Source organism: Procambarus clarkii, chromosome 3 (genome assembly GCF_040958095.1).
Source record: "Procambarus clarkii isolate CNS0578487 chromosome 3, FALCON_Pclarkii_2.0, whole genome shotgun sequence".
Lineage (NCBI taxonomy): Eukaryota > Metazoa > Arthropoda > Malacostraca > Decapoda > Cambaridae > Procambarus > Procambarus clarkii.
The window spans coordinates 43,108,587-43,180,675 of record NC_091152.1 but is presented as its reverse complement, the minus strand read 5'-3'; positions in this window follow the sequence as shown (position 1 = coordinate 43,180,675).

The following is a 72,089-nucleotide window of genomic DNA, read 5'->3' as shown; positions in this document are numbered from 1 at the left end:
CTGTAAGTGAGGTGCCCTAGAGTGTCCCAAGTACTGATGACGGGTCTGATTACAGAGTCGACCTGGGACTGCTGTATTGGACGTTGGGGCAGTCTACCCAAGGCAGCCAAAGTCTCTCCACGTGTTTGCTGCAGAAGCTGTGAGTTGCTCCCAGACGAACACTGCTGAGAGTGTTAGCCTGCCTGTGACGTGGCAGAGTTGAGGAATCATCGTACCCGGGGGTTGACTGGTGAAAGAGACTAGCCACTGTGGTGAAGAGAGTGATCTGTGGAATCACACGAGGCTCCTGCCTAGGGCTCGCAACCCTAGTATCGGTCGTGGAGTGGCCTACGCAGCGGAGCTGATTGGAACCTGCCAGCTACAGGCTGGATTTGTGGTTGAAGGCCTCCACGACGGGGCACCCAGTGGGACTGTGATTTGGCTGGCCTGTGGCCAGGGTAGATTCGCCTAGAGAATCGAAGGATTCATTGTGGGCCACAAAGAAGAGAACCAGGGCTACTCATCGTGAGCACCGTGAAACATCCTGAGTCTTCGGAGGAAGACAAGTTATTGTACATAAGTGTAGTTATAGACCCAGCGAGTGACTGTGAGATATTTATTTATTGGTGGTGGTAATTATATATTTAAATTAGTGCGTTTGTATCCCTTCCTCTTTAATTTACTTGCGTTATGGAACACACCCCTTGAAAGCCACTACTAACTTGGGGCCAGATTCCCAAATTCTAATAACATCAGAAAAGAACCCGGTTACGCCCCAGTAGGGCCGTAACAGTGTGTGTGTGTGTGTGTGTACTCACCTATCTGTGCTTAAGGAGGTTGAGCTCTGGCTCTTTGGTCCCGCCCCTCAGCTCTCAATCTACTGGTTTACAGATTCCTGAGCCTACTGGGCTCTATTATATCTTCACTTGAAACTGTGTATTTAGTCAGCCTCCACTACATCATTTTCTAATGCAGTCTATCTGTTAACTACTCTGACACTGAAAAAGTTCTTTCTAACGTCCCTGTAGCTCATTTGGGTACTCAATTTCCACCTGTGTCCCCTTGTTCGCATACCAGTCGTGCTAAACAGTTCATCTTTATTTATCCTGTCAAGTCTTCTGAGAATTTTGTATGTAATGATCTAACTTTTCAGAAAGCTGGAACTTTTTCCAGCTTCGTCTTGTGTTTAACAAGGTACGGGCTCCATGCTGGGGTCACATACTCCAGGATTGGTCTTACATACGTGGCATACAAGGTTCTGAATGATTCCTTACTCAGGTTCCTGAAGGTTGTTCTGATGTTAGTTGTTTGTGTGTGTGTGTGTGTGTGTGTGTGTGTGTGTGTAGTCACCTATTTATACTCACCTATTTGTGCCTGCAGGTTCGAGTTGTTGGCTCTTGGATCCCGCCTTTCTAGCCGCCGGTTCTTTAAAGCAATGACTCCGGTCCTATTTCTCTATCATACCTAGTTTTAAAGCTATAAACAGTGTTTGCTTCCACAATCTGCTCCTTTAGTTCATTCCATTTTCCCACTACTCTCACGCTAAAAGAATACTTCCTAGCATCTATGTGACTCATCTCAGTTTCCAGCTTCCACCCACGTGCCCTCGTTCTGTTGGTATTCCGCGTGAACATTTCGTCTATTTCAGCTGTCAATGGTGTCCCCAGTTGCCACTCCTGTTGGACAATATTGTCGCGGGTTGGTGCGTCCAGTACCCACTTTTATCTGCCACAGTCAGAGCCCACGCCACCCACACCGCCCACACTGCAGGAGTTCCTAACAAACAACCTGTTCTGTGATGGAATCGAAGCCAACAGGTCAGGTGTCTGGAGTCGTTTTCCTGAAGCCGGAGTTGTGCGTTGAGGTCAAAGGTCAACCACCGTTGGCGGAACATCATGACAGTGTAGGTCACAACTACTCGCTGGGATATTACTTGTACATCAATATTGTCCACACACTCAGTCACAACTCAGCAGGAAAATTACAGCAGGGACACTACAGGAGGGACACTACAACAGGGACACTACAACAGAGACACTACAACAGGGAAACTACAGCAGGGACACTACAACAGGGACACTACAGCAGGGACACTACAACAGGGACACTACTACAGCCAGGACACTACAACAAGGCCACTATAACAGGTACACTTGTCGGAAAATCCGACACCATTTTATAATCATACAGATAATAGCTGTATTGTATAAACAAGTTACCCATAGAAAACGTAACTTGTAGTGGAATTACCGTCTAAAGAAAACGGGATATCATCACCACATACTATTATAAACCACCACCTATTATGGTGGGAATTATTCTTAAATACATTAGTCTTTGGACTTTACCATCATAAAAACATCTTATATAAATTAACCTAATTATCAATATTAAAGTAGAGTAAATGTGACCCTTCTATCACTTTCTGAAATGTGAACAATGTAAGCCAGGCGTCAGAGGGAGGAAGGAGGGAGCCATTGTTGTGTCACCTCCGAGACGTGTGGAGCAAATTTAGCTCCTATCATATTTGGACAATGTCGGCCAGTAACGTCAATAGTATGGAGTGTTAAACAGCCATTGTTGATACGAGACCAGAGGCTCACACGGGAGCAAATTCGGCTCCTGTTAATTTTACTTGGACGTAGTGTTATGGAAACCAAAGGTACCATTGTCAACACGCTGTCTACAAATTCAAGATAAGTGTCTATCCGAAACCCGTTTATCATTCATTTATGGCCATTAATGTCAGGATATAGGGTGACCCGGTTAGATCACGTGGAAGCCTCAAACTAAAGGTAATTAAGCCAGGTCTTCATGTTCCATGTACAGTTTTCTCTGAAATACTTGTCATATATAGGATTCTGGCTTCACAGCTAGCGCACTTTTGACAGGTCAAGACGAGGAAGCAAGATTTGTGCACCAGTTACTGGGTGATATGGAAGCTACCTCAAAGAGGATAATTTGGTGTCTACACCCTAGTTATACCTGGTGGACTAACCTGCTGTACTATAAGATAAGGAACCTCTTCAATGTATGTAGTTACTGTAGTTTGATTGGCTGCATATATATTAATTTAATAACCCCCCCTAATGTGTAGAGGATCGATTTGTGAGATTATGAGATTATTGCAGAAATACAGTCCACTTATCATTATACAAATTGCTATCGAAGTATATAAATTAACGTAAATATAAATTCTATATATATTCATATAAATTAAATAAATATAAATCTCACAGGTCGGTTCCCACATTATTTGGTCATCTTCGAACCGGATGACGGATTATTTGATCCTTTGAACCCACATTTAGTCATCTTAGTACCGGATGAACCAGTTAACCAGTGGATTCATTAAATATACTAGTGCAGTGTGATTTAAACAAAGCCAGCCAGTCATAGACGGCGGCGTTGACTCGTGCGAGTTCACGAGCCCCGCTCAGTTCATTTAAGCCTTAGTCAGCGGTTTCATGCACACCCACAGATTTGGTGGCGTGTTATTCTGTGAAATGACAGCGCTAATATAGAAGCCAGCCAAATTAGTGACTGTGTCGCGAGATTGTTCACGGATTTCGTGGTGTTACATTTCGCGAGAGATTATCTACGAATTTTGTGGAGTTTATTTCGCGAGGTCACTAATAATATTTAATACTTCTAGATAATATTAGAAGTTTCATAGAGGCTAATTAAGAGGCTATTATCAATAATTGTGTATATTATTTCTCCAAAATAGAGAATTATTTAATATATTGCACTGGTGTTCACAGTATAATATTTACTAATTGCCAACCCACAACAGGGTAGGATATTACCATTGACTAGTTGAACTATTAACGTTCATCCTAGTCCCATTATTACCATAGTCAGTTGTACTATATTGAATAACCTAACACCATTAATGAATGGTGCTGACCCTATTTTGGGTGTAATTTTTATCAACTCAAGTTGAGTTGTATATATAATAATTTACTTATGATCATTACACCTTTGAGTGATTAATTAGTGTCTCTACCATCCTAGGGTGATATAGAAGAGCTAACCTAAAGGTACTTCCAGTGACACTGGTTTATCACTCAAATCATTAGTGTGTATGATTGTATATATATAATGTGTATTAATTTTAAGTGCTAACCTCTAGTAGAGGTAGGATTATTGCCTAGTGAGTTCAGAATTTACCCTAGGCTACCATTAGTGTTTGTTCAGTATTATGAGCAGCCCAAGTACAAGTCCCACAAGGCTTCACCAACTAGCCAGTATGGATAATGCAGGGAGAATGAAAAGAACCCTTGCAGGTCTTAAAGGCCACTTAACAAGACAGATCAAGAAATGTGAAGATTTGTCACAAGAATCTCAAGTTGATTATGCTGACCTGGAAAGCTATTATCAAGCAGCTGCAGGTAAATTTGAGCAAATCAAATGTCAAATAGCAACATATGTGGCTGAACTTGCCAACACTAATTTATCAGAAACAGAAATAGACGACATTATGGTTGATCTTGCGAATTATGAAGATCACACTCAGGCCACGTTACAGCCTTATGTCAAATTAATTGCCCAAAACAAGGCAACAACAACAGCAACAACAACAACAGTTGCATCTAATACGAGTCAAGCAGAAGCTCGACTCCCTCCAATTAATTTACCCACTTTCTCAGGAAAAGATGAGGAAGATTGGGACGAATTTTGGAACAAATTCGTTGACCTTGTAGACTCAAAACAATCTTTACCAAAGAGTAGTAAATTCTCTTATTTGCAAGGCCAATTATCAGGTGAGGCTAAAACAGTAGTATCCCATCTGAGATTAACTAATGACGGCTATGATCTGGCAGTAAAACTCCTCAAGGATAATTATGCTGATCCAGAAGTAAGAACATCACATTTAGTTCATGAGCTGTTGCATTTACCCCCACCGGAGGCTTCAGCTGATTCACTCCAAGTCTTCAAGCTGGAGATAGAATCATTGATCAATGCCCTCAGCCTGACAGCAGATACAAACGGGGCTGAGTGGGTCTTGAAAATAATTGTCCAGGAGAAAATACCTAGGGACATATTGAGACAAATGAGTGCTCATTACAATAAAAGTATCTTATCCATGAATGAAATATCTGAAGGTTTAAAGTCAGTAGTTCATCAATTACGAACACATGACAAATTAAAACCACCAAGTAAACCCTCAGAAACCAATAATAGTAAACCACAGAGTACCAAAGGTACTCCAAATCAATCTAGACAATATAATTCAACACCAAAGTGGAACAGTAGCAGTGTGGGCGTATATGCAGTGGGACCCTCCAAGCCTATAGTTACTGTGTCACCCAAGAACGTGACACCAAAGGGTACTGGAAGCTATGGAACGTGTTTGTTCTGCAATGAGAAACATTCAATGTACCACTGCTCTAATTTTCCTGATAGTGATGCCCGTGTTGAGCGACTCAAAGATTTACAACATTGCACGAGGTGCCTCAGGAAACATAACATCAAGGATTGTGATACCCAATTACACACCTGTAATAGGTGTAACAAAGGTCAGCACCATGCAGCATTGTGCAGAGACACCAAAACAACGTCTCCAAACCCCAAGGTGGAAGATAGCATTCCCACCACAGTACAGTACTGCAAGGTGCAACAAACAAAGAGTGTCCAATCGGCAAAGTCTAAAGGTAATACGACTTTGCCTACTGCCCAAATTACCATCCTGAATAAGAGGGCCAAGGTCCATACCCGTGGGTTGTTTGACCAAGGATCCCAGAGAACATATATCACTAAAAAGTTGGCAGATGAATTACAATTAAGGCCTGTAGCCCAGACGTCATTCAACATCTCAGGGTTTGTAACAGATGCAGGACCTCAAGTCTACCAGGTGGTACAACCATCAGTACGTTTAGGCAGGTACGTCTGTCGAGTACAAGCCATTGTGGTGGACAAAATACCAGTAGACCTACAAGTTCAAGGTCTGAGAGCAACAGCCAAATTCCTGAGAAATAGAGGAATAAAATTGGCAGATAATATTAAGTCTGATCACCTCACCGACTTCGGTCTCCTTGTAGGGACAGACTATTGTCATCGATTCATTGGTAGCCCTACTAAATATCAGGGCATAACCATGTTAAACTCTGCAGGAGGTAAATTACTCTCAGGCCCAGTATCAAGCCTGAGGAGACCTATGCCTGCAGATAAACAATACCAATAGAAATCTAAATTTGTCAGCTGATTATATTTCTCCAGTAGCATTATACTAAGGAGATTACAGCTGACTATAGTAACAGAAGTTGATGTTAGTATCATCATTTAAAGCTGGAGATGAGTTCATGAGGCCTCAGTGGCAAATCAGTGAACAGTAGCCTAAAACAGCTACAAGTCACTGCGACCAATGTCACTGAACCCACTGCAGTCTCAGAACCATACTTTACTTTAATGATGAGCTATTCAATCTTCTGAATCAATTAACTAAATTAAACCCCAATAAATTTGATGACTGATTTGATACATTTATTATTTAATCAAGATGTATTCCATGGGCCTCAGTGTTTATATATCAGTGACCAGTTACCTGAAGAAACTTCAAGTTATATCTGATGTCACTGATCTCATTGCAGTCCCTGAATCATACTTGACTGTAGTACTTGATCACATTCAGTCTTCTGGGTTAAATAATAAGTAATTAGGCTTGAATATTAGCCTTTCAAGAGTTGACAGGGAAATGAAATCGCATTAGACTTCTAACCCCTGCAACTCTAATACGGGACATCTGTCCTGTACGAACAGACACACAAATGTGTGATTACTAACTACTAACATCAAATTAATCTAATAATTCGAAGGAGGAGTATCGGTGTTCGTCTGTTCTAAAGAGGACTTCGACCCGTGAGCAGCCCCCTGGGGAATTATGTCGGAAAATCCGACACCATTTTATAATCATACAGATAATAGCTGTATTGTATAAACAAGTTACCCATAGAAAACGTAACTTGTAGTGGAATTACCGTCTAAAGAAAACGGGATATCATCACCACATACTATTATAAACCACCACCTATTATGGTGGGAATTATTCTTAAATACATTAGTCTTTGGACTTTACCATCATAAAAACATCTTATATAAATTAACTTAATTATCAATATTAAAGTAGAGTAAATGTGACCCTTCTATCACTTTCTGAAATGTGGACAATGTAAGCCAGGCGTCAGAGGGAGGAAGGAGGGAGCCATTGTTGTGTCACCTCCGAGACGTGTGGAGCAAATTTAGCTCCTATCATATCTGGACAATGTCGGCCAGTAACGTCAATAGTATGGAGTGTTAAACAGCCATTGTTGATACGAGACCAGAGGCTCACACGGGAGCAAATTCGGCTCCTGTTAATTTTACTTGGACGTAGTGTTATGGAAACCAAAGGTACCATTGTCAACACGTTGTCTACAAATTCAAGATAAGTGTCTATCCGAAACCCGTTTATCATTCATTTATGGCCATTAATGTCAGGATATAGGGTGACCCGGTTAGATCACGTGGAAGCCTCAAACTAAAGGTAATTAAGCCAGGTCTTCATGTTCCATGTACAGTTTTCTCTGAAATACTTGTCATATATAGGATTCTGGCTTCACAGCTAGCGCACTTTTGACAGGTCAAGACGAGGAAGCAAGATTTGTGCACCAGTTACTGGGTGATATGGAAGCTACCTCAAAGAGGATAATTTGGTGTCTACACCCTAGTTATACCTGGTGGACTAACCTGCTGTACTATAAGATAAGGAACCTCTTCAATGTATGTAGTTACTGTAGTTTGATTGGCTGCATATATATTAATTTAATAACCCCCCCTAATGTGTAGAGGATCGATTTGTGAGATTATGAGATTATTGCAGAAATACAGTCCACTTATCATTATACAAATTGCTATCGAAGTATATAAATTAATGTAAATATAAATTCTATATATATTCATATAAATTAAATAAATATAAATCTCACAGGTCGGTTCCCACAACACTACAACATGCAACAGGGCCAATACAACAGGAACTCCTGGACATTACTCACTACAACACTCGAGTATAAACTGACACTATTATTCTCTAAACACATCTCCGAGTCATGAAGGTATATTTAGAATTTACATTTCCTATAATGTAGTAGTATATTCCTCTTTTTTATGTCTTTAATATAGAATGTCTTTGTCTGTTTATATCCGTCTGTTACGGTATTGACACCATTGCGTGATTGTAGAGTGGCGATTTCGGCGCCATCTATGGGTCTGCACTCCACCTCCCCAGTATTGGGTGCAACGCAGACAACGCCGTCTGTTGGTGGTGGTGTGGCATTAGTGAAAGGCTCTGGTTTCCTGCCTCAGTTAGAAGGTGAGGTCGATGAGGATGACCTCTTTTGGGTGGCTTATCGAGATCAACGCCATCTAGGTTGCGGATACAATTACAATTTCAGTTACCCGGTGGATAGGTGTTATCTTAGGGTCACCCAGTATACTGTCCATCTAGCTAATGACGTTTTTGTTCACAGAGGCGACGTAAGGAGGTGATTGAGCCAAGGCGGGTAGTTCACTTTGGGCAGTCCAAGAACTCTTGACTTGGTCCTGAGAGAGGACAAAGTGGCCGCCGTCGGTTATAGCAGTGTGTTAGTTGCTGATTTATGCAGTGTGATATGGGCTGACATACCTGGGATTGGTCAGGAAGAGTTACGAGATGACAGTGGTGCGTCTTTTGAGAAGTGTTGCTAGTGAGCTGCGTGAGAGACAGGCTAGCTACCTACCCCTGTATGTGATTGTTTGAGACCCCCTGTCAGTGTGTTGCTGAAACCCTCTGCCAGTGTGTATCTGGAGAGCGGAGGTAGAATATTGGCACATCATGACGATACGGTGTGTGTTGACTGGCTCATGTTGAAGAAGGTGAACTCGCCGGTGTTTGGCATTAAGTGTGGACGACGTGTACCTGGAAAGTGGATTCACCGGGATTTGATGAACACTGCCGATGTATTGTGTCCTGAGTGAAAGCGACACTTTGTATACATGTGTAGTAATACTTTAATATAATATATATATATATATATATATAGTGGTTAAGGTGTTAATATATTGGTGAAGGTGTTATTGTGTATTGATTAACCCCCTCCCCCCTTCATTGTTTGCACTACTACTTGCCACAACCCGCTCGTGAAAACTTACCACCAATTTAGGGTTGGATAAAGACGAAAATATTATAAGATACATTTACAGCAAGAACCCAGTTACCGGCCCAAAGTGGCCATAACACCGTTCAAGTGTGTTATCTTCTTGAGGTTATCTTGATATGATTTCGGGGCTTTGCGTCCCTGCGGCCCGGTCCTCGACCAGGCCTCCTTTTTTGTTACATACCCCCAAGAAGCAACCCGTAGCAGCTGTCTAACTCCCAGATACCTATTTAATGCTAGGTGAACAGGGGCATCAGGGCGAAAGAAACTCTGTTTGTTTGTTTATCATTTGTTTCAGCCTCCGCTGCGGACGGAACCCCAATCCTTAGAACTACGAATTCTGAGTGCTGTTCACTCAGCCGTCAGGCCCCCAAGTGTTGGCCAGATGCTTGAGCACACTCTCATGCAACTTTGCATGATGACTCTTGAATGAGTGGGGAATGTCATAGGGGTTTTTGGAATCGATTCAGCAAGGCTCCCCCCCCCCCCTCCCCCCTTTAAGAAGGATTAGCTCTTATTGCGACTACTAACAATTCTTAAAAGACTGAAATGGGTGTTTGGCTTGACAGATTCATTATTATAAGTTTCTCATCACAGGCGCCACGTGAGTATAAGACGCAACATCAATATACTACGGGCTCACCATAGCCCGTGCTGCTTGGAACGTTTTGTTCTGGGTAGCGAATCTTTAACAACAACAATGCAACATCATACCAACGCTTAGTAAAATAAAGTTGTTATAGCGTGTGTTTACTGGGGGTATATATTGTGTGTTCTATGGGAGAGTGGAAGGGAGGGGAGTGAGAGTGTCAGTGACATGAAGGGAGGTTGGGAGGGTGACGGAGAGAGAGAGAGAGAGACAGAGAGACGAGGAAAATTCTTTAGTCTCTCCTCATTGGAATTTATTTAATAAGACTTCACCAACTCGAGCGCCGTTTTCTGTACTGTAATCCTTTTATAGAGAAGTGAACACCGTAGAGCGTCTCCCCCGAGTGTGTGAGCAAGGCGTCACACAAAGTGGGCAAGGTGTTCCCCACTTTGTAATACTCGCTATCTCTGACACCTGTCATTGTCGGCACTTAATTGTGCCCTTATTACCATCTCTGATAACTACGCCAACATTGTTCTCTTCCTTACTATTGTTAAGACATTTTTTGTCCAAATTGTATATTCCTATTTAACGTAATTGAAGCAATTTTGTATTGAATTATATCTGTCAGTATTAAGATACAAAGCTACATGGGGGAGGGGTAGATTGTATTAGTAGACGTGTGAGAGGGGTAGACTGTATTAGTAGACGTGTGAGAGGGGTAGATTGTATTAGTAGACGTGTGGGAGGGGTAGACTGTATTAGTAGACGTGTGAGAGGGGTAGATTGTATTAGTAGACGTGTGAGAGGGGTAGATTGTATTAGTAGACGTGTGGGAGGGGTAGACTGTATTAGAAGACGTGTGAGAGGGGTAGATTGTATTAGTAGACGTGTGAGAGGGGTAGATTGTATTAGTAGACGTGTGAGAGGGGTAGATTGTATTAGTAGACGTGTGGGAGGGGTAGATTGTATTAGTAGACGTGTGAGAGGGGTAGATTATATTAGTAGACGTGTGAGAGGGGTAGATTGTATTAGTAGACGTGTGGGAGGGGTAGATTGTATTAGTAGACGTGTGAGAGGAGTAGATTGTGTTAGTAGACGTGTGGGAGGGGTAGATTGTATTAGTAGACGTGTGGGAGGGGTAGACTGTATTAGTACACGTGTGGGAGGGGTAGATTGTATTAGTACACGTGTGGAAGAGGTAGACTGTATTAGTACACGTGTGGGAGGGGTAGACTGTATTAGTAGACGTGTGAGAGGGAGGTAGACTGTATTAGTACACGCAAGAGAAGGGTGGATTGTATTAATTAATGGGTAAAAGGGGTTCCTTGTATAGGAGAATAAATAAGAGAAGAGGGGGATTGAGTGATAGGACGTAGATCTCACAGGAACTTGGATGACACGTGGAGGGGCAGATGGTATAGATACAAAGGTTCAGATTGAGAGGGGGGGGTTAGAGTGTACAGGTACACGGGTACAGGATTGACCGTACCATTGTAACATGCGAGTCACATGGTCCAATGTGGTGCTACATAATGTGTATATGTGTCATTATACATGCTCCTACCATCAGTATATTTCACGAAACGACGAAGAAATGCCAGAAGGATTCACCGTCAGGACATGATCGCAACATGCATGATACCTCGGAAACGTGTAAAACGTGAATAAAAAGGACATTATGATTAAGGGAGAATAGAAAGTACCAAGTCAGATAAGTAGGGTGAGTGAGAAAGTAAGAGTAGAAAGAAAGTTGAGTGTTTAATAAAGTAAGCAAAGTAAGAAAGTGGAGTGAGAAAGGAAGTGGAGTGCGTCAGAAATTGCGTGTAATGAGTACGGAAGAAAATGAAGGAGGTAAAACATACCAGCAATTAGTACAAAATAAAGCAGAACTTGAGAATAGGTGAAATACTTAAGAAAGCAGACAGTGACGTACAGCACTCAAGTGCACTAAGCTAAATTGTTGAGTGTATTAGAAAATTAAGTTGAGTGAGCCGGCCTGACGAGCTCAAGAGAGTGCAGGAACCGTTGCATCAGACCAGCCCCTCCCTCCTAGTAGGAGGAGGGGCCTGGTCTGATTTTGACGTATACTCCTCCTAAGGCCAAAATTCGCCGTACTCGAAAATGCAAATTGCTCGTGAAATTGGCATACTGTCCCGTTTTCTGTTTTGGGTCCTCTGGTAGGTTAGGATTATGGCACTTTAGTACGACAGTTTCTTGACGTTGGTGCACCTTAGGAGGACGGGGTGATCAGACGCCTCTCGTCATCAGCATAATAACAACAACATAAACTGAGACAACGAACACGTAAAGAGAGAATGAGGAACGTTAAGCTGAACGTTAAGCTGAAGAGACTAAGCTTAGTTAAGTGTCGGTAAACACTCCTCATATGTTGGTAACGTGTTAGGAGAAACGTTTATATTTATTTTGTATGTGAATATATGGATTGCCATCTTATATATACATCAATAGGCCTATTACACATATGTGGATACATACTTCCGTAAAGCTTGATCTATTTAAGTAGTGATGGCCTCGAGAATGCAAACCTGTTATTAAAGACATCTTTTGCATATCAAAGAAAAATAGGAAACTCAATGGAGTCAGCCCCGATCATTTCATCTACCTTTATAGTAGGAGGGTGGCGGCATAGGGGCTGACTCCTCTTCAAGGAGGGCCCACGGGGGGAGCCAAAGCCAACCCGTCTATGACCATCTCATTAAAACTCACCAGTCACCCTCCTGTGTTTGGACAAGATACTACAAAATGCCTAAAACCATTGACAAACACATTTCCTTATATAGATACAGATATGACCAGCAACATCACACACACACACACACACACACACACACACACACACACACACACACACACACACACACACACACACACACACACACACACACACACATACACACACACACACACACACACACACACACACACACACACACACACAAGCGTCTTGTATCGTGTCTGTGTTGTGTAATAACACTTTAAACTGGGCGTTTAAACATGTATAAAACCTGCGGCCTGCCACCTATGCTCTCATTACCAGGTGTTTGTGTTGGTGGTGGTTGGTGCAGTGGTGTTTGGTGGTGGTTAGTGCGGCCGGCCGGCTCTCACCTGCCTCTCTCCCTCCACCATTAACCTCTGCTGGCTTTATGCCGTTATTTTGCTCTTGTCTTGATGTGGTTTGGCCCAAGGTGCTCATTAGGACGATGGGACGTGTTCCTCCAGTCACCTCTACTTCCCCTCACTACTGTGACGTGTTCCCCCAGTCACCTCTACCTCCCCTCACTACTGTGACGTGTTCCCCCAGTCACCTCTACCTCCCCTCACTACTGTGACGTGTTCCACCAGTCACCTCTACCTCCCCTCACTACTGTGACGTGTTCCACCAGTCACCTCTACCCCCCCCCTCACTACTGTGACGTGTGCTTAAAAGTGTCACAGTTTCATTTGACCACACATATAATGTATATATATTTTCTATGTATTTACAACCCATTAGGATGCTGTTTGAGGCGCCCGACGTCTTTATAGGTTTTTAACGTGTTTTATTAAGCTTTTCAGGCAATGATTTCTCGTACTCGTGACGTGGTAATTAAAGACAATTGAGTTTGCAGGTTGTTGCAGTCGAGAGAGACTGCCGATGGAGCTCTATAGAGTTGGAGAACATGATTTATTTGCAACATTTCTTGCAACTGCTACTTCAACGTGGGTGTATTTCAATCTGTTTTCAGTGTACCAAGAAGTCCCTTATGTAATAGAAAAGTATACTTTACATCTATTAAAGTGAATGACTGTTGGTTTGTCTAGCCATGGTTGGAAGGAAGCTCCTTGCAGCAAGCCCCGCCCAACTTGTCAAGATGATACATGTGTGGTATGGGATTGTTATAGGCCAGTCGAGGTCGGCCCCAGTGCCCTCCTTTAAGAACTATCGGCTTCTATTTTTTTCATGAAATCTTAAAATCGGCCACAAGTTTTTTTTTTAAGTTTTTCACCTCTTTTTAATACAAAATTTTCCGAGACAAAGAGAAAGGGGGGGGGCAGGGAAGATGAAGAGAGAAAGGGGAGAGAAGGAAGGAAACAGGAGAAAGTTGAAAAAGGTAGAAGAGAAGAGGGTAGAGGGAAGAAGAGGGTAGATGCTCTTCCTCGGCATCCCCCGTTCCCCTCGGGGGGAGGGGGAGGAAGAGAGAGGGAGATACTGGGGAAGAGAGAGAGAGAGTGATGCTGAAGACACGGAGAAGAAAGGATGCTGAAAAAGAGTCTGGAAAAGGAGGATGGTGAAGAGAGAGAGAGAGAGAGAGGGAGGGAGGGGGTACATTTAGAGACAGGGTGAGGTAGAGTGAGAGGTGGGAGAGGACCCCCGGCCACCACCAGTAACCTCACCATATAGACCAACACAGCACCACCAAGTAGGCCGCCTTCACTTCCCAGCTCAGAATAAACACAAGAGTTTGTTGTCCTAAATTAAATTTTCTTTCGTGATTTACTGCACATTATTAATAATACTGAGGTTGAGAGTTTCAAAACACATAACGAAAATACAAATATTTTTGGTAATAATAAGAGTGTTGAACGTGGCCAGGCAACACGTAGTCAACATTTTAGAAGTGATTTCGTGTTATTATCTGTGTGAGAAAGAGCCTTGATGTATTGTCTATTGACTTGAATATGAAATATCTTGTGTACGAGGCCCTGACTGGACCAAGGCATCTCTTAAGGTGTAATCTTACACGTGTCGTAAGACTTTACAAAACAGCCTATATAATATAGGCATTGAACTCTTAGTAAATTATTGGGAAAAGGCTTTTAAGACGTTTCATTCTCCAGCTTCGAGGGCACTATTCCTGCATGACGTCTCTCCTGCTGAACTGTGTTGATATTTTATGTTGTTTATTCTTCAACAATATTTTAAAAGTCAAATGTGATTTCATCTGTCGGGCAAAGATTAGATTCCTTTTTAAGTCGTAAGTGGTATTTATATAAGCCTCCAACAACATCTGAGAGTGGTAAGTAATATCTATAAGCCTCCAACAACAATGTGAGAGTAGTAAGTGGTATCTATCAACCTGTCCTCTTAAAAATAACGTCGCTTTTGGCCGCTTACCAGAATGGCCGAAAGTCTACGTAATTTGAAAAATAAACAAATATAAATAAATTTGGGATTTTTTTTCTAACAACATTAAGTTAAGGGTCCTCTGGTAGGTTAGGTAGGCAGGAAATTCTCATAAAGTTTCAAATTTGTGTGAAAAATGTTAAATGAAAGTTTCATCTCCTAACCTTTCCGAGTAGGCGGGACGACTCAAACAGAAAACGGGACAGTTCGTCACTTTTTTTTATTCGATTTCATTTCAAATTACGTCCACTTTTGGCCATAGCGCCGCGCATACGAGCGAAAAGTGACGTTATTTTTAAGAGGACGGGTTGATCTATAAGCCTCCACCAACATCTGAGAGAGGTGAAGGGTACCAAAGAGTCTCCACGAAATGAATTTTTCGATGATGTGACAGGAAAATGACTTACAACTCTCCTTCACAGTCGAAGGAATTTTATTTATATATAAATATACAAATAATTTAAAATTGCCAGTTAGCCCGAGGCATTAGTAAATGAAGGAGGCCAACAATACTGCAAGTGTCCAGACATAATGTCCAGGACGAGGCTCCCTCACCACTTCCTCCCCGGCCCCGAGGACTATAACCTTACATTAGAGACACATGACATGATCAGTACCCCAGACAGGTGCGTGAGAGGCGCCTGGACCCGCCTCCACCGCCACTAGCCATCACCACTCACAATACGCCAGGCATACTATATATACCCAGAACAATATACCCATAACGCGGGGGTCGATCCTGCGGACCGCCGCTGGGACTCTTAGCAAGTTTTCAAGTTTCTTAAAATACTGATCATTTGGGTCAACACAATCTGTTGAGCGGCGCCAGATTATATGATGGGGCGGAGTGTCCTCTTGCTCCTGAACACATCTGACTACACAGTCACACATCTGACTACACACCCACACACCTGAATACACAGCCACACACCTGACTACACACCCACACACCTGACTACACAGTCACACACCTGACTAGACAGTCACACACCTGACTACACAGTCACACACATGACTATACAGTCACACACCTGACTACACACCCACACACCTGACTACACAGTCACACACCTGACTACACAGTCACACACACCTGACTACACAGTCACACACCTGACTACACACCCACACACCTGACTACACACCCACACACCTGACTACACAGTCACACACCTGACTACACAGCTACACATCCGACTACACAGTTACACATCTGACTACACAGTCACACACCTGACTACACAGTCACACACCTGACTACACAGCTACACATCCGACTACACAGTTACACATCTCACTACACAGTCACACACCTGACTACACAGTCACACACCTGACTACACAGTCACACACCTGACTACATATTGAATACTTCACCATATTGAATACTTCATACCCAAGACTACTACATATTAGACGTATTGTCAGGCAACATCACCGCGACAAGGTAACTGAGGAAAGGAGGAGAGAAGCACAAACCAGTGAATCTGTACGATGGTACAACATGGTTGCAGCTAGCAATCCCAGTCATTATGGCCGAAGAGGAGGAGGACGAGGGAGAGAATCAGTAATAGCGAGAATCCGTCTTGGATACAAATATCCATGGAGATATGGAATGGAAACAACAGTTGATCAGCGAAGTTGCAGAATCTGTGGTGGGAGTGATGGACACCGCCTTGACCACTATCTACGTGAATGTGAACACCTGAGAGAAATCAGAATTATGTGTAGAATAATAAACCCCACATTGTTTGAGTTAGGAAAACACTATTTGTCAAATATTGATACTGTTCTTAAAAGATTCCCCCATTTTGCACCCGCAAGATAACGTAAGCTTTTAATGGTTGATAGATGTTAATCTTCTTGTTTGAGGAGCTGTTCACTTGAGACAATTAAGAAAGTCCTAGCTGTGTCTGGGTACAAGTGACAGGATGAACAATCCAGTGGGGTTAATTCCTATTGGGGAGTGTTGTACATGCTGCTTTGGCGGTGTGTCCACTCACAGGATGAGTGTCGCTGCCCAATAAACTCGCCCCTCTGGGCATAATTAAAAAAAAAAATTTTTTAAAGTGGTTGGTCACCATTCCTTTCCCCCGTCCCATCCCAAATACTTATCCTAACCCCTTTTTGTTCGGTTGTAATGTTGACTTCAGCATAGAAGTTGACTTCAGCATTTGGGTTGATGATGACATCAATATGATGTTATATGTTTGTTAAAGCTGAAGTGAGTGACTGTTTTTCGAGTCTGTTGTTGCATGTAGATAGTAATATATTTTTATAATATTATTTTAATATTTGGAGCACCAAACATTGTAATTTTTGTTAGCTTATCTATTAATTATAAATTAGGTGAGGTTAATGGTCGTTAGAGGTAATCACCTTCCCTCTCATGGTGCTGTTTTTTTACTATTAAGATTAATGAGAGTCAAATTAAGGGACTTGAACCATGTCAGTCGATACCTGAACACTGAGAGAATGGTGGTGAACATGGTGGTGAACATGGTGGTGAACACGGTGGTGAACACGGTGGTGAACATGGTGGTGAACACGGTGGTGAACACGGTGGTGAACACGGTGGTGAACATGGTGGTGAACACGGTGGTGAACACGGTGGTGAACATGGTGGTGAACATGGTGGTGAACATGGTGGTGAACACGGTGGTGAACACGGTGGTGAACATGGTGGTGAACACGGTGGTGAACATGGTAGTGAACATGGTGGTGAACACGGTGGTGAACATGGTGGTGAACATGGTGGTGAACACGGTGGTGAACACGGTGGTGAACATGGTGGTAAACATGGTGGTGAACATGGTGGTGAACACGGTGGTGAACATGGTGGTGAACATGGTGGTGAACATGGTGGTGAACATGGTGGTGAACACGGTGGTGAACACGGTGGTAAACATGGTGGTGAACATGGTGGTGAACACGGTGGTGAACATGGTGGTGAACACGGTGGTGAACATGGTAGTGAACATGGTGGTGAGCATGGTAGTGAACATGGTGGTGAACATGGTGGTGAACATGGTGGTGAACATGGTGGTGAACATGATGGTGAACATGATGGTGAACATGGTAGTGAACACGGTGGTGAACATGGTAGTGAACATGGTGGTGAACATGGTAGTGAACATAGTGGTGAACATGGTGGTGAACATGGTGGTGAACATGGTGGTGAACATGGTGGTGAACATGGTGGTGAACACGGTGGTGAACATGGTGGTGAACACGGTGGTGAACATGGTGAACATGGTGGTGAACATGGTGGTGAACAAGGTGGTGAACATGGTGGTGAACATGGTGGTGAACATGGTGGTGAACATGGTGGTGAACAAGGTGGTGAACATGGTGGTGAACATGGTGGTGAACATGGTGGTGAACACGGTGGTGAACATGGTGGTGAACATGGTGGTGAACATGGTGGTGAACATGGTGGTGTACAAGGTGGTGAACATGGTGGTGAACATGGTGGTGAACATGGTGGTGAACACGGTGGTGAACACGGTGGTGAACATGGTGGTGAACACGGTGGTGAACATGGTGGTGAACATGGTGGTGAACATGGTGGTGAACACGGTGGTGAACATAGTGGTGAACATGATGGTGAGCATTGTGGTGAACATGGTGGTGAACATGGTGGTGAACATGGTGGTGAACACGGTGGTGAACATGGTGGGGAACATGGTGGTGAACATGGTGGTGAACATGGTGGTGAACATGGTCGTGAACATGGTCGTGAACACGGTGGTGAACATGGTGGTGAACATGGTGATGAACATTGTGTTGAACATGGTGGTGAACATGGTGGTGAACATGGTGATGAACATTGTGGTGAACATGGTGGTGAACATGGTGGTGAACATGGTGATGAACACGGTGGTGAACAAGGACACTCTGGTAGTACAGCCAGGATGACCTTTGACACACTGGTGTCATTTACTGCTTTATAATTACACAAAGACACTTGTCATCATTCTAGTAATTAAGACGCGATATAATTAATGTTGTATTATAAACACCGAGGTAATATTTACTCTCCTGCAGGTGTTGCAGGTGTTGCTGTCAGTCACATGTTTAAAGCTTAGGGAGAGAGAGAGGTTCAGGTGTCTAGAAACACATGTTTATGTAATCCTTTGGTTATGTGTTATGTATCAACATGTGTGTGTGTGAGGGTAGATGTTCCTGTATGCTGGTTGATGGTGAGGGGTCTGGGGCTATGCTGGTTGATGGTGCGGTGTCTGGCGCAATGTTGGTTGATAGTGAGGGGTCTGGCGCTATGTTGGTTGATGGTGAGGGGTCTGGCGCTATGCTGGTTGATGGTGAGGGGTCTGGCGCTATGCTGGTTGATGGTGAGGGGTCTGGCACTATGCTGGTTGATGGTGAGGGGTCTGGCACTATGCTGGTTGATGGTGAGGGGTCTGGCGCTTTGCTGGTTGATGGTGAGGGGTCTGGCACTATGCTGGTTGATGGTGCGGTGTCTGGCGCTATGCTGGTTGATGGTGAGGGGTCTGGCGCTATGCTGGTTGATGGTGAGGGGTCTGGCACTATGCTGGTTGATGGTGAGGTGTCTGACGCAATGCTGGTTGATGGTGAGGTGTCCGACGCTATGCTGGTTGATGGTGAGGTGTCTGACGCTATGCTGGTTGATGGTGAAGAGTCTGGCGTTATGCTGGTTGATGGTGAGGGGTCTGGCGCTATGTGTGTTGATGGTGAGGGGTCTGACGCTATGTGTGTTGATGGTGAGGTGTCTGGCGCTATGCTGGTTGATGGTGAGGGGTCTGACGCTATGCTGGTTGATAGTGAGGGGTGTGGCGCTATGCTGGTTGATAGTGAGATGTCTGGCGCTCTGCTGGTTGATGGTGAGGGGTCTGGCGCTATGCTGGTTGATGGTGAAGAGTCTGGCGCTATGCTGGTTGATGGTGAGGGGTCTGGCGCTATGCAGGTTGATGGTGAAGGGTCTGACGCTATGCTGGTTGATGGTGAGGGGTCTGGGGCTATGCTGGTTGATGGTGAGGGGTCTGGCGCTATGCTGGTTGGTGGTGAGGGGTCTGGGCTATGCTGGTTGATGGTGAGGGGTCTGGCGCTATGCTGGTTGATGGTGAGGTGTCTGACGCTATGCTGGTTGATGGTGAGGGGTCTGGCGCTATGCTGGTTGATGGTGAGGTGTCTGACGCTATGCTGGTTGATAGTGAGGGGTCTGGGGCTATGCTGGTTGGTGGTGAGGGGTCTGGCGCTATGCTAGTTTATGCTAAGGGGTCTGGTGCTATATTTGTTGATGGTGTATGTTAGGCTTTGAATTGCTTGTTTATGCCACCAAGTGAATTTAGGTTTAGGAACTAAATTGTACCTTCCGTCCATAGTGATTAGGGGAATTTTCCGCGTCTCCGGGGGATTGTTTACGTGTATATATGTGGGTACGTTAGTAGTGAAATATAGGACTAGAACCGTGCGCACCATCTGCCCAGGTGGCTCTAAGAGAGCCAGCTGGGCATGTGGGTCAAAGGTATGTGGCCACATAGTGTTGTAGAGGAATTTTCCCGGAAATTGTGCCGTGTCGGACGCGTGTGAGCGTCCGGTGTTTGGGTATGCGGTCAGGAAAGATGGGGGGTCATGTTGTTGGGGGTTAGGAGAGTATGTGGGGTGTGGGTATGTGGTAGAGTATGGAATATGTGGATTGGGTAGTTGAATATGTATGTGTGTTTGCCGTAGACTTAATCCTGTTTGTAGATAATAGTTTTGATTAAAAGATGAGAGTATGTATTGCTATGTAGAGGCTGTGTGTAGGTGTGAAGGGTCCCAACATATGTTGATGTGGTGGGGTGAGGGGTGAGGGGAGCTTCCCCTAGACCTGAGAGGGTCTTGAGGGGTAGGAGAGAGCAGGGGACTTAAGATGAGGAGGGAACAGCTGTTTGCGGTTTTGTGTTTTGACAGTGGGGTCATTATTTTTCTTGGGGACGGGTTGCGTCGTGGGGGACGTTTTGGGTCGCAAGGGTAAAATGTACGGGACGGGTACCATCAGGAGGACTTTGTGGGTCATGTAGGTAAGAGGGGAAGGGAGGATAAGTATGTGGGCATGTGTACATCATCTCAAAGGTATCTATGGCTTCCTCGGAAGTTTTGACGCATGGCGTCCGGCCATGCGTCACTTGAGAGTGTGTCATGTTGGGTAGGGGCTGGAAGCTATGTGGATGGTATGCAGACATGTAGGGAGGAGGAGGAGAATGTAGGTTATGTTGTGAAGGGAGGGGGGGAGCCCCCATACCTGAGAGGATATCAATGATGTCCATTAGTTCCCCCTACAGGAGGCCGGAAGTGTTGAGGGGGGTAAGAGAGAGCAGCCTCTTGCGGATGTGGTCCATTAGCCTTAATCGTTTTTCAAAGTCTTCAGAGGCTCTGGGAGATGTTCACCCCAACAGGCCTCTCCAACCACTGCCGATTCGTTAAGGAAAGGGAGATGTAGTTACCGTCAGCGAGCCCACCTGTTCCACTTACCATCCCCCTCTCACTGGGGTGTACCATATCTCTCTCTCTCTCTCTCTCTCTCTCTCTACATTATATGCGGGTTACATAGTCTTTCAAGAACTACCTACGTGATGCTAAACAGTCCAATCACACAAGGCCGTCATATGGGTAGTAAAGAAGTCAAGGACTGAACCCCGCAATTCATTTTAGCTAAGCAAGTTACAATCATGACAAGCTAGTTACAAAATTCAATATATGTTGACACATCAACATGGGAGACGTGATCACTACCTACAAATTTTTGTTAACTGTGATCGCAACATCTGCTGTCCAAATAAATATAATTGAAATGTATGCGTGTCTACTCGCATGAATGCGTGTCTACTCGCATTTAGTGTCTACTAAATGTGCGTGTCTAAAAGAGGTGATCTCCATCACCTCTTCTTCCTACAGCCATTATTGCTGTGTCGACCTTGTAACACACAACTGCGTTATCATTGCAAGACAATGTCACAGAATGTTCAAGACTCCTGAATGAGTGAAACATCAATCCGTCTCGTTAGGGTCTAACCTTCGTGGTGGTTTGAGGCGTAGTGAGATGGACGAGGTACTGGGATGACCTACCCTCTCCCCATCCACCCCCACCAAATAACAACCCCCCTCCCATCCACCTTCCAAACCCAAACCATCAAGCTTCACTACACCCTTCCCAGACCGGATGTTCTGTGCAAAGCCTTTAGTATTATTTCTGATCATATGTGTAACCTTGTATCGCAACGTGACCAACATGGTATCATCATTCTTTGCTCAAATAACATTTTTTAAGAGTAACGAGAGTCATAAGGTAGTCTTCAATCTTATTATTATAACAAATCATATTTTTTTTGTAAACACAACTGCATGGGATACACATAGCAGTCAGTCAGTGGTTACTCTCTCTCTCTCTCTCTCTCTCTCTCTCTATTCAGATCATTTAATAGTTGGGGGAAAAGTAACATCAATTCCTTTCTCCTGCTGCTGCTGTTCACGTATCTTTTTTTTCATTTCTTAGACTAACAGCTCACCATTGGATGGACGACTAATGTCAATTTTCGAGCCCCCATCACTCTCACCCTTATAACCTTGTAACGTAACACGACCAACATGATGACCATTCAGGCTTGTTCGCATGATGACATCGTTCTTTGCCCAAATATCATTAATGTAATGTGACCAACATGGTAACATTGTTCTTTGCCCAAATAACATTTTAAGAGTAACGAGCAACTTTCGGTCAGATGTCTGAATATTGAAATGTGAACCGTGTTTAGCCCTTACATTCCAAACACAATAAAATATTAGCACAAGCTTGTTTAGTTCTTGTATCACGTAACGTAACGTAACGTTTATTCAACAACTGGTAGACATAACATAATGTAGCTTCATATTCACTGTGGTAAAACAAACAAACATACACATCGCGGTCAGTCCTCGCTGTACCTCAAACGCGTCGTTCATTCTCACTCCCTTAGGCGAGCAATGTTCCACACATACAAATTCCAAGCAAAGTAAACATATATAAGACTAATGTGGAAAAACATAGTCTTGATACTATTATTAAATTGACTTGTTCATTATCCCCGAGTTCAAGGCTGTCTCTTAAGACCTACATCATCCAAATGTAAACAGAAATCGATGAGAATAAGACCGGATGAGTCGATAGGGAAATAGCTCTGGGTTATGTCTATTTTCAGTTCTTGTAACACACAGTCAATGTAGCGTAATGGGGGAAAACAGACTTTCTACTGCCTAAATAAATAGCATTTGAAAATGTATCCGTGTCAACTCAATCTCCATTCCCCTCTTCTTCCAACACCAAATATTGCCGTGCAGACCTTGTGACACACATCAGCATTAGCGCTCATTTCTTGTAACACACAGTCAATGCAGCGTAATGCGGGAAAATAAACTTTCTGATGGCTACATAAATAGTATTTGAAAATGTATGCAAGTCTAGACAATTTCTTATAGCCCTTACATTCTAAACACAAATAAAATATTAGCACACGCTTGTATCGCATTATATCATCATTAAGTAACGTGGAAAACTTCTTTCTGTCTGATGATCAAATAGCATTTTTTAATAAATAACCTCAGCTTGGTCTTATGCCATAAGGACTGTATTACACTGTGCGCAACAGTAGACTTGCAATATCATAGCAAGACAATGTCGCAGAATGTTCAACGTTCAATACTGAAGATGTGAGCGAGACAATAACGTAACATGGAAATCAACTTTCTGGCTGTTGTCCGAATATCATTATTGAAATGTGAACCCCATTTAGCCAAAGACAATATCTCCATTACATCTCATACCATATGAATATTACGGTCTACCAGTTTTATCCCATGTAACACTTGTAACGTAACGTGGAAATCATCAACTTTATGCGGTCCAAAATATCATTTTTAAATGAAAAGTATGACTTAGCCCTTTTAAATAAAAGTATGTCTTAGTCCATCTCCATTTTATCTCTTACCATATAAATATTTCGGTCTACCAGTTTTAGCCCTCTGTAACACTTGTAACGTAACGTGGAAATCATCAACTTTCTGCAGTTCAAATTAACATTTTTTAAATGAAAAGTATGACTTAGTCCATCTCCATTATATCTCTTACCATATAAATATTACGGTCTACCAGTTTTACCCGTCTGTAACAGTTGTAACGTAACATGGAAATCAACTTCCTGTCTGATGACCAAATAACATTATTGTAAATGTAAACCATGTTTAGCCATTACATCCAAACACAAATAAAATATTAGCGCAAGCCTGTTTAGTTCGTGTAACACATTATATCGTTACGTAACGCAACGTGGAAATCATCTTTCTGTCTGATGACCATATATCTTTTTTTTGTAAATGTGAAGCTTTGTAGATTTAATTTTAAACAAAAGTAGGTCACTAGTCCACAAACTAAGAGTGGTGAGTCAGGAAGAATGACTTTGTGAAATATGCACAGAAGAGTTTGGGGAGACGTGATCACTGCCTACAAATTCTAATATATTTTGTTAACTGTGTGATCACGACATATACCTCTTGGTCTCTTGTTCCGCCTCTCACTAGTCAATAAACACAATTTTGTATCATTTCTCGACTAAAATAGCACTCTGAAACATCTTTGCACTTTATTTCTTCATTGACACGTGCACAGTCATCAAAGGGAATCTCACTACTGTATGGATGTCTTGTGTGTTAAATATACTGACCTTACCTAGCTTATCATTTTCTTTGAGAAACTTATATGTGGTGATCATATCTCCCGAGTCCACACAAATAACCCGCCCCAACCCACATCCATATTGAGAAAGAGAGAGAAGGCAAACATAGCTTGGTTATTGCATCTAGTTTTAAAAACGGTTAAAAATAAGAGGAGTCATGTTCCATAAAAATGCTTTACAGCAACTATTATTTATGTGCAGTAAGAGGGAAACGGGATCCGCACATACAATTTCCATATGTATGGAAAGGAGAGTATGTGGGGTGTGGGTATGTGTGGGTATGTGGTAGAGTATGGAATATGTGGATTGGGTAGTTGAATATGTATGTGTGTTTGCCGTAGACTTAATCCTGTGTGTAGATAATAGTTTTGAAAAACGATTAAGGCTAATGGACCACATCCGCAAGAGGCTGCTCTCTCTTACCCCCCTCAACACTTCCGGCCTCCTGTAGGGGGAACTAATGGACATCATTGATATCCTCTCAGGTATGGGGGCTCCCCCCCTCCCTTCACAACATAACCTACATTCTCCTCCTCCTCCCTACATGTCTGCATACCATCCACATAGCTTCCAGCCCCTACCCAACATGACACACTCTCAAGTGACGCATGGCCGGACGCCATGCGTCAAAACTTCCGAGGAAGCCATAGATACCTTTGAGATGATGTACACATGCCCACATACTTATCCTCCCTTCCCCTCTTACCTACATGACCCACAAAGTCCTCCTGATGGTACCCGTCCCTTACATTTTACCCTTGCGACCCAAAACGTCCCCCACGACGCAACCCGTCCCCAAGAAAAATAATGACCCCACTGTCAAAACACAAAACCGCAAACAGCTGTTCCCTCCTCATCTTAAGTCCCCTGCTCTCTCCTACCCCTCAAGACCCTCTCAGGTCTAGGGGAAGCTCCCCTCACCCTTCACCCCACCACATCAACATATGTTGGGACCCCTCACACCTATACACAGCCTCTACATAGCAATACATACTCTCATCTTTTAATCAAAACTATTATCTACACATAGGATTAAGTCTACGGCAAACACACATATTCATCTACCCAATCCACATATTCCATACTCTACCACATACCCACACATACCCACACCCCACATACTCTCCTACCCCCAACAACATGACCCCCCATCTTTCCTGACCACATACCCAAACACCGGACGCTCACATGCGTCCGACATGCCACAACTTCCGGGAAAATGGAGTCTGGTCCTAGCTTCGGCAGGGGACAGGCGTGTTGCATCGGCGCTCCAGCAGTTGGTGTTGTTTGCCAGTTCGGCCGGTTGGGGGCGGGTGTGTCTTTGCCCGCCTGTGCTGACGTGGCTTTATGATGGGGGTCCCTCTCCCCCCTGTCGTCCGGGCTCAGTCTGTGGGACTAAAGTTCTCTGTGCGAGCTGGTTACCCGGAGATTGCGCTGGCTTGTGATATGCTCTCTGTCCCTGTGTTTGAGATTTATGGGGTCGAATTGGTGATGGCCTGTAGGGCGATTGTGAAGTTCACGGAGGAGGTGACGTATCGCGATTTTCTCCGGCGATACGAAGGGGAGGACATTACCCCTGCCGGATGGTGCGGGCACTGTAACCCTCTCTGATAGGAGTGGTGCACTTACTTACGTCAGTGTGCATGGGGCTCCCTTGGAGTTTCCAGAGGGTCTGCTACGGCGGTATTTCGGCCGGTTTGGCGCAGTAGTTAGTGTGAGGGTGAACGTGGTGTCTTCTAGTCCTCTTAAGGGTGTGAGGACTAACATTCGCACCCTGGGCATGAGACTCCGGGCGGATATTCCGTCCTCTGTGCGCCTTATGGGGTACAACGTTCGGGTGTTTTACGCCCACCAGCCGCAAACGTGTTATCGTTGTGGTCTTTTGGGCCATCAGGCTGCTGCCTGTTCAGCGCCTGCCGTTGCACCAGTGAATCTCTTCAGTGAAGAGGATTTTCCGCCACTTCCTGTGGGGGATGATTCGGTGGATGTGGACGTCTCTTCGACTGAGGAGGTGCCCTCTGTTTCAGCTGTTGCTCCGCCTGTTGCGCCCCCTGTTGTTGTCGCCTCTCCTCCGGTGGTTGTGTTATCACCTAGTGCTCAGCCTGTTCCGCCTGGTGTCCCTGAGCCTCTTCCGTCTGCCATCTGCTCGTGCCCCTCGTCTTCCGGTTCTTCCTCTGCTGCGTCTGTTCTGGACCCTACACCCTCGCCGTCGGTGCTGGGTGATGGGGTGGCTGCGGAGCCTCCTGCCGTGTGTGGTCCGGTTCCCCCTGTGGTAGAGGCTGCTGCCGTTCTGCATCGGGCGTCAGTTCGTCCGACTGGTGGTGCCCGTGTTTCTGGGTCCGCTTCCGGCTCTGATGATGTCCGGCCGGAGCCCAAACGTTCCAGGCGTTCGTCTACAGCCTGGGCTGATGTTGGGGACTTCAGTGACTGTGGGTCTGCAAGTGTTGACAGCGTGGATCCGGCTGAGTCGTTGTCTCCGCGGGTGGCGGAGGTTCATGTACCTGCTGGTGCTGATGCCCGTGTCTCGGGTGTGTCTCCTGTTTCTTCCCCGCCCGGGGGCTCTTCGCTGTGGGGTGTGGTGGCTTCCGCTACCAGAGATAGTGAGGATGCTGGTGTTGGGCGTAGTCTGGTGGTGACTTTACGTAAGGATCCGCGCCGCCATGATTCCCTGCAGTCGTCTGGAGGTGTGCACGTGGCCGCTGATGCCCCTAATTTCTATGAATTTTCTTTATTCTTTAACCTTTATTCCTGTCGTGATATTCAACTAGGTCGCCTGAGGAAGGACTTGCTTAGCTAACACACCAGTGTAGTAAACAGCTCATTCCTCACTTTGGGACCATGTATGAACAATTGACAAGGCGCGAGCAAACGCCGAGACCCCAATGAAAATTGAAATCCCCCCCACTTAGGCCGCCGACCTTCGCCAATCGCCGAAGCGAATCTAACGAGTAGGTCACGGGCTCTCACAACAATAATTTATTGTTGTGTGGTGCCGTATATTTGATCCAAAGCTCAGAAAGTTAGTCTCAATTTTAGTCGAGTGTGAAGAACATTTGCATAACAATAATAATGTGTGGGGGTGTAACGAAAAGACAGTATTAACCATAACAACTTAGTTTATTCAATAAAGTACTAACTACTACAACAAAACAAAAGAAATGTCAATGACGTTACTCGAAATCCTTCCTGTGACACTATCAATGACAGCTAGACTCCAGCCCCTCGGACTGCATAATGAACTAACTCGAACATAAGCGTGACCACAGAGGAATCAACAAGCAAGCAAGAACTAACAGATCTATAATCACAATTACAACAAATGACACAGTAGGTTCTGAAACACGTCTCCAGTAACCTCCTAACTGTTCTACGCCTCAGTGCAGTCTACACCTGCAACAGCGGTTGCAATGCAATCAAATCAGTAGTCTTTCAATGACAACAATAACTAATGGGTTCACTGGCAACTCCAGCACCCTTCCACAAATTAATCCTTACGTTAACACTCCGTCCCACGGACGATCAACAATCAATAACAATTGATTTACGTTAATAACACAATAACATTTACGTTAATAACAAGGTAACATTTACGTTAAATTAACAACTCTTACAACTGTCACTAGTAACGCGGAAATCAAACAACACTCTACCCGTCGAGCATTCAGTGAGAAAATCCCATTAATCCCTGTACTTCCAGACAGCTGATTAATCTCTTTACTAGTTACGTTAATTTACGTTAATCGGTTACTAATCACTCAGCGATGGTAAACTCTGATTTGCAATGTCCAAAGTGCTAAGAGAACGGTAATCACTCGTGATTACCTTTAGAGTAATTAATTACTATCCTCAAGATCAATAATTAAACAATTAAAATACGCAACCTTTCACACTGGCTCAGCAATTTACATTAAGGTACGAATTCCGTCTGAGCCTTCCATACTCAGACCAATTCAGGCGACTAATAACAGAAATTAGCCCCACGTTTACGTTATTCTAAATGACGTTACTCCTCTCACGAGTCAATCCAATGCCGGTACTTCCGGGCAGATAACGACGTTACGTTAATGGAACAATGTAGCCTTCGTGTGAGTCGATCAAACAAGGATCGAGATTAATTACTTTGACTTCCTGAAACACGTCAATTACCCGGCCCACTGACCGTTAATTACGACAGACAATACTCTAATTCTTATCTGGCTGATGGCTAGGCTCCTCGAGACTACCGTAGCTGCTTACAGGAAAGTAAATTAACCCAAACGTATTCTACGTTACTCAAATTGTCAAAGAACAAATTCTCTTAAAGCAATGGGCGTTCCCTTGGTTACGTTATATTAATTGCCTCGCAATCACCTCACTGAATACTGGACTTCGATGTCCTACCAGATAACCAGGAGAATACATGTATATCCAAGTACTCGTCTACAGCCGAGTTCACCCACGACAATGACAAATCACACTAACAAATCACAGTGATTTACGTTACAATCCGGTTGCAATGACAATACTGCGGAATCTAGCAAAATAACATACAGGACATGAACCCTCTAGAACCCTGCCCCACAATGGTTTTACTGAACTGCAATCACATACGGTGATTGCTCAACACTAGCAACAATCACCATCAAATAACAACCCTCTTTGCAATAACACACACGGCAAGTACTCCAATTTCCAAATATTAGGATACTGCACACACTTACTTACTGCTGCAAATGACCCCTAGAACATAGGTCAATATATTGCAATCACCACACAGTAAATAACACAATAACACTGGGCACCGTGACACTATGATTATATATATATATATAATTACCGCTGACACATGTAGCCTACAGCTATCAAACGTTATTGGGAACACTAAGGAGAATCTCACACTCCTTAAATCACATGGGTGAGTGATTTATCGGTCACGCATGCCGATAAACACTCGAGAGTTACGTTACTCGACAGAGCGGGGGCGGTCTCTCTAGACGGCCTCGTCACTCACCAAACCTCACCAAAATTACGTTAATTAATACTGCAACCACAATATATATATTTATATAAATCACACTTGTCACGGCCCTGGGAACACTACAAGAAATTTAAGCCACACTGTGGCACACTCCACAATAATCATTGCCAGGAATCACTGGCGTTACACATACCTGAGCGCTCAGTGTTGGAATTCCACACCTGCAAGACCACACATGGAAATGATATCACTCCGTCCCACGGACGATCAAAAATGATTACCACAATGAAATAAAAGAATTTATTACATGGACATCCTCTCCGTCCTTGGCTAAACTATGTATCCTGTTCCCCGTGTGTACCCACACACACACACACACTGTACGTCTGTGTACACCAGACCTTAAGTCCCTCTCGACTGACAAGATGACAACACAGGTGATTAATCTCCTCGCCCACAATTCACTCCACCTGAACAGGTGCTGCGTGACAATGTGACGGAACACTTGACCTCGAATTCAAGCTTTAGAGACTACTAATCACCGAAATACACACATAGGTACTTACTCATTCACACTGCCGGCTTTACACACCATTCCCATACATCAGGCACCCCGCTATAGGTGGCTGGCTCGCTCCGGGTGGCGTAGGCGGCGGTAGTTCCTGACCGTAGTACAAACACGGGAAATTGCCTTAACACTGACACGAATTTCCCCGTTCCCATCGACTGCTACAGAGCACTAGCAAGTCTAATCATCACTGGTATGGGATCTACGAGTCTGTTGCTGCTCGTATGCACATTCCCCCACGATCCCAGATCACTGTACCTCTACCCCCTGCATACAATAATGTCTTAAACCCCTCCAAGCGACGACTTCGGCCGGATTCTGTGACGACCGATGTCGTAGGTGAAGCAGGAAGCATCAGCAGTTGTAGTCCAGCCACCACGACGCCCTATACATCAATTTGGCCGAATTGAGTACAGGAACGTCTTGACAAGGTGGCGGCTGAGTTCAGAATGATGCTACACAACGGCTATTCCCGCGTCCTTCTCGAAATAACCAATGAGAGGAAGGCATACAGCGGCCTACCCCTCTCATCCAATCAGCGACGGTGTAGCATAGCCCCTAGGGCAGCTCCAAGATGGCCGACCAACATGGCGGCTCAAGATGTTTACTAAGATGGCGGCTGGTTTCCATGACAACCACTCAAGTGGGCAGCCAGCGCGGGGGCCCCACACCCAGGCCGACGGCCTAGCTGTTTCCCGCGCAAAGCTGAGCCTGGCCTCATGCCATACAATGAGATGATGCTATCAGCTCTAGCACTGTCCACAGACATGCCACCCCGGCCAGGGTAACATTTATGGACTGCTGATGACTGGGGCTCTCACATGAGCCCAAACACTAGATGTTTCGGTTGCTGGTACAAAACTTAAGTCCGCCCACTTAACAAGTGCACTTAACAAGTGTACTGGCTCCCACAGGCATAAGAGCACTATTGTAAGTGAGCTGGTGAACCATCTCCTCACATAACTCCCCACCAAAAAGATAAAATTTCCCGGAGGAAAATTTCATCTAAAAATCACCAGCCACTAACACTTGGCTCTTAATTAAGTGCACGGCGGCTGGGTGGTGGTGGTGATTCATCCGTTTTCTGTTGACGTCGGTGGCTGGCGGGACAAGATGTGACGTCACTGGCTCGTCCAGGGTGGTACTTCCTGACCATAGTGCGGTCGTGCTCAGGTTCTGGGTCCAGGTTAAGCCGGCTCAACGCCTCGCAGCTTCCCTTCCTCAGTCCCTTCACACTCTCGCCCCACAGGTCTGTGTCATACTGGACACAATAGGTAGCACACTGGGATGGACTTACCAATGAAGTACAGACTCAACACCTTCCCTACCCTACCGACACAATCCCGACAGTTAGCAGACTGTCTTGACTTCCCGGTGACAGAGTCTTTCTTCCTGTCTGTCTGTCAGTCTCAGACCGGGTTGCTCTACCGACTGAGTTGACTGGGCTGAGGCCTCTTCAGCAGCTGTCAAACCTCGCCCCTCACTGAGCACTAGGTAACTGACCTGCTCGTTCATCAATCTCTCAGCGACCGTTCGTTTGTCTGAACGATCTTCCAACAGCCTGAAAGATTGGTCCAGAATATCCACTTCACTTGTGGGAACCACAGCTACCTTAGCCTCACCACTGGTAACATCAAGCAGACGTTTACTCTCCTGAGTGGTGTTAACCCTCGCGGGTCTGGCTGGCTGACAGGTCGTGGCGGGATCACCTGATCCGGGCCACACCCGTCTCACTGGGCTCACCTCCGTTTTCTGTGAAATGAAAGAAGGAAAATTGCTCTTTTTCCCTTTTACCTCATGCACCTGATCTTTCGCCTGATAAGAGGCGACCTTGACTTCCTCAGCTGGCGGCCGTGTGACATCGCCGTCAGCTGGTGAGACCCATCTGAGTCCCTCTGAATCAGTTCTCGTTTTCTGTGCAATAGGGAGAGGAGGATGGCTCCGGTTTCCTTTCACCTGCTGCGCCTCTTCTTCTGTCTGGGCGGCGGTGATCTCTGCTCGACCAGCCGGCTGACGCTTGGTGTCAACGCCAGCGGGTTTAACCTTCCTCTCACCTGTTCCTGTTTCCTCTGGGTCATTTCCACAGGACAGACCCACCTGGTTCTCTATACCAGGAGTATTACCTATCAAAAGTCCATACACTGCCTTTCTACTTAGCGCAGCTTTGATCTTACCTTTGATATATGGGGTATCTACCAACACGGACACTTCTTCCATGTCCTTACCAGTGCCATCTGGGTACTGGACACGGAGGGTTCGACCTGTTCTACTCTCAGGCTCAACCAAACTGTTCCTGACCATGTTAACTGTAGCACCCCGGTCTCGAAAGACACTCGTCCATTGCCCATTAACTCTTCCTCTAGTTAACTCGAGTGTGTCTCTTAGGGCATCACCTCCCACGGTACTCATGCCTGTAACTTGCACCTTGGTCACCTTCTTAGTCTTAAGCCTAGTGTTGCTCGGGCACTTAGCTGCTCGGTGACCTGCCATGTTGCATGTGAAGCACCTGGGTCCCTTAACCTTGGGTTTCTGTTGGTGTCCCTTAGACTTACTTTCTTTAGGTTTGGCTGCCTTACATGGAGCTTGAGTAAACCTTTCAACCTTTGTCACACATCGATCTAGGTATGCATCCCTAGGATCGATCTTCTCCTCTCTTGGCAATAGAGGAGGTACCTCTACTTCCAGCGCCTGTACCTCTGAGCGTGGCGCGGCAGGAGGGGCTTGACTCCCCGTCCTTGCCTCGGATTGCACTCTTGCAATTTCCAATCTAGTCAATCTCTCGTGGTGGGCATTCCACATGTAAGCCACAAATTTAGCCTTATCCTCTCTTTGCAGTTTCATAGCATCAGCTTGAGCTGCTAGGTACTCTAAAGTCATTTCCTCCTGGGGTTGTTCAGTCCCCCTCCTGAGAGGTTGTTCTGGTATCTGATTGACTACTTCTAACGAAACGTTTCTGTGGCCCAAGGAATCAGTCCTTAGCCTAGGCTGGGGTCGCGACTCCCCTTCCTTCTCCTGGGGTGGACTCAATCCCACACCCCCTGACATACCGACTATACCACGGTCGGCTAGGGGAACTCCCTTGTCCCCTAGATCACTTCTGTTTGCTCTTTCTAGACATAGACGCCGTACATAGGCATTATGGTCCTCAACATACCGCCTACATTCCTCATCTGTACGACTGTTTCTATCCTTTGGCAGCACGCCATACTTAGTCACATACAGATATACGTACTTCTTTCTATAATCCTCATCCATTCTGTGTGTGTGGTGCGTGTGTACCTAATCCTGCTAACCGACAACATACACACCCACAGCAATATTGTTCTGCAATGTTCTGCACACCTTTCATAGGTTTCTCAACTTGATGAATCTCACTTTTCTGATTATGAATCAAAAGTCTACGGCCCCACGTTGGGCGCCACGCTGTGAGAGTTTGTAGTTTTTAACTTATGAGAAGTTTTGGAATAAATTAAAATTGGTATAAGGAATTTTAGCTCTGAAAATTTCTAAGAATTTTCTTTATTCTTTAACCTTTATTCCTGTCGTGATATTCAACTAGGTCGCCTGAGGAAGGACTTGCTTAGCTAACACACCAGTGTAGTAACCAGCTCATTCCTCACTTTGGGACCATGTATGAACAATTGACTAGGCGCGAGCAAACGCCGAGACCCCAATGAAAATTGAAATCCCCCCCACTTAGGCCGCCGACCTTCGCCAATCGCCGAAGCGAATCTAACGAGTAGGTCACGGGCTCTCACAACAATAATTTATTGTTGTGTGGTGCCGTATATTTGATCCAAAGCTCAGAAAGTTAGTCTCAATTTTAGTCGAGTGTGAAGAACATTTGCATAACAATAATAATGTGTGGGGGTGTAACGAAAAGACAGTGTTAACCATAACAACTTAGTTTATTCAATAAAGTACTAACTACTACAACAAAACAAAAGAAATGTCAATGACGTTACTCGAAATCCTTCCTGTGACACTATCAATGACAGCTAGACTCCAGCCCCTCGGACTGCATAATGAACTAACTCGAACATAAGCGTGACCACAGAGGAATCAACAAGCAAGCAAGAACTAACAGATCTATAATCACAATTACAACAAATGACACAGTAGGTTCTGAAACACGTCTCCAGTAACCTCCTAACTGTTCTACGCCTCAGTGCAGTCTACACCTGCAACAGCGGTTGCAATGCAATCAAATCAGTAGTCTTTCAATGACAACAATAACTAATGGGTTCACTGGCAACTCCAGCACCCTTCCACAAATTAATCCTTACGTTAACACTCCGTCCCACGGACGATCAACAATCAATAACAATTGATTTACGTTAATAACACAATAACATTTACGTTAATAACAAGGTAACATTTACGTTAAATTAACAACTCTTACAACTGTCACTAGTAACGCGGAAATCAAACAACACTCTACCCGTCGAGCATTCAGTGAGAAAATCCCATTAATCCCTGTACTTCCAGACAGCTGATTAATCTCTTTACTAGTTACGTTAATTTACGTTAATCGGTTACTAATCACTCAGCGATGGTAAACTCTGATTTGCAATGTCCAAAGTGCTAAGAGAACGGTAATCACTCGTGATTACCTTTAGAGTAATTAATTACTATCCTCAAGATCAATAATTAAACAATTAAAATACGCAACCTTTCACACTGGCTCAGCAATTTACATTAAGGTACGAATTCCGTCTGAGCCTTCCATACTCAGACCAATTCAGGCGACTAATAACAGAAATTAGCCCCACGTTTACGTTATTCTAAATGACGTTACTCCTCTCACGAGTCAATCCAATGCCGGTACTTCCGGGCAGATAACGACGTTACGTTAATGGAACAATGTAGCCTTCGTGTGAGTCGATCAAACAAGGATCGAGATTAATTACTTTGACTTCCTGAAACACGTCAATTACCCGGCCCACTGACCGTTAATTACGACAGACAATACTCTAATTCTTATCTGGCTGATGGCTAGGCTCCTCGAGACTACCGTAGCTGCTTACAGGAAAGTAAATTAACCCAAACGTATTCTACGTTACTCAAATTGTCAAAGAACAAATTCTCTTAAAGCAATGGGCGTTCCCTTGGTTACGTTATATTAATTGCCTCGCAATCACCTCACTGAATACTGGACTTCGATGTCCTACCAGATAACCAGGAGAATACATGTATATCCAAGTACTCGTCTACAGCCGAGTTCACCCACGACAATGACAAATCACACTAACAAATCACAGTGATTTACGTTACAATCCGGTTGCAATGACAATACTGCGGAATCTAGCAAAATAACATACAGGACATGAACCCTCTAGAACCCTGCCCCACAATGGTTTTACTGAACTGCAATCACATACGGTGATTGCTCAACACTAGCAACAATCACCATCAAATAACAACCCTCTTTGCAATAACACACACGGCAAGTACTCCAATTTCCAAATATTAGGATACTGCACACACTTACTTACTGCTGCAAATGACCCCTAGAACATAGGTCAATATATTGCAATCACCACACAGTAAATAACACATTAACACTGGGCACCGTGACACTACGATTATATATATATATATATAATTACCGCTGACACATGTAGCCTACAGCTATCAAACGTTATTGGGAACACTAAGGAGAATCTCACACTCCTTAAATCACATGGGTGAGTGATTTATCGGTCACGCATGCCGATAAACACTCGAGAGTTACGTTACTCGACAGAGCGGGGGCGGTCTCTCTAGACGGCCTCGTCACTCACCAAACCTCACCAAAATTACGTTAATTAATACTGCAACCACAATATATATATTTATATAAATCACACTTGTCACGGCCCTGGGAACACTACAAGAAATTTAAGCCACACTGTGGCACACTCCACAATAATCATTGCCAGGAATCACTGGCGTTACACATACCTGAGCGCTCAGTGTTGGAATTCCACACCTGCAAGACCACACATGGAAATGATATCACTCCGTCCCACGGACGATCAAAAATGATTACCACAATGAAATAAAAGAATTTATTACATGGACATCCTCTCCGTCCTTGGCTAAACTATGTATCCTGTTCCCCGTGTGTACCCACACACACACACACACTGTACGTCTGTGTACACCAGACCTTAAGTCCCTCTCGACTGACAAGATGACAACACAGGTGATTAATCTCCTCGCCCACAATTCACTCCACCTGAACAGGTGCTGCGTGACAATGTGACGGAACACTTGACCTCGAATTCAAGCTTTAGAGACTACTAATCACCGAAATACACACATAGGTACTTACTCATTCACACTGCCGGCTTTACACACCATTCCCATACATCAGGCACCCCGCTATAGGTGGCTGGCTCGCTCCGGGTGGCGTAGGCGGCGGTAGTTCCTGACCGTAGTACAAACACGGGAAATTGCCTTAACACTGACACGAATTTCCCCGTTCCCATCGACTGCTACAGAGCACTAGCAAGTCTAATCATCACTGGTATGGGATCTACGAGTCTGTTGCTGCTCGTATGCACATTCCCCCACGATCCCAGATCACTGTACCTCTACCCCCTGCATACAATAATGTCTTAAACCCCTCCAAGCGACGACTTCGGCCGGATTCTGTGACGACCGATGTCGTAGGTGAAGCAGGAAGCATCAGCAGTTGTAGTCCAGCCACCACGACGCCCTATACATCAATTTGGCCGAATTGAGTACAGGAACGTCTTGACAAGGTGGCGGCTGAGTTCAGAATGATGCTACACAACGGCTATTCCCGCGTCCTTCTCGAAATAACCAATGAGAGGAAGGCATACAGCGGCCTACCCCTCTCATCCAATCAGCGACGGTGTAGCATAGCCCCTAGGGCAGCTCCAAGATGGCCGACCAACATGGCGGCTCAAGATGTTTACTAAGATGGCGGCTGGTTTCCATGACAACCACTCAAGTGGGCAGCCAGCGCGGGGGCCCCACACCCAGGCCGACGGCCTAGCTGTTTCCCGCGCAAAGCTGAGCCTGGCCTCATGCCATACAATGAGATGATGCTATCAGCTCTAGCACTGTCCACAGACATGCCACCCCGGCCAGGGTAACATTTATGGACTGCTGATGACTGGGGCTCTCACATGAGCCCAAACACTAGATGTTTCGGTTGCTGGTACAAAACTTAAGTCCGCCCACTTAACAAGTGCACTTAACAAGTGTACTGGCTCCCACAGGCATAAGAGCACTATTGTAAGTGAGCTGGTGAACCATCTCCTCACATAACTCCCCACCAAAAAGATAAAATTTCCCGGAGGAAAATTTCATCTAAAAATCACCAGCCACTTACACTTGGCTCTTAATTAAGTGCACGGCGGCTGGGTGGTGGTGGTGATTCATCCGTTTTCTGTTGACGTCGGTGGCTGGCGGGACAAGATGTGACGTCACTGGCTCGTCCAGGGTGGTACTTCCTGACCATAGTGCGGTCGTGCTCAGGTTCTGGGTCCAGGTTAAGCCGGCTCAACGCCTCGCAGCTTCCCTTCCTCAGTCCCTTCACACTCTCGCCCCACAGGTCTGTGTCATACTGGACACAATAGGTAGCACACTGGGATGGACTTACCAATGAAGTACAGACTCAACACCTTCCCTACCCTACCGACACAATCCCGACAGTTAGCAGACTGTCTTGACTTCCCGGTGACAGAGTCTTTCTTCCTGTCTGTCAGTCTCAGACCGGGTTGCTCTACCGACTGAGTTGACTGGGCTGAGGCCTCTTCAGCAGCTGTCAAACCTCGCCCCTCACTGAGCACTAGGTAACTGACCTGCTCGTTCATCAATCTCTCAGCGACCGTTCGTTTGTCTGAACGATCTTCCAACAGCCTGAAAGATTGGTCCAGAATATCCACTTCACTTGTGGGAACCACAGCTACCTTAGCCTCACCACTGGTAACATCAAGCAGACGTTTACTCTCCTGAGTGGTGTTAACCCTCGCGGGTCTGGCTGGCTGACAGGTCGTGGCGGGATCACCTGATCCGGGCCACACCCGTCTCACTGGGCTCACCTCCGTTTTCTGTGAAATGAAAGAAGGAAAATTGCTCTTTTTCCCTTTTACCTCATGCACCTGATCTTTCGCCTGATAAGAGGCGACCTTGACTTCCTCAGCTGGCGGCCGTGTGACATCGCCGTCAGCTGGTGAGACCCATCTGAGTCCCTCTGAATCAGTTCTCGTTTTCTGTGCAATAGGGAGAGGAGGATGGCTCCGGTTTCCTTTCACCTGCTGCGCCTCTTCTTCTGTCTGGGCGGCGGTGATCTCTGCTCGACCAGCCGGCTGACGCTTGGTGTCAACGCCAGCGGGTTTAACCTTCCTCTCACCTGTTCCTGTTTCCTCTGGGTCATTTCCACAGGACAGACCCACCTGGTTCTCTATACCAGGAGTATTACCTATCAAAAGTCCATACACTGCCTTTCTACTTAGCGCAGCTTTGATCTTACCTTTGATATATGGGGTATCTACCAACACGGACACTTCTTCCATGTCCTTACCAGTGCCATCTGGGTACTGGACACGGAGGGTTCGACCTGTTCTACTCTCAGGCTCAACCAAACTGTTCCTGACCATGTTAACTGTAGCACCCCGGTCTCGAAAGACACTCGTCCATTGCCCATTAACTCTTCCTCTAGTTAACTCGAGTGTGTCTCTTAGGGCATCACCTCCCACGGTACTCATGCCTGTAACTTGCACCTTGGTCACCTTCTTAGTCTTAAGCCTAGTGTTGCTCGGGCACTTAGCTGCTCGGTGACCTGCCATGTTGCATGTGAAGCACCTGGGCCCCTTAACCTTGGGTTTCTGTTGGTGTCCCTTAGACTTACTTTCTTTAGGTTTGGCTCCCTTACTTGGAGCTTGAGTAAACCTTTCAACCTTCGTCACACATCGATCTAAGTATGCATCCCTAGGATCGATCTTCTCCTCTCTTGGCAATAGAGGAGGTACCTCTACTTCCAGCGCCTGTACCTCTGAGCGTGGCGCGGCAGGAGGGGCTTGACTCCCCGTCCTTGCCTCGGATTGCACTCTTGCAATTTCCAATCTAGTCAATCTCTCGTGGTGGGCATTCCACATGTAAGCCACAAATTTAGCCTTATCCTCTCTTTGCAGTTTCATAGCATCAGCTTGAGCTGCTAGGTACTCTAAAGTCATTTCCTCCTGGGGTTGTTCAGTCCCCCTCCTGAGAGGTTGTTCTGGTATCTGATTGACTACTTCTAACGAAACGTTTCTGTGGCCCAAGGAATCAGTCCTTAGCCTAGGCTGGGGTCGCGACTCCCCTTCCTTCTCCTGGGGTGGACTCAATCCCACACCCCCTGACATACCGACTATACCACGGTCGGCTAGGGGAACTCCCTTGTCCCCTAGATCACTTCTGTTTGCTCTTTCTAGACATAGACGCCGTACATAGGCATTATGGTCCTCAACATACCGCCTACATTCCTCATCTGTACGACTGTTTCTATCCTTTGGCAGCACGCCATACTTAGTCACATACAGATATACGTACTTCTTTCTATAATCCTCATCCATTCTGTGTGTGTGGTGTGTGTGTACCTAATCCTGCTAACCGACAACATACACACCCACAGCAATATTGTTCTCCAATGTTCTGCACACCTTTCATAGGTTTCTCAACTTGATGAATCTCACTTTTCTGATTATGAATCAAAAGTCTACGGCCCCACGTTGGGCGCCACGCTGTGAGAGTTTGTAGTTTTTAACTTATGAGAAGTTTTGGAATAAATTAAAATTGGTATAAGGAATTTTAGCTCTGAAAATTTCTAAGAATTTTCTTTATTCTTTAACCTTTATTCCTGTCGTGATATTCAACTAGGTCGCCTGAGGAAGGACTTGCTTAGCTAACACACCAGTGTAGTAACCAGCTCATTCCTCACTTTGGGACCATGTATGAACAGTTGACTAGGCGCGAGCAAACGCCGAGACCCCAATGAAAATTGAAATCCCCCCCACTTAGGCCGCCGACCTTCGCCAATCGCCGAAGCGAATCTAACGAGTAGGTCACGGGCTCTCACAACAATAATTTATTGTTGTGTGGTGCCGTATATTTGATCCAAAGCTCAGAAAGTTAGTCTCAATTTTAGTCGAGTGTGAAGAACATTTGCATAACAATAATAATGTGTGGGGGTGTAACGAAAAGACAGTGTTAACCATAACAACTTAGTTTATTCAATAAAGTACTAACTACTACAACAAAACAAAAGAAATGTCAATGACGTTACTCGAAATCCTTCCTGTGACACTATCAATGACAGCTAGACTCCAGCCCCTCGGACTGCATAATGAACTAACTCGAACATAAGCGTGACCACAGAGGAATCAACAAGCAAGCAAGAACTAACAGATCTATAATCACAATTACAACAAATGACACAGTAGGTTCTGAAACACGTCTCCAGTAACCTCCTAACTGTTCTACGCCTCAGTGCAGTCTACTCCTGCAACAGCGGTTGCAATGCAATCAAATCAGTAGTCTTTCAATGACAACAATAACTAATGGGTTCACTGGCAACTCCAGCACCCTTCCACAAATTAATCCTTACGTTAACACTCCGTCCCACGGACGATCAACAATCAATAACAATTGATTTACGTTAATAACACAATAACATTTACGTTAATAACAAGGTAACATTTACGTTAAATTAACAACTCTTACAACTGTCACTAGTAACGCGGAAATCAAACAACACTCTACCCGTCGAGCATTCAGTGAGAAAATCCCATTAATCCCTGTACTTCCAGACAGCTGATTAATCTCTTTACTAGTTACGTTAATTTACGTTAATCGGTTACTAATCACTCAGCGATGGTAAACTCTGATTTGCAATGTCCAAAGTGCTAAGAGAACGGTAATCACTCGTGATTACCTTTAGAGTAATTAATTACTATCCTCAAGATCAATAATTAAACAATTAAAATACGCAACCTTTCACACTGGCTCAGCAATTTACATTAAGGTACGAATTCCGTCTGAGCCTTCCATACTCAGACCAATTCAGGCGACTAATAACAGAAATTAGCCCCACGTTTACGTTATTCTAAATGACGTTACTCCTCTCACGAGTCAATCCAATGCCGGTACTTCCGGGCAGATAACGACGTTACGTTAATGGAACAATGTAGCCTTCGTGTGAGTCGATCAAACAAGGATCGAGATTAATTACTTTGACTTCCTGAAACACGTCAATTACCCGGCCCACTGACCGTTAATTACGACAGACAATACTCTAATTCTTATCTGGCTGATGGCTAGGCTCCTCGAGACTACCGTAGCTGCTTACAGGAAAGTAAATTAACCCAAACGTATTCTACGTTACTCAAATTGTCAAAGAACAAATTCTCTTAAAGCAATGGGCGTTCCCTTGGTTACGTTATATTAATTGCCTCGCAATCACCTCACTGAATACTGGACTTCGATGTCCTACCAGATAACCAGGAGAATACATGTATATCCAAGTACTCGTCTACAGCCGAGTTCACCCACGACAATGACAAATCACACTAACAAATCACAGTGATTTACGTTACAATCCGGTTGCAATGACAATACTGCGGAATCTAACAAAATAACATACAGGACATGAACCCTCTAGAACCCTGCCCCACAATGGTTTTACTGAACTGCAATCACATACGGTGATTGCTCAACACTAGCAACAATCACCATCAAATAACAACCCTCTTTGCAATAACACACACGGCAAGTACTCCAATTTCCAAATATTAGGATACTGCACACACTTACTTACTGCTGCAAATGACCCCTAGAACATAGGTCAATATATTGCAATCACCACACAGTAAATAACACAATAACACTGGGCACCGTGACACTATGATTATATATATATATATAATTACCGCTGACACATGTAGCCTACAGCTATCAAACGTTATTGGGAACACTAAGGAGAATCTCACACTCCTTAAATCACATGGGTGAGTGATTTATCGGTCACGCATGCCGATAAACACTCGAGAGTTACGTTACTCGACAGAGCGGGGGCGGTCTCTCTAGACGGCCTCGTCACTCACCAAACCTCACCAAAATTACGTTAATTAATACTGCAACCACAATATATATATTTATATAAATCACACTTGTCACGGCCCTGGGAACACTACAAGAAATTTAAGCCACACTGTGGCACACTCCACAATAATCATTGCCAGGAATCACTGGCGTTACACATACCTGAGCGCTCAGTGTTGGAATTCCACACCTGCAAGACCACACATGGAAATGATATCACTCCGTCCCACGGACGATCAAAAATGATTACCACAATGAAATAAAAGAATTTATTACATGGACATCCTCTCCGTCCTTGGCTAAACTATGTATCCTGTTCCCCGTGTGTACCCACACACACACACACACTGTACGTCTGTGTACACCAGACCTTAAGTCCCTCTCGACTGACAAGATGACAACACAGGTGATTAATCTCCTCGCCCACAATTCACTCCACCTGAACAGGTGCTGCGTGACAATGTGACGGAACACTTGACCTCGAATTCAAGCTTTAGAGACTACTAATCACCGAAATACACACATAGGTACTTACTCATTCACACTGCCGGCTTTACACACCATTCCCATACATCAGGCACCCCGCTATAGGTGGCTGGCTCGCTCCGGGTGGCGTAGGCGGCGGTAGTTCCTGACCGTAGTACAAACACGGGAAATTGCCTTAACACTGACACGAATTTCCCCGTTCCCATCGACTGCTACAGAGCACTAGCAAGTCTAATCATCACTGGTATGGGATCTACGAGTCTGTTGCTGCTCGTATGCACATTCCCCCACGATCCCAGATCACTGTACCTCTACCCCCTGCATACAATAATGTCTTAAACCCCTCCAAGCGACGACTTCGGCCGGATTCTGTGACGACCGATGTCGTAGGTGAAGCAGGAAGCATCAGCAGTTGTAGTCCAGCCACCACGACGCCCTATACATCAATTTGGCCGAATTGAGTACAGGAACGTCTTGACAAGGTGGCGGCTGAGTTCAGAATGATGCTACACAACGGCTATTCCCGCGTCCTTCTCGAAATAACCAATGAGAGGAAGGCATACAGCGGCCTACCCCTCTCATCCAATCAGCGACGGTGTAGCATAGCCCCTAGGGCAGCTCCAAGATGGCCGACCAACATGGCGGCTCAAGATGTTTACTAAGATGGCGGCTGGTTTCCATGACAACCACTCAAGTGGGCAGCCAGCGCGGGGGCCCCACACCCAGGCCGACGGCCTAGCTGTTTCCCGCGCAAAGCTGAGCCTGGCCTCATGCCATACAATGAGATGATGCTATCAGCTCTAGCACTGTCCACAGACATGCCACCCCGGCCAGGGTAACATTTATGGACTGCTGATGACTGGGGCTCTCACATGAGCCCAAACACTAGATGTTTCGGTTGCTGGTACAAAACTTAAGTCCGCCCACTTAACAAGTGCACTTAACAAGTGTACTGGCTCCCACAGGCATAAGAGCACTATTGTAAGTGAGCTGGTGAACCATCTCCTCACAGTCGGCCCTTCTGGCCGGTGGTCTATTGTTTTATTTTGTTCTGTTATGTATTCTGTATTGTTTTTATTGTATTTAACTTGCATGCTTTGCATGTAAAAAAAAAAATAAAAAAAAAACTTCGGGGAAAATTCCTCTACAACACTATGTGGCCACATACCTTTGACCCACATGCCCAGCTGACTTTCTTAGAGCCACCTGGGCAGATGGTGTGCGCAGTTCTAGTCCTATATTTCACTACTTACGTTACGGCTATGTAACGCTGTATTAGTATCGCCGAAACGCTATATGCGGGTTATAGTGACTTTGTGAGACTGTAACGCTCAAACACCAATGGTATCTACTCTCACAACCCCCCCCCCCCTGTTCCTTCTTATATGTACATAAATAAATACATTATGTTATACTTGGTTACACTGTACTTGGGTACACTGTATACTTGGTTACACTGTACTTGGTAATACTGTACTTGGTTACATCATAATTGGTTACATTGTACTTGGTTACACTGTATACTTGGTTACACTGTACTTCAATACACTGTGTTGGGTCACCCTTTACGGTTATGCCTCACTTGCTAATATGTTTTGAGCTGTGGAGTTTCTCGGCGCAATATTGAAGATCAGCGGATTGTGGCTCATCTGTGATGACTGACGCAGTGAGTCAGTGGTCGTCCTCGGCCCCCAAGACCAAGTGTCAGAGGATAACCAACACAGTCAGTGGTCGTCCTCGGCCCCCAAGACCAAGTGTCAGAGGATAACCAACACAGTCAGTGGTCGTCCTCGGCCACCAAGACCAAGTGTCAGAGGATAACCAACACAGTCAGTGGTCGTCCTCGGCCACCAAGACCAAGTGTCAGAGGATAACCAACACTGTCAGTGGTCGTCCTCGGCCACCAAGACCAAGTGTCAGAGGATAACCAACACAGTCAGTGGTCGTCCTCGGCCACCAAGACCAAGTGTCAGAGTATAACCAACACAGTCAGTGGTCGTCCTCGGCCACCAAGACCAAGTGTCAGAGGATAACCAACACAGTCAGTGGTCGTCCTCGGCCACCAAGACCAAGTGTCAGAGGATAACCAACACAGTCAGTGGTCGTCCTCGGCCCCCAAGACCAAGTGTCAGAGGATAACCAACACAGTCAGTGGTCGTCCTCGGCCACCAAGACCAAGTGTCAGAGGATAACCAACACAGTCAGTGGTCGTCCTCGGCCACCAAGACCAAGTGTCAGAGGATAACCAACAGAGTCAGTGGTCGTCCTCGGCCCCCAAGACCAAGTGTCAGAGGATAACCAACACAGTCAGTGGTCGTCCTCTGCCCCCAAGACCAAGTGTCAGAGGATAACCAACACAGTCAGTGGTCGTCCTCTGCCACCAAGACCAAGTGTGAGAGGATAACCAACACAGTCAGTGGTCGTCCTCGGCCACCAAGACCAAGTGTCAGAGTATAACCAACACAGTCAGTGGTCGTCCTCGGCCACCAAGACCAAGTGTCAGAGGATAACCAACACAGTCAGTGGTCGTCCTCGGCCACCAAGACCAAGTGTCAGAGGATAACCAACACAGTCAGTGGTCGTCCTCGGCCCCCAAGACCAAGTGTCAGAGGATAACCAACACAGTCAGTGGTCGTCCTCGGCCACCAAGACCAAGTGTCAGAGGATAACCAACACAGTCAGTGGTCGTCCTCGGCCACCAAGACCAAGTGTCAGAGGATAACCAACAGAGTCAGTGGTCGTCCTCGGCCCCCAAGACCAAGTGTCAGAGGATAACCAACACAGTCAGTGGTCGTCCTCTGCCCCCAAGACCAAGTGTCAGAGGATAACCAACACAGTCAGTGGTCGTCCTCTGCCACCAAGACCAAGTGTGAGAGGATAACCAACACAGTCAGTGGTCGTCCTCGGCCACCAAGACCAAGTGTCAGAGTATAACCAACACAGTCAGTGGTCGTCCTCGGCCACCAAGACCAAGTGTCAGAGGATAACCAACACAGTCAGTGGTCGTCCTCGGCCACCAAGACCAAGTGTCAGAGGATAACCAACACAGTCAGTGGTCGTCCTCGGCCCCCAAGACCAAGTGTCAGAGGATAACCAACACAGTCAGTGGTCGTCCTCGGCCCCCAAGACCAAGTGTCAGAGGATAACTAACACAGTCAGTGGTCGTCCTCGGCCCCCAAGACCAAGTGTCAGAGGATAACCAACACAGTCAGTGGTCGTCCTCGGCCCCCAAGACCAAGTGTCAGAGGATAACCAACACAGTCAGTGGTCGTCCTCGGCCCCCAAGACCAAGTGTCAGAGGATAACCAACACAGTCAGTGGTCGTCCTCGGCCCCCAAGACCAAGTGTCAGAGGATAACCAACACAGTCAGTAGTCGTCCTCGGCCACCAAGACCAAGTGTCAGAGGATAACCAACACAGTCAGTGGTCGTCCTCGGCCACCAAGACCAAGTGTCAGAGGATAACCAACACAGTCAGTGGTCGTCCTCGGCCACCAAGACCAAGTGTGAGAGGAAAGGTTGGTGGTAATCTCTGCTCAACACACCTGAGTGTTACCTTAAAGCCGCCCCTCCACTCCCCTCTGGACCTCTCCCACCCACCATCATCATCAACACTTTCACAAATGTTGATTAATCCTCACCCCGAGTCTCTCTATACACATCTAGGGTGAAAAAAATGGTTATATATATATTTGATAATGATGTTTCCTATATGATGTTTATCATATATCTATTTTTAATGGGTGTTAATATATATTTTTGTATATATTAACTGTTCAAATTTCTCCAAAATCTGCCATAATGTACTGCACTGTCTTATAAGAGACAGTGTGGAGGCGAATATTTAAGTATATCTTGTTTAAGATCTTACCATCCGGAAGACTGTGAACCTCCTAGCTGAAAAATATATGACAGTGACATATTTGGCGAGTGACAGGTAGATACTCGGTGTATGACAGGTAGACACTAGCCACATGACAGCATGACTCGACACATGACAGCAACATACACATCACTCAATATTTTAACTAATACCGCAGCCGGAGACATAATATGAGAAGCCTCACAGAAGCCATAGCGAAGGGTCCCCTGGCGACAACGAAATGAAACAAACGACGTTGTTGAATATAAAATAATGATAAACGTGCCCCATGAGAGAGAGCTCAGAGCCACCAAGACTGTCAACAACACGATAGAGGCCCCAGAGAACACCCTCCCCCAGCCACACACACACACACACACGCACACACACACACACACACACACACACACACACACACACACACACACACACACACACACACACACACACACACACACACACGGCCCCCAGAGAGTCAAGCAAGCTGGTGTTTAGCGTGAGTGTAGAACAGTACTCCCAGCACCAGTTAGTGGAGCGGCTGGTGTGTACACTGAGTGGCTTACACAGGAGTGAAGGGACAGGATGACTGTCATTATATAGCCTGGGAGATACAGCGTGACTGCGACCTAGACGTTGGCTGGGACCTAGACGTTGGCTGGGACCTAGACGTTGGCTGGGACCTAGACGTTGGCTAGGACCTAGACGTTGGCTGGGACCTAGACGTTGGCTAGGACCTAGACGTTGGCTGGGACCTAGACGTCGGCTAGGACCTAGACGTTGGTTAGGACCTAGACGTTGGCTAGGACCTAGACGTTGGCTGGGACCTAGACGTTGGCTGGGACCTAGACATTGACTAGGACCTAGACGTTGGCTAGGACCTAGACGTTGGCTAGGACCTAGACGTTGGTTAGGACCTAGACGTTGGCTAGGACCTAGACGTAGGCTGGGACCTAGACGTTGGCTAGGACCTAGACGTTGGCTGGGACCTAGACGTTGGCTAGGACCTAGACGTTGGTTAGGACCTAGACGTTGGCTAGGACCTAGACGTTGGCTGGGACCTAGACGTTGGCTAGGACCTAGACGTTGGCTGGGACCTAGACGTTGGCTAGGACCTAGACGTTGGCTAGGACCTACACGTTGGCTAGGACCGACACGTTGGCTAGGACCTACACGTTGGCTAGGACCTACACGTTGGCTAGGACCTACACGTTGGCTAGGACCTACACGTTGACTAAGACCAAGACGTTGGCTAGGACCTAGACGTTGGCTAAGACCTTGATCGTTGGCTAGGACCTAGACGTTGGCTAGGACCTAGACGTTGGCTAGGACCTAGACGTTGGCTAGGACCTAGACGTTGGCTAGGACCTAGACGTTCGCTAGGACCTGGGCATGGCCTGGGACCTAACTGATATACACTCTCCCGGTGAGAGTACAAATGCCTCACAGTGAGAGTACAAGTGTATCACAGTGAGAGTACAAGTGTATCACAGTGAGAGTACAAGTGTATCACAGTGAGAGTACAAGTGTACCACAGTGAGAGTACAAGTGTACCACAGTGAGACTACAAGTGTACCACAGTGAGAGTACAGGTGTACCACAGTGAGAGTACAAGTGTACCACAGTGAGAGTACAAGTGTACCACAGTGAGAGTACAAGTGTACCACAGTGAGAATACAAGTGTACCACAGTGAGAGTACAAGTGTACCACAGTGAGAGTACAAGTGTACCACAGTGAGAGTACAAGTGTACCACAGTGAGAGTACAAGTGTACCACAGTGAGAGTACAAGTGTACCACAGTGAGAGTACAAGTGTACCACAGTGAGAGTACAAGTGTATCACAGTGAGAGTAAAAGTGTACAGTGAGAGTACAAGTGTACCACAGTGAGAGTACAAGTGTACCACAGTGAGAGTACAAGTGTACCACAGTGAGAGTACAAGTGTACCACAGTGAGAGTACAAGTGTATCACAGTGAGAGTACAAATGTACCACAGTGAGAGTACAAGTGTACCACAGTGAGAGTACAAGTGTACCACAGTGAGAGTACAAGTGTACCACAGTGAGAGTACAGGTGTACCACAGTGAGAGTACAAATGTACCACAGTGAAAGTACAAGTGTACCACAGTGAGAGTACAAGTGCCTCACGGTGAGAGTACAAGTGTACCACTGTGAGAGTACAAGTGCCTCACAGTGAGAGTACAAGTGTATCAAGAAGATAGTACAAGTGTACCACAGTGAGAGTACAAGTGCCTCACAGTGAGAGTACAAGTGCCTCACGGTGAGAGTACAAGTGTACCACTGTGAGAGTACAAGTGCCTCACAGCGAGAGTACAAGTGTACCACAGTGAGAGTACAAGTGTACCACAGTGAGAGTACAAGTGTACCACAGTGAGAGTACAAGTGTATCACAGTGAGAGTACAAGTGTACCACAGTGAGAGTACAAGTGCCTCACAGTGAGAGTACAAGTGTATCACAGTGAGAGTACAAGTGTATCACAGTGAGAGTACAAGTGCCTCACAGTGAGAGTACAAGTGCCTCATGGTGAGAGTACAAGTGTACCACTGTGAGAGTACAAGTGCCTCATAGTGAGAGTACAAGTGTACCACAGTGAAAGTACAAGTGCCTCACAGTGAGAGTACAAGTGCCTCACAGTGAGAGTACAAGTGTACCACAGTGAGAGTACAAGTGTATCACAGTGAGAGTACAAGTGTATCACGGTGAGAGTACAAGTGTACCACAGTGAGAGTACAAGTGCCTCACAGTGAGAGTACAAGTGTACCACAGTGAGAGTACAAGTGCCTCACAGTGAGAGTACAAGTGTATCACAGTGAGAGTACAAGTGTACCACAGTGAGAGTACAAGTGTATCACAGTGATAGTACAAGTGTACCACAGTGAGAGTACAAGTGTACCACAGTGAGAGGACAAGCGTACCACAGTGAGAGTACACGTGTATCACAGTGAGAGTACAAGTGCACCACAGTGAGAGTACAAGTGTACAACAGTGAGAGAACAAGTGTATCACAGTGATAGTACAAGTGTACCACAGTGAGAGTACAAGTGTACCACAGTGAGAGTACAAGTGCCTCACAGTGAGAGTACAAGTGTACCACAGTGAGAGTACAAGTGCCTCACAGTGAGAGTACAAGTGTACCACAGTGAGAGTACAAGTGTACCACAGTGAGAGTACAAGTGTACCACAGTGAGAGTACAAGTGTATCACAGTGAGAGTACAAGTGTATCACGGTGAGAGTACAAGTGTACCACAGTGAGAGTACAAGTGCCTCACAGTGAGAGTACAAGTGTACCACAGTGAGAGTACAAGTGTACCACAGTGAGAGTACAAGTGTACCACAGTGAGAGTGCAAGTGTACCACAGTGAGAGTACAAGTGTACCACAGTGAGGGTACAAGTGCCTCACAGTGAGAGTACAAGTGTACCACAGTGAGAGTACAAGTGCCTCACAGTGAGAGTACAAGTGTATCACAGTGAGAGTACAAGTGCCTCACAGTGAGAGTACAAGTGTATCACAGTGAGAGTACAAGTGTACCACAGTGAGAGTACAAGTGTACCACAGTGAGAGTACAAGTGTACCACAGTGAGAGTACAAGTGCCTCACAGTGAGAGTACAAGTGCCTCACAGTGAGAGTACAAGTGTACTACAGTGAGAGCCCAAGTGTACCACAGTGAGAGTACAAGTGCCTCACAGTGAGAGTACAAGTGCCTCACAGTGAGAGTACAAGTGTATCACAGTGAGAGTACAAGTGTACCACAGTGAGAGTACAAGTGCCTCACAGTGAGAGTACAAGTGTATCACAGTGAGAGTACAAGTGTACCACAGTGAGAGTACAAGTGTATCACAGTGAGAGTGCAAGTGTACCACAGTGAGAGTACAAGTGTACCACATTGAGGGTACAAGTGCCTCACAGTGAGAGTAAAAGTGTACCACAGTGAGAGTACAAGTGTACCACAGTGAGAGTACAAGTGTACCACAGTGAGAGTGCAAGTGTACCACAGTGAGAGTACAAGTGTACCACAGTGAGGGTACAAGTGCCTCACAGTGAGAGTACAAGTGTACTACAGTGAGAGCCCAAGTGTACCACAGTGAGAGTACAAGTGCCTCACAGTGAGAGTACAAGTGCCTCACAGTGAGAGTACAAGTGCCTCACAGTGAGAGTACAAGTGTATCACAGTGAGAGTACAAGTGCCTCACAGTGAGAGTACAAGTGTATCACAGTGAGAGTACAAGTGTACCACAGTGAGAGTACAAGTGTACCACAGTGAGAGTACAAGTGTATCACAGTGAGAGTACGAGTGTACCACTGTGAGAGTACAAGTGTACCACAGTGAGAGTACAAGTGTACCACAGTGAGAGTACAAGTGTACCACAGTGAGAGTACAAGTGTACCACAGTGAGAGTACAAGTGTACCACAGTGAGAGTACAAGTGTACCACAGTGAGAGTACAAGTGTACCACAGTGAGAGTACAAGTGTACCACAGTGAGAGTACAAGTGTACCAAAGTGAGAGTACAAGTGTACCACAGTGAGAGTACAAGTGTACCACAGTGAGAGTACAAGTGTACCACAGTGAGAGTACAAGTGTACCACAGTGAGAGTACAAGTGCACCACAGTGAGAGTACAAGTGCACCACAGTGAGAGTACAAGTGTACCACAGTGAGAGTACAAGTGCCTCACAGTGAGAGTACAAGTGTACCACAGTGAGAGTACAAGTGTACCACAGTGAGAGTACAATTGTACCACAGTGAGAGTACAAGTGCCTCACAGTGAGAGTACAAGTGTATCACAGTGAGAGTACAAGTGTATCACAGTGAGAGTACAAGTGTACCACAGTGAGAGTACAAGTGTACCACAGTGAGAGTACAAGTGTACCACAGTGAGAGTACAAGTGCCTCACGGTCAGAGTACCAGAGTATATGTAACCACTCAGGTTGTAACAAGTACTCCGTCACAGGTAAACCTAACCACCTGTCCTCTCTCATATGTGATCCATAAGTCAATACCTTTTTTCCTAATAACCCTACCCTACCCTAACCTACCCTACCCTACTTTAACCTTACCTACACTACCCTACCCTAACCTACCCTACCCTACCCTACCCTACCCTACCCTAACCTACCCTACCCTACCCTAACCTACCCTACCCTAACCTAACCTTAATAGTGTTCTTCAAATGGGCAGTTTACCTATTACTGATCCTCAAGTAACCCGCGTCCTTAATTTTTAATATTTATCTTGCTATATTTTAATTAAAATAATAGAGTTTACCTTTCATAGAGCGCTCTACATGTCGAGTTTTTGTTGCCAATTTGTGGGAGTCGTCAGAGTTTACTGCTAATTGTATATTGGAAGGTGGTTTGTGGTGAGGGTCAACGAGGGGAAGGCTGTCATCCTGACGCCACTATGCTGCCCAAACGCTTCTCTTCAAGTGTGTGAAGGTGTGCAAAGTCCAGGTTTTACAGCCTTAATGTGCTATATACTTTAGGTTGATAATGGTGGTATGGTTGGGTAAGAGCGTGGCTGTTAGTGTGGTTAACCTGGCCGCTCACTGCTGGTTGGGTCGTTAGCACCTCAAACTATTGGACTACAATATATATTGTAGTAATCTAAATTGTAATAATTCTAGCATTAAAAATTGTATAATCTACCCGTCCAAGCACTTATGATTGACGGTATAAAGCGACGGTCTCGCTTCATGCAGGTCGGCGTTCAATCCCCGACCGTCCACAAGTGATTGGGCACCATTCCTTTCCCTTCGTCCCATCCCAAATCCTTATACTGACCCCTTCCCAGTGCTATAGAGTAGTAATGGCTTGGCGCTTTCTCTTGATAGGTCCCTTCGCTATATGACTAGAAGATAATTTTAGGGTAGATTCTATATAGAGTAAACTTTATAGAATTTTATAAACTTTATATATACTTAGAAGCAAAAATACCTGGAGTCGATGAAAATATTGCGTATAATACGCAATATTTGGTCTATATTTTCGCCTGCCAGACGCAAGATCCTTCCGAGCGAAACTGCCTATAACGCAGTTATCGTACGCTAACCTGCCGTTATCTAACGCAGTTATCGTACACAAACCTACCGTTATCTAACGCAGTTATCGTACACTAACCTACCGTTATCTAACGCAGTTATCGTACACTAACCTACCGTTATCTAACACAGTTATCGTACACTAACCTACCGTTATCTAAAGCAGTTATCGTACACTAACCTACCGTTATCTAACGCAGTTATCGTACACTAACCTACCGTTATCTAACACAGTTATCGTACACTAACCTACCGTTATCTAACGCAGTTATCGTACACTAACCTACCGTTATCTAACGCAGTTATCGTACACTAACCTACCGTTATCTAACACAGTTATCGTACACTAACCTACCGTTATCTAACGCAGTTATCGTACACTAACCTACCGTTATCTAACGCAGTTATCGTACACTAACCTACCGTTATCTAACACAGTTATCGTACACTAACCTACCGTTATCTAACACAGTTATCGTACACTAACCTACCGTTATCTAACACAGGTATCGTACACAAACCTACCGTTATCTAACTCAGTTATCGTACACTAACCTACCGTTATCTAACTCAGTTATCGTACACTAACCTACCGTTATCTAACGCAGTTATCGTACACTAACCTACGGTTATCTAACACAGTTATCGCACATTAACCTACCGTTATCTAACGCAGTTATCGTACACTAACATACCGTTATCTAAAGCAGTTATCGTACACTAACCTACCGTTATCTAACGCACTTGTCGTACACTAACTTACCGTTATCTAACTCAGTTATCGGGTGTTGGGTGTCGGGTGTGTGTGGGAGTTGGTTGTCAGGTGTGTGTGTGGGTGTTGGGTGTCGGGTGTGTGTGGGTGTTGGGTGTCGGGTGTGTGTGGGTGTTGGGTGTCGGGTGTGTGTGGGTGTTGGGTGTCGGGTGTGTGTGGGTGTTGGGTGTCGGGTGTGTGAGGGTGTTGGGTGTCGGGTGTGTGTGGGTGTTGGGTGTCGGGTGTGTGAGGGTGTTGGGTGTCGGGTGTGTGTGGGTGTTGGGTGTCGGGTGTGTGTGGGTGTTGGGTGTCGGGTGTGTGAGGGTGTTGGGTGTCGGGTGTGTGAGGGTGTTGGGTGTCGGGTGTGTGTGGGTGTTGGGTGTCGGGTGTGTGTGGGTGTTGGGTGTCGGGTGTGTGAGGGTGTTGGGTGTCGGGTGTGTGAGGGTGTTGGGTGTCGGGTGTGTGAGGGTGTTGGGTGTCGGGTGTGTGAGGGTGTTGGGTGTCGGGTGTGTGTGGGTGTTGGGTGTCGGGTGCGTGTAGGTGTTGGGTGTCGGGTGTGTGAGGGTGTTGGGTGTCGGGTGTGTGAGGGTGTTGGGTGTCGGGTGTGTGTAGGTGTTGGGTGTCGGGTGTGTGAGGGTGTTGGGTGTCGGGTGTGTGAGGGTGTTGGGTGTCGGGTGTGAGGGTGTTGGGTGTCGGGTGTGTGTAGGTGTTGGGTGTCGGGTGTGTGAGGGTGTTGGGTGTCGGGTGTGTGACGGTGTTGGGTGTCGGGTGTGTGAGGGTGTTGGGTGTCGGGTGTGTGAGGGTGTTGGGTGTCGGGTGTGTGAGGGTGTTGGGTGTCGGGTGTGTGTAGGTGTTGGGTGTCGGGTGTGTGAGGGTGTTGGGTGTCGGGTGTGTGAGGGTGTTGGGTGTCGGGTGTGTGAGGGTGTTGGGTGTCGGGTGTGTGAGGGTGTTGGGTGTCGGGTGTGTGTAGGTGTTGGGTGTCGGGTGTGTGAGGGTGTTGGGTGTCGGGTGTGTGAGGGTGTTGGGTGTCGGGTGTGTGAGGGTGTTGGGTGTCGGGTGTGTGAGGGTGTTGGGTGTCGGGTGTGTGTAGGTGTTGGGTGTCGGGTGTGTGAGGGTGTTGGGTGTCGGGTGTGTGAGGGTGTTGGGTGTCGGGTGTGTGAGGGTGTTGGGTGTCGGGTGTGTGAGGGTGTTGGGTGTCGGGTGTGTGAGGGTGTTGGGTGTCGGGTGTGTGAGGGTGTTGGGTGTCGGGTGTGTGAGGGTGTTGGGTGTCGGGTGTGTGAGGGTGTTGGGTGTCGGGTGTGTGTGGGAGTGTTGGGTGTCGGGTGTGTGAGTGTTGGGTGTCGGGTGTGTGAGGGTGTTGGGTGTCGGGTGTGTGAGTGTTGGGTGTCGGGTGTGTGAGGGTGTTGGGTGTCGGGTGTGTGAGTGTTGGGTGTCGGGTGTGTGAGGGTGTTGGGTGTCGGGTGTGTGAGGGTGTTGGGTGTCGGGTGTGTGAGGGTGTTGGGTGTCGGGTGTGTGAGGGTGTTGGGTGTCGGGTGTGTGAGGGTGTTGGGTGTCGGGTGTGTGAGGGTGTTGGGTGTCGGGTGTGTGAGTGTTGGGTGTCGGGTGTGTGAGGGTGTTGGGTGTCGGGTGTGTGAGTGTTGGGTGTCGGGTGTGTGAGGGTGTTGGGTGTCGGGTGTGTGTGAGTGTTGGGTGTCAGATGTGTCAGTTGGAAATTATAATTTTCTTGCCTTTACACAGATGCGTCTAATACCAATATCAAGCAATCTTGACTCAGTGGGATTACCTGCTACGGATGAGTCTTCTCTCACTCCTTCCCCCCCTCTCTCATCTCTCATCTCTCTTCTCCTATCTCATCTTCTTCCCCCTCTCTCTCCCCCATCCACCCCTCCTCTCCCCCTATTACCCCTCACCAGCCTTCCCTCTCTCGTCTCTCCTTCTCCCATTTTCAATCCTTAAAACAATGATGACTGTAAAGTCGCCCGGGAGACCATATTCAGTATTGTACAAAAAAAATGAATTATAGAAACAGTTTAGCAAAATTTGTAACATCGTTAAAGTTCATCAACATTTTTATCATAGTCAAAGTTCAACAAAATGAACAACTTGGCTCCTTAAACGCTTGTTCACATTTTCCCCTTAACAAGCACAAACTCCCGTCATCATCACCAAGTAAAAGTTCTCCTGAATTATATTTTGCATTTTCTTCAACACCGACTAAGCCAGGATGGTGCTGGAGTGAAGATAATAACACTCACGGGCGAGAACCTGGCCAGTCACCACACCTGACCAACACCAGTCACCACACCTGACCCACACCAGTCACCACACCTGACCAACAACAGTCACCACACCTGACCAACACCAGGCCAGTCACCACACCTGACCAACACCAGTCACCACACCTGACCAACACCAGTCACCACACCTGACCAACAACAGTCACCACACCTGACCAACAACAGTCACCACACCTGACCAACACCAGTCACCACACCTGACCAACAACAGTCACCACACCTGACCAACAACAGTCACTACACCTGACCAACAACAGTCACCACACCTGACCAACAACAGTCACCACACCTGACCAACACCAGGCCAGTCACCACACCTGACCAACACCAGTCACCACACCTGACCAACAACAGTCACCACACCTGACCAACACCAGTCACCACACCTGACCAACAACAGTCACCACACCTGACCAACAACAGTCACCACACCTGACCAACAACAGTCACCACACCTGACCCACACCAGTCACCACACCTGACCAACAACAGTCACCACACCTGACCAACACCAGTCACCACACCTGACCAACACCAGTCACCACACCTGACCAACACCAGTCACCACACCTGACCAACAACAGTCACCACACCTGACCAACAACAGTCACCACACCTGACCAACAACAGTCACCACACCTGACCAACAACAGTCACCACACCTGACCAACAACAGTCACCACACCTGACCAACAACAGTCACCACACCTGACCAACAACAGTCACCACACCTGACCAACAACAGGACAGTCAACACACCTGACCAACAACAGGACAGTCACCACACCTGACCAACAACAGTCACCACACCTGACCAACAACAGTCACCACACCTGACCAACACCAGTCACCACACCTGACCAACAACAGTCACCACACCTGACCAACAAGTCACCACACCTGACCAACAACAGTCACCACACCTGACCAACAACAGTCACCACATCTGACTAACAACAGTCACCACACCTGACCAACAACAGTCAACACACCTGACCAACAACAGTCACCACACCTGACCAACAACAGTCACCACACCTGACCAACAACAGTCACCACACCTGACCAACAACAGTCAACACACCTGACCAACAACAGTCAACACACCTGACCAACAACAGTCACCACACCTGACCAACAACAGTCAACACACCTGACCAACAACAGTCACCACACCTGACCAACAACAGTCACCACACCTGACCAACAACAGTCACCACACCTGACCAACAACAGTCAACACACCTGACCAACAACAGTCACCACACCTGACCAACAACAGTCACCACACCTGACCAACAACAGTCACCACACCTGACCAACAACAGTCAACACACCTGACCAACAACAGTCAACACACCTGACCAACAACAGTCACCACACCTGACCAACAACAGTCAACACACCTGACCAACAACAGTCACCACACCTGACCAACAACAGTCACCACACCTGACCAACAACAGTCACCACACCTGACCAACAACAGTCAACACACCTGACCAACAACAGTCACCACACCTGACCAACAACAGTCAACACACCTGACCAACAACAGTCACCACACCTGACCAACACCAGTCACCACACCTGACCAACAACAGTCACCACACCTGACCAACAACAGTCACTACACCTGACCAACAACAGTCACCACACCTGACCAACAACAGTCACCACACCTGACCAACACCAGGCCAGTCACCACACCTGACCAACACCAGTCACCACACCTGACCAACAACAGTCACCACACCTGACCAACACCAGTCACCACACCTGACCAACAACAGTCACCACACCTGACCAACAACAGTCACCACACCTGACCAACAACAGTCACCACACCTGACCCACACCAGTCACCACACCTGACCAACAACAGTCACCACACCTGACCAACACCAGTCACCACACCTGACCAACACCAGTCACCACACCTGACCAACACCAGTCACCACACCTGACCAACAACAGTCACCACACCTGACCAACAACAGTCACCACACCTGACCAACAACAGTCACCACACCTGACCAACAACAGTCACCACACCTGACCAACAACAGTCACCACACCTGACCAACAACAGTCACCACACCTGACCAACAACAGTCACCACACCTGACCAACAACAGGACAGTCAACACACCTGACCAACAACAGGACAGTCACCACACCTGACCAACAACAGTCACCACACCTGACCAACAACAGTCACCACACCTGACCAACACCAGTCACCACACCTGACCAACAACAGTCACCACACCTGACCAACAAGTCACCACACCTGACCAACAACAGTCACCACACCTGACCAACAACAGTCACCACATCTGACTAACAACAGTCACCACACCTGACCAACAACAGTCAACACACCTGACCAACAACAGTCACCACACCTGACCAACAACAGTCACCACACCTGACCAACAACAGTCACCACACCTGACCAACAACAGTCAACACACCTGACCAACAACAGTCAACACACCTGACCAACAACAGTCACCACACCTGACCAACAACAGTCAACACACCTGACCAACAACAGTCACCACACCTGACCAACAACAGTCACCACACCTGACCAACAACAGTCACCACACCTGACCAACAACAGTCAACACACCTGACCAACAACAGTCACCACACCTGACCAACAACAGTCACCACACCTGACCAACAACAGTCACCACACCTGACCAACAACAGTCAACACACCTGACCAACAACAGTCAACACACCTGACCAACAACAGTCACCACACCTGACCAACAACAGTCAACACACCTGACCAACAACAGTCACCACACCTGACCAACAACAGTCACCACACCTGACCAACAACAGTCACCACACCTGACCAACAACAGTCAACACACCTGACCAACAACAGTCACCACACCTGACCAACAACAGTCAACACACCTGACCAACAACAGTCACCACACCTGACCAACAACAGTCAACACACCTGACCAACAACAGTCACCACACCTGACCAACAACAGTCACCACACCTGACCAACAACAGTCACCACACCTGACCAACAACAGTCAACACACCTGACCAACAACAGTCACCACACCTGACCAACAACAGTCAACACACCTGACCAACAACAGTCAACACACCTGACCAACAACAGTCAACACACCTGACCAACAACAGTCACCACACCTGACCAACAACAGTCACCACACCTGACCAACAACAGTCAACACACCTGACCAACAACAGTCACCACACCTGACCAACAACAGTCAACACACCTGACCAACAACAGTCAACACACCTGACCAACAACAGTCACCACACCTGACCAACAACAGTCAACACACCTGACCAACAACAGTCACCACACCTGACCAACAACAGTCAACACACCTGACCAACAACAGTCACCACACCTGACCAACAACAGTCACCACATCTGACCAACAACAGTCACCACACCTGACCAACAACAGGACAGTCACCACACCTGACCAACAACAGTCACCACACCTGACCAACAACAGGACAGTCAACACACCTGACCAACAACAGTCACCACACCTGACCAACAACAGGACAGTCACCACACCTGACCAACAACAGGACAGTCAACACACCTGACCAACAACAGTCAACACACCTGACCAACAACAGTCAACACACCTGACCAACAACAGTCACCACACCTGACCAACAATCACACCTGAACAACATACCTGAATCCTCTCAGAATAACTGGAAATTAATTGTTTCCCTCAACAAATAGTGTTCAACAGAGAACATAATTTGTTGAAGGTTCCCAGGCTGGTTCAGTGATATAATCTCCCTGCAAATTTATAACTCACTTGAATATCAATTGCAATTAAAAGTATTTGATATTAAAAAAGTTCGGTGAATTAATTGAACTAGAAAAATCAGTTTTTTATGTGTAAAAATTCCAAGTACTAACAACATGTGTTTTATTAATATTTTTTCACAAAACTGTCTCATCGTCCGACATTATTTCACTATTTAAAAAAAAATAATGATTTCAGGCGAGCTAAAGGGTTTTCAGAATTTATAATAATATGAATATAAAGGATTTCAGTGTCGGTAATTTTTTTTCTCGTAGGTAATACTGTTCTTTATAGTGTATGTTGTGACACCTGAAGATTACCGGAAGACTTTAATCACCAAGTAAGACAGAGACGGGAGGTGGCAGCCTCTTCTTACCTGGCCGAGGACAGGGCTGTCCATGTTCTGTCCAGGCTGGTAAGCTGTCCAAGTTGTGTCCAAGCCATAACGGTCCACACAGCTCTGGCCTTAACCTTGCCTGCTGTACCAGGCCATTAGAGGTCCTGATATTATGTGAAGCTTCTCATGTCTTCAGTGTTATGTAGTGTGAGTTGTGAGGAGAGAATACAGGAGACTACAGTTGAGAAATTCAGTAGGAATCTTCACTCACAAATTCATTCACATCTCTCACACACTCACATCTTTCCTCGCACACTCACATCTTCCCTCACACACTCGCATCTTCCCTCACACACTCACATCTTCCCTCACACACTCACACCTTCCCTCACACACTCGCATCTTCCCTCACACACTCACATCTTCCCTCACACACTCACATCTTCCCTCACACACTCGCATCTTCCCTCACACACTCACATCTTCCCTCACACGAGAGGGAAGAGGGCCAGAGACCAAAAGACACAAAAATGGAATCAATACAGGAAGAGGCCAAACCCCCAAACATACCAGCGTTACAAAGATGCGAGAAACAACTACACGGCAGTGAGGAGAGAGGCAGAAATAAATTTTGAAAAAGGGATTGCAGACAAATGTAAAACAGAACCAGGTCTATTCTATAAATTCATAAACAACAAATTGCAGGTAAAGGATAATATTCAGAGGTTGAAAATGGTAAATAGATTTACGGAAAATGAAAAGGAAATGTGTGAAACATTAAACGAAAAGTTCCAAAGTGTGTTTGTACAAAATGAAATCTTCAGGGAACCAGATACAATAAGAATTCCAGAGAACAACATAGAGCACATAAAGGGTGTCTAGAGACGAAGTGGGAAAAAATGCTCTAGGAGTTAAATAAGAACAAAGCAGTTGGTCCAGATGGAGTTTCACCATGGGTTCTGAGAGAATGTGCACCTGAGCTCAGCATTCCTCTTCAACTGATTTTTCAGGCATTCCTGTTTACAGGAGTTGTAGCTGATGTGTGGAAAAAGGCTAACATAGTTCCAATCTACAAAAGTGGAAGCAGGGAAGACCCCTTAATTATAGACCGGTATCATTGACAAGTGTAATAGTCAAAATATTGGAAAAAATAATTAAAACTAAATGGGTAGAACACCTGGAGAGAAATGATATAATATCAGACAGACAGTATGGTTTTCGATCTGGAAGATCCTGTGTATCGAATTTACTCAGTTTCTATGATCGAGCAACAGAGATATTACAGGAAAGAGATGGTTGGGTTGACTGCATCTATCTGGACCTAAAAAAGGCTTTTGACAGAGTTCCACATAAGAGGTTGTTCTGAAAACTGGAAAATATTGGAGGGGTGACAGGTACGCTTCTAACGTGGATGAAAAATTTTCTGACTGATAGAAAAATGAGGGCAGTGATCAGAGGCAATGTATCGGACTGGAGAAATGTCACAAGTGGAGTACCACAGGGTTCAGTTCTTGCACCAGTGATGTTTATTGTCTACATAAATGATCTACCAGTTGGTATACAGAATTATATGAACATATTTGCTGATGATGCTAAGATAATAGGAAGGATAAGAAACTTAGATGATTGTCATGCCCTTCAAGATGACCTGGACAAAATAAGTATATGGAGCACCACTTGGCAAATGGAATTTATTGTTAAAAAATGCCATGTTATGGAATGTGGAATAGAACAAAGACCAACCATAACCTATATGTTATGTGAGAAATCTTTAAAGAATTCTGATAAAGAAAGAGATCTAGGGGTGATTCTAGAAAGAAAACTATCACCTGAGAACCACATAAAGAATATTGTGCGAGGAGCCTATGCCACGCTTTCTAACTTCAGAATTACTTTTAAATACATGGATGGCGATTTACTAAAGAAATTGTTCACGACTTTTGTTAGGCCAAAGCTAGAATATGCAGCGGTTGTGTGGTGCCCATATCTTAAGAAGCACATCAACAAACTGGAAAAGGTGCAAAGACATGCTACTAAGTGGCTCCCAGAACTGAAGGGCAAGAGCTACGAAGAGAGGTTAGAGGCAATAAATATGCCAAAACTGGAAGACAGAAGAAAAAGAGGTGATATGATCACTACATACAAAATAATAACAGGAATTGATAAAATCGATAGGGAAGATTTCCTGAGACCTGGAACTTTAAGAACAAGAGGTCATAGATATAAACTAGCTAAACACAGATGCCGAAGAAATATAAGAAAATTCACTTTCGCAAACAGAGTGGTAGACGGTTGGGACAAGTTAGGTGAGAAGGTGGTGGAGGCCAAGACCGTCAGTAGTTTCAAAGCGTTATATGACAAAGAGTGCTGGGAAGACGGGACACCACGAGCGTAGCTCTCATCCTGTAACTACACTTAGGTAATTAAACTTAGGTAATTACACACTCACATCTTCCCTCAAACACTCACACCTTCCCTCACACACTCACATCTTCCCTCACACACTCACACCTTCCCTCACACACTCACACCTTCCCACACACACTCACACCTTCCGTCACACACTCACACCTTCACTCACATCTTCCCTCACACACTCACACCTTCCCTCACACACTCACACCTTCCCTCACACACTCACACCTTCCCTCACACACTCACACCTTCCCTCACACACTCACATCTTCCCTCACACACTCACACCTTCCCTCACACACTCACACCTTCCCTCACACACTCACATCTTCCCTCACACACTCACATCTTCCCTCACGCACTCACATCTTCCCTCACACACTCACACCTTCCCTCACACACTCACAGCTTCCCTCACACACTCACACCTTCCCTCACACACTCACACCTTCCCTCACACACTCACATCTTCCCTCACACACTCACATCTTCCCTCACACACTCACACCTTCCCTCACACACTCACATCTTCCCTCACACACTCACATCTTCCCTCACACACTCACATCTTCCCTCACACACTCACACCTTCCCTCACACACTCACATCTTCCCTCACACACTCACACCTTCCCTCACACACTCACATCTTCCCTCACACACTCACACCTTCCCTCACACACTCACATCTTCCCTCACACACTCACACCTTCCCTCACACACTCACACCTTCCCTCACACACTCACACCTTCCCTCACACACTCACATCTTCCCTCACACACTCACACCTTCCCTCACACACTCACATCTTCCCTCACACACTCACACCTTCCCTCACACACTCACATCTTCCCTCACACACTCACACATTCCCTCACACACTCACATCTTCCCTCACACACTCACATCTTCCCTCACACACTCACATCTTCCCTTACACACTTACACCTTCCCTCACACACTCACACCTTCCCTCACACACTCACACCTTCCCTCACACACTCACACCTTCCCTCATACACTCACACCTTCCCTCACACACTCATACCTTCCCTCACACACTCACATCTTCCCTCACACACTCACACACTCACACCTTCCCTCACACACTCACACCTTCCCTCACACACTCACACCTTCCCTCACACACTCACACCTTCCCTCACACACTCACACCTTCCCTCACACACTCACACCTTCCCTCACACACTCACACCTTCCCTCACACACTCACACCTTCCCTCACACACTCATACCTTCCCTCACACACTCACACCTTCCCTCACACACTCACACCTTCCCTCACACACTCACATCTTCCCTCACACACTCATACCTTCCCTCACACACTCACACCTTCCCTCACACACTCACACCTTCCCTCACACACTCACATCTTCCCTCACACACTCACATCTTCCCTCACGCACTCACATCTTCCCTCACACACTCACACCTTCCCTCACACACTCACAGCTTCCCTCACACACACACACCTTCCCTCACACACTCACACCTTCCCTCACACACTCACACCTTCCCTCACACACTCACATCTTCCCTCACACACTCACACCTTCCCTCACACACTCACATCTTCCCTCACATACTCACACCTTCCCTCACACACTCACATCTTCCCTCACACACTCACACATTCCCTCACACACTCACATCTTCCCTCACACACTCACATCTTCCCTCACACACTCAAATCTTCCCTTACACACTTACACCTTCCCTCACACACTCACACCTTCCCTCACACACTCACACCTTCCCTCACACACTCACACCTTCCATCATACACTCACACCTTCCCTCACACACTCATACCTTCCCTCACACACTCACATCTTCCCTCACACACTCACACACTCACACCTTCCCTCACACACTCACACCTTCCCTCACACACTCACACCTTCCCTCACACACTCACACCTTCCCTCACACACTCATACCTTCCCTCACACACTCACACCTTCCCTCACACACTCACACCTTCCCTCACACACTCACACCTTCCCTCACACACTCACACCTTCCCTCACACACTCATACCTTCCCTCACACACTCATACCTTCCCTCACACACTCACACCTTCCCTCACACACTCACACCTTCCCTCACACACTCACATCTTCCCTCACACACTCACACCTTCCCTCACACACTCACATCTTCCCTCACACACTCACACCTTCCCTCACACACTCACATCTTCCCTCACACACTCACACCTTCCCTCACACACTCACACCTTCCCTCACACACTCACATCTTCCCTCACACACTCACATCTTCCCTCACACACTCACACCTTCCCTCACACACTCACACCTTCCCTCACACACTCACACCTTCCCTCACACACTCACACCTTCCCTCACACACTCACACCTTCCCTCACACACTCACACCTTCCCTCACACACTCACACCTTCCTTCACACACTCACACCTTCCCTCACACACTCACATCTTCCCTCACACACTCACACCTTCCCTCACACACTCACACCTTCCCTCACACACTCACACCTTCCCTCACACACTCACACCTTCCCTCACACACTCACACCTTCCCTCACACACTCACACCTTCCCTCACACACTCACATCTTCCCTCACACACTCACACCTTCCCTCACACACTCACATCTCAACCTCCTACTTATATATTTCATTGAAGACGGTATTTGGATGCGCCTCCAATCACCTTGTTCTTTAACTTGCTCGAACCATCTGAGAACGCTCGTCTCAAACTTCAAGTTGATTGACAAGCTAAGAGGCAACACAACAGCTGGCTTAGACAGGAAGACAAGGCTGGATACTTACCGTCACTAACAGTCTGCTTGTTCACATGCCATCCAAAACTTGTTAACAGAAGCTCACTGTTACACGAGTCGCGGGTTCGAGGTTTGCTTCATCCATTCCGCACTTGAACTGCTGATGATGTAGAGCTGGTGATGTAGAGCTGGTGATGTAGAGCTGGTGATGTAGAGCTGCTGATGTAGAGCTGGTGATGTAGAGCTGATGATGTAGAGCTGATGATGTAGAGCTGATGATGTAGAGCTGGTGATGTAGAGCTGATGATGTAGAGCTGATGATGTAGAGCTGATGATGTAGAGCTGATGATGTAGAGCTGATGATGTAGAGCTGATGATGTAGAGCTGGTGATGTAGAGCTGGTGATGTAGAGCTGGTGATGTAGAGCTGATGATGTAGAGCTGGTGATGTAGAGCTGATGATGTAGAGCTGGTGATGTAGAGCTGGTGATGTAGAGCTGATGATGTAGAGCTGGTGATGTAGAGCTGATGGTGTAGAGCTGGTGATGTAGAGCTGATGATGTAGAGCTGATGATGTAGAGCTGATGATGTAGAGCTGGTGATGTAGAGCTGATGATGTAGAGCTGGTGATGTAGAGCTGATGATGTAGAGCTGGTGATGTAGAGCTGATGATGTAGAGCTGATGATGTAGAGCTGATGATGTAGAGCTGGTGATGTAGAGCTGATGATGTAGAGCTGGTGATGTAGAGCTGATGATGTAGAGCTGGTGATGTAGAGCTGGTGATGTAGAGCTGGTGATGTAGAGCTGGTGATGTAGAGCTGGTGATGTAGAGCTGGTGATGTAGAGCTGGTGATGTAGAGCTGATGATGTAGAGCTGATGATGTAGAGCTGCTGATGTAGAGCTGGTGATGTAGAGCTGGTGATGTAGAGCTGATGATGTAGAGCTGATGATGTAGAGCTGATGATGTAGAGCTGGTGATGTAGAGCTGATGATGTAGAGCTGGTGATGTAGAGCTGGTGATGTAGAGCTGGTGATGTAGAGCTGGTGATGTAGAGCTGATGGTGTAGAGCTGGTGATGTAGAGCTGATGATGTAGAGCTGATGATGTAGAGCTGATGATGTAGAGCTGGTGATGTAGAGCTGGTGATGTAGAGCTGATGATGTAGAGCTGGTGATGTAGAGCTGATGGTGTAGAGCTGGTGATGTAGAGCTGATGATGTAGAGCTGATGATGTAGAGCTGATGATGTAGAGCTGATGATGTAGAGCTGGTGATGTAGAGCTGATGGTGTAGAGCTGGTGATGTAGAGCTGATGATGTAGAGCTGATGATGTAGAGCTGGTGATGTAGAGCTGATGATGTAGAGCTGATGATGTAGAGCTGGTGATGTAGAGCTGGTGATGTAGAGCTGGTGATGTAGAGCTGGTGATGTAGAGCTGGTGATGTAGAGCTGGTGATGTAGAGCTGATGATGTAGAGCTGATGATGTAGAGCTGATGATGTAGAGCTGGTGATGTAGAGCTGATGGTGTAGAGCTGGTGATGTAGAGCTGGTGATGTAGAGCTGGTGATGTAGAGCTGGTGATGTAGAGCTGATGATGTAGAGCTGATGATGTAGAGCTGGTGATGTAGAGCTGGTGATGTAGAGCTGATGATGTAGAGCTGATGATAAGGAATTCAATTCAATTTCTCTTTATTATGCACCCCATACCCATCCCGTGGGTGGTGGTGGAAAGGGTTACAGGAGCACGCAATCTGTTCAGGAACTGAACCCCAGAGTTCGTTTAGCTGAGCAAATAACAATGTTTTGACACAAGTTACACAATTATTAATGTTGTATACATGTACAACTATATACAAATATATATACATATATACATATATATATATATATATATATATATATATATATATATATATATATATATATATATATATATATATATATGTATATATATATATATATATATATATATATATATATATATATTTTTTTTTTTAAACAATATAGGGAAGGGAGTACCACCTCTGGCTGGAAGAAGGGGGACCCATAGCCTCGGAGGAAACCACACATAACGCATTGGAGGGAATGTAGGTCCCCTCCAATACAGTTTCTGTGTGCTTTTCTCCTACCACCCCCTTCCCCTTTTTTTTTTTTCCTTTATTGTGTATTTAAAGGTAATATTATATATAATTTATATATATATATATATATATATATATATATATATATATATATATATATATATATATATATATATATATATATATATATATATATATATTGTTGGGGTTTCTTACTCTATTCTTACTCTGGGGTGAGCAATAGTTATATTCAAGGTCACTCACCGTAGCCCTGCGGGTCTTCACTCTATCCTCACGGCGCCACTGCACGCCAGGAGAGTCTCCCAGTCAATCTCAACCGGCCTCTGATTGAGAAGGAGTGGGGACACGACTCGTTCACTTGACTGTCATGTGCCCTCCCCAACAATCGGGCTTTACGGTTAACCACAAGGTCGCCAACTGGTGTTTTAGGTGGCCAGTAACACCTCAGTGGACTGGTTGAATTAGTGGTAGCCTTGGCAAGGTCACACTCAAACGATCAGGAATCAGACTGGTACTTACTTTTATCACTCTTTGCTTTCCAGTATAATATAGCCACAAGATCAATGGAGGGGATGATATAAACACAATGGTAATTTTGTATTTTACTTAAAATGCATGAAAGATGTCACAAAGCCAAACAATAATAAATAAATCAACTGATCCGGGCTGTGGCCGGTAGTTCCCACGAATAGTATGCACTCACTAAGTGGCAACACCTCCCCTCCTCGTCAAGTGTCAAGAACAGCTGATCGCCTGGCCCCGCGCGAAAGTTTATTGCTTGTTTTCTAAATTCACGCGCGCTGTTTCTTTAAGTTCTCCAATATTACTAGAAACTCGCACACTCGATATTGGCACACTAGAACGTATTGCTTAGTTACACTATACTCGGGCTCAAACAGTCGTTTCTACCATCAATGCTACAATGACTCACTGTAATGGTTTTCACTGCCCTTCATGCAATGACATATTACGAAGTATTAAACACTGGAGTTTTCAGTACTTTCTCTCGTGGGTGATAACGCAATAATTCACTGTACTCACAAATGATTAATCACTGCATGAACATAGACATATATAATGTATATAAATCAAACATCAATAAATGGTAAATAAAATAGTTTCTGGGCATACAGCCTAGCTTCCAAATACTGGCATAATATTATATATAATTTATCACTATATGTTCACATCAAAATCTGTAGAAAGATATACAAAACACAGTAAATTTATCACTTGTTCCGGGTGCCTGTACACACCAATAATAAACATAAGTATTATAAGTACTCTTGATAGTACTACACGGCAAACTGATGCCTTACTGTGACACGGGTGAGACTTGCTCACGACGTATAAAATCCTCAGGCTAGATAATATAGCCGACTAACATAGCTAACTAAAGGGGAATGGGGAGGGAAACTAGAAACACCTACTTCGACCTATCCTCCGATGAGAGTCGAGATGTAGCTCCTGGTCGTCGTGTCGGGAACGCCCCCACACACATGTCGTCGTGTCCTACCGGAACCACTCGTCGTCCCACCGTTTAGCGCGTCATCTCCGTGCCCTCTTCTCTGCAGGTCCGTGCTCCTTCTCGACTTCTGGTAGAGTTGGAGTCGGTCTCCTGGCCGTCGACTTCTCCCAACAACGGCTGCCGCCTACGTCTCAGCTGCAGTCGTCCGGAATCCCCAATAGTCCTCTCCTTCCTCAGCTACCCAGTGGCTCTGTCAGCCACTACGCCGTCACGAACTGGTGAACTGCCACAGACGTCACATACGTCACTGCACGGCTTCACTGCTTCTTCTTGCACAGTACCTGACTGGAGCACTTGTTGCTCAATAACCGTCAATTCCCTCTCTGGTTCAACACATGAACTAGGGAAGACCTCTCAGAGTACTGGCAGACTTCAGGTGACGCGTAAATCCACGGGAGCGGGAAACAACTGTCAAACTGACAGGACCAATCGTCGCACGTCCAACCTCCTTGACGTGTCGTGTCTGACTGATGGCGCCAGCGCGGCGCGTTGGCCGGACCCCCTTCCTTCGTGACGTCACTTTCGCCACGGGAGGTTTTCATTGGCTCCCGGTGCCACATTGCTGTCGGTGACCAATCCGGTGCCACTGACGTCACACAGTTTTGGCGGGGAATCAGGAAAGCCAGCGCCATCTTGGCTTCCTAAAGGGCCTATACCACAGGCCAAAATATTACTATTTCACTAATTTCTCGGCTCTCCGAGAACACTCCACTCTCTCCCATATATCAAATTGAAGCCTGCTACGTAGAGAACGCTCGGGAAAAGTAGACATGACTCTTACTGCAGGCGTGGGAGAAATATAAGGGGGGGAACACCGTCACAATATATATATATATATTGTGACGATAATCTCTTTCAAGAGAGATTGAGCCTGCTCTTCCCTCCAAAGTACGTCAAAGTACAAAGTATATGGTACCTATCCTGTGGAATCTTTTACAATTAAAGTTAATTACTAGATGTTAAATGATTAATTAAATCAAGGTCGCAGGAAATCTTGTACCCGGTACTCATGTAAGAGGATAAGGGCAAGAAAATACTACTAAACAAGCGAAACTGAGTTTCTAAAACAAATGAAACAGTTAATTGCCTCAAAAGTAAAATTGGTAGTCCAAGAATGTAGGCATAACCTTGCCGAGTCTCTATAGGACATAAGCAAGTTTTCCCACTGAAATTAATATGATACTTACAGAATTAGCGAACTTTTGTGCTCTGAAAAAGAAAGCTAATTTCCTACCAATGTATGTATCATCATCTCTGACTGACGTGTAGGGGTGCGAGGTGTCAACTGGTGACGAGAACTGCTGCTGAGGTCCCAATTCAGCAACTAAAGTTCGTGCTAGAGGAACTATGGCCCTCTTTATCCTCCTACTGTCAGATTGCAGAAGATTAGGTGCACTTGACCCGAGGACAGACCACAATACCAGGGGTACCAATATGATGATCTGTCGAAAATATGAGAAATATCCTAGGGACAAAAGATGGTAAACACGAGTAATAACACGAAGGGAGAGATGACCAATTAAGAGAATGACTGAGGCCTACAGTCACCACGTAATCCAAAGTTGTCTCACCTTCACGATATGCTACTCTCGGAATGCACAATACACACAGCACCATATAAAAATAAAATTGAAAATTGAAAAATAGTGAAAAAACGTTACCAAAGCCAAATACGCTTACCATATATTTACTACTTGGCACCAGTACCTGAGTGAAGCTCCTGGGGCAGGCCCCCACTTTATGTGACGGTAAAGCGTTGGTGTTCGGCTGTTTCAAAAGCTTGGGGCAGGGCTTCGTCACATAATCGAAAAAAAAGAGAAAGTTGGTCCTTTCGTCTGTGGTAAGGTAATGGGAAGACACAAAACACAAGTATATAAACAATGAAATTTTAATTACTCTAGAAAAACAAGACATGAATAGAGTTAATCACATAAAATATGCAAGACAAGTCAACAAACAAAATAACATGAATAATCACTGGCAAATGAAAAGTTACGTTAAGACAAGTGAGTTACAGTGATAGCAAAATAAAATATAAGTGGTGCTGGAATACTGGCTTCGAGCTGCCACCTCCCTTAGTACACGAAAGCCAAGGCTTAGTCTACCAGCGAGAGATGTCAACTGCTTGGAGCACTGAGATATTCTGACGATACTGGCGCACTGCAGCCCAGACGTCGACTTGTGGTGGAGGCGGAGGGCAGGTGCGACCGGACACCAGCCAATCAGCGACAGGCAGGCAGAGGATGAGCAGTTAGCTGGTTACAACCGTGGTAGCAGGTGTCACTGTGTGCTGGGTATGATTTGCTCTCTGGGCAAAACGTTTGGCGATACTTGGTGGACGTATCTTCTATATTATCTTGTATATTGACGTACTTATGTAGGGAAGAGTAGGCTCAATCTCTCTTGAAAGAGATTATCATCAACAATATATATATATATATATATATATATATATATATATATATATATATATATATATATATATATATATATATATATATATATATATATATATATAAATATGGAAGGGAGTACCACCTCTAGCTGGAAGAAGGGGAATCATAGCCTCGGAGGAAACCACGCATATCGCATTAGAGGGAATGTTTAGATCCCCTCTAATACAGTTTCTGTGTGCTTTTCTCCTACCACCCCCTTCCTTTTTTATTTTTTGTGCTTTATTATGCATTTGATGGTTACAAGATATACATGGGTTGATACAAAAATAATAATGCAAAAAGGTGATTAAAGGTTATGGATCTCTTGAAAAACACAACAATGGGAAACATTGATGAATGTTACAGACGGGTTCGATCATTGATACAAGTCAAACACTTCTTCGAACTCCTCTGAAGTTGGACTAGTGCCCAAGACGCAACAGGCATTTCCCCTCTGAATCACAACACTGAGGCGCTGGAACAAGAAACTTTTTGCTCTCTGGTCTTTTGTAGCGCTGATCAATTTGTCCCCCAATTCCTTCAGGAACTTCAATACACATTTTCCCCACGAACCGAGGGTCTCCGAGCCGATCGGAACAAAGCTGTAGTAGTGTGCTAGACCTCTGTATTTAATAATTTTCTGCGATTCCCTGAAAGAAGCAGCACCACCGCTTTCACGTGTGCTGTAGTGGAGGTAGGTACTGGCCAGTGTGGCAGCGCACGTGTAGTCCCATACCACTTGCTTACCATCCTTCCAAGGTAGCAAGGTGACCCCATCATCTCTTCCCACAACCAGACCATCACCAGAGAAATCTTAGCAAACAACACATAAATCATCGATAGATACAGCGATAGCAGGCGGCTTGACATCTGCGAGGCACTACACATCAAGAAGTCAACACCAGCAATCAACAGCCAATTAATGCACAACTATATTCTACCCACTTCAAGACTCCGCTCCAAT